Raw genomic sequence first — 72,089 nt, 5'->3', positions numbered from 1 at the left:
TTCAGGTAAGTGGGCAGAGACATTGAGCTTGTCCCGTAATAAGGCAAATCTGGCACCAGTTAAGGATTTAGTTAATACATCAGCCTTTTGATACTCTGAAGCAACATACTGGACCAATAGATTTTTGCTTGCAACAAGTACTCTTACATAGTGTACGTCGATTTCTATATGCTTAGTGCGTGCATGAAAAACGGGGTTGGAGGATAGAGCTCCAGCACTCATATTATCACACCATATAATAGGTGTGTGTGAGAGATCAATACCCAGCTCTTTAAAGAGATGCTGAACCCATACAACTTCAGTTGCGGCTTGACTTAATGCCCTGTATTCAGCTTCAGTAGAGGACAAAGACACAACCTTCTATTTCTTTGAACTCCATTGCACCAAATTATTCCCAAGAAATACAGCATATGTAGTAGTTGATCTGCGGTCATTGATGTCACTTGCCCAATCTGCATCAGCATAGGCCTCTAAATGAAGAAAATTATGGGGTTTAAACAGCAAGCCATACTCCAAAGTGCCTTTAATATATCGCAAGACCCGTTTACATCCAGTCCAGTGAACAATAGTAGGTTGTTGCAGGAACTAGCTCAATTTATTTACAGTAAAGGCTATGTCTGGTCTGGATAAGGTCAGATACTGTAGGCCACCAACAATACTTCGATATAATGTCGGTTGATAAAACAAATCTCCATCTTCTTTCCCAAGTTTTGTACCGAGTGCCATAGGAGTAACATAAGGTTTAGAATTTGCCATTTTTGCTTTCTCCAATAGATCATTTGCATACTTTGTTTGGGTAAGTAGCAAACCTAAATTGTTTCGCTGGACTTCGAATCCAAGAAAATAACTAACTGAACCCATGACTTTAAGGGCAAACTGGCTATTCAAATCCTTGATTACTTAAGCTATAAGCTGATCATCATTGCCGGTAACTAGTATATCGTCAACATAAACTAGTAGATAAACAACTTTAGAGGCATTCTTGTAATAAAATAAACTTACATCAGAAGTAGAATTCTGAAAACCCCAATTCAGTAAAGCATTTCTAAGTTTGTCAAACCAAGCCCTCGGAGCTTGTTTGAGTCCATATAAGGCTTTACGAAGCTTGCACACACGTGGCTCAATAGAAGAAGAGATAAAGCCTTCAGGTTCCATCATAAACACTATTTCAACTAACTCTCCATTCAAAAATGTGTTATTAACATCAAGTTGCTAAACTTCCCAATGATGATGGATAGCCAAGGAGAACATAATTCTGATAGTAGCAACCTTTACTACCGGGGAAAAAGTGTCAAAATAATCCAATCCAGGGGTTTGCTGGAAGCTTTTAGCAACCAGCCTGGCCTTATATTTTTGTAAGGAGCCGTCTAAGTTTAACTTGGTCTTATAGACCCACTTGCGTCCTACAACATGCATACCTTCTTCATAAGGCACAATATCCCATGTGTGATTATCTAGGAGGGTTGTATGTTCAATTTCCATGACATTCTTCCATTCGAGAATAGTTAAAGCTTCCTCGACTGACTTGGGCTCTTTAAGTATGGTAGTAGAAAAATAAGCATGAACTAAGGAGGAGGTTGCACAGGATTTTGTTTTTGACCTTGTGAGCAAGGGATGTGTGTTGGAAGTGGGATGAGAATGTGATAATGGCAAGGGAAGAACTACCTCAAGATGCATACCAGAAGAATTTGCCTCCTGTGGAAGGTAAGCTGTAGATATAGTGTGTTGAGCTGAAGAATTTTGCTTCTGTGCTAGATGGGCTATAGAGATAGATTTCTCAGCTGAAGAATTTTGCTCCTGAACTGAAGAACTTTGCTTCTGTGATGAATGAGCTCTAGAGATAGATTGCTGAGCTAAAGAATTTTGCTCCTGAACTAAAGAATTTTGCTCCTGAACTAAAGAATTTGGCTTCTGTGATGAATAAGCTACAGAGACATTATGAGGAGCTGCAGAGATATTATTATCAACACCATAATCTGAAACATTTGGTTCTTGGGAAGGCTGAACTGCAAAAACACTATGATGAGCTACAGATGTAATTAGCTTCCGTTGAGAATGAGCTGCAGAGGTATTATTAGCAGCACAATAATCCATAGAATTCTGTTTTTGAGGAAAAGAGCCTGTAGAGATATTATTAGCAACACAATAATCTGAAACATTTGGTTCTTGAGAAGGACGAATTGCAAAAACATTATTATCAATACAATAATCAGTAGAACCTATCAGATTAGGAACAGACCAGGACTGTGGCAAAGATGATGATCCAGCAAACTCAAGAGAGTTTCCATTTTGTTGAGTATGAAACCCAGATTTGAATGGAAAATCAAACTCATTAAAACTTAGTTGTTTTACTATATAAATTATGCTAGATGTAGACATGCATTTATACCCTTTGTGCTCAAGGCTATAACCCAAGAATACACATTTCTCTGTATGAAAGGAAAGCTTATGTTGTCGATATGGTCTTAAATAAGGAAAATAGCTACAACCAAATATTCTTAGTGCATGATAGGTAGGTTCAAGAAGAAACAATAACTGATAAGGAGACTTTGAATGCAGAACTATAGTAGGGAGTCTATTAAGCAGGAATGTTACTGTTTGAAATGCTGACCACCAAAAACATAATGGCATAGAGGCATGAGCTAAAAGAGAAAGACCAAACTCTGTAATTGCTCCATGTTTCCTTTCTACCCTTCCATTTTGTTGATGAAGATAAGGACATGGATGTCTAAAACCAATTCCATGTTGTTGAAGATACTTAGAAAATGACCTAAATTCACCTCCCCAATCAGTTTGTAAACACTTAATAGTATGCCCAATTGTTTTTCAATAAACACATGAAATTGAACAAAAACACTACAAGCTTCATATTTCACTTTAAGTGGATAGATCTAGGTGTATCTATTATAGTCATCAACAGAAATTATGTAATACTTAAAACCTTCACTAGATAGAATAGGGGCAGGTCCCCACAGATCAGAATGTACCAACTCCAATGGTTGTTTTGGTCAGGAAACAAAAACAGGAAAATGGCACTGCTGTAATTTACCAGACACACAAGCTTCACAAAACTCACATTTATTCTTATCTCCAGAATGTTTTACATTTAGCTTATTCATTACAAAATGAAGAGTTTTATCACTTGGATGTCCTAATCTAGCATGCCATAGCAAAGTGTTCTTATGTGATGCAGAAACAGTAGATACATTTGTAGTCAAACACTGACTTTTATTAGCAACTAAAGAGAAATTATCTGTAGGTAATGCAGTTGATGCTGAATCAGCAGCTGAGAGCAATGATAAACCAGAAAAAAGACGACCAATTGTAGGAAAAGACAATTGATACAAGCCATCCTTAATAGTTTCTTGAAGCAACACAGCTTGGTTGCTTCTATCCTTTACCAAACAACAATCAGAATTGAATTCAACTGTTACATAATTATCCTTAGTAATCTGGGAGATGCTTAGTAGATTTTTGGCAATGTTAGGAACACATAATATATTCCTAAGGTGTAAGATTCTATGAGATTCAAGAGAAGGTATCATCAATGTACTTCTGTGTGTTATAGGCAGAGAATCTCTATTTCCAACCTGAACTTTTGAGCCTCCTGTATGTCCAGTTTTTGCCACCATGTTTGTTGTATTAGCTGTCATGTGGTTCAATGCTCCGAAGTCCATATACCATGATTGATCATTGATTATTTAAGGATGGGCAATGTTCAGATTACTGGTTCCAGAATTGATAACACCATTAGCATTACTAGAAGACATAGTAGCACGACCAGGTACATTATTTTGAAGAACAGATCCATGTGAGTTATGCTATTGTTGAGATACCCCTATAGGCACATTATTCAAGGATGAATGCTCAAAGCCAGAGTAATCATGAAAACCACCAATTGACTGATTAAAGGAAGGTCTAACTGGAAAACTTGTTCCAACAAACAAGGCTTGAGCAGATTCTACTGACTGTGTTGGAATAGAATGTTGAGTGGGCATGGACTGATTATAGGACACTTGATGATTAGGTGGATTGTAATTGGTTGCTGTGAATCCTTGATACTCCTGATCAAATCAATGATAACAGTTCAACGCTGAGTATCCTGGTTTGCCACAGACCTGACACATTAGACAAGGTCTTGAGTATCCTCGCCCTTTTCCTCTACCTCTGTTAAAAAACGAATGGCCACCAGCACCAAATGTTGTATTACCAAAGGATTGACGCTGTTGAGGAAGACCTATATGTCCAAAATTCATAGATTGAGCCTATTGAGGAGCAACTCCAGTACTTACTGACTGATGAACAAAACCAGTGCCTACTGACTGAGGAATAAAACCAGCACCTCCAAATCTAGTACCTACTGACTGAGGACTAAAAACAGTACCTCCAGATCCATGATAGTTGGGTAAAGAATTCCTATTAGACACTCCACCATAACCTTCAGGGAAGTTTGTCTTAGAATCTATTAGAGCTGAGGACATTTGCTCATGAAAATTCAGCAAAGTACTATTATGTCTTTCTAATCTCATCTCGTGTTTGTGTGAAAGAAATAACGCTTCTTGAAAAGAGGTCTGACTAGCAATAGATACCAAATTAGCAACAACGGCGTCATACTCTGGACCTAAGCCATCTAAAATATAAAGTAACAGTTCTTCATCTTCAATATTCACACCACTAGCAACTAATTCATCTCCTATCTCTCTCATTCTTAACAAATATTCATTCACACTTTGAGAATCCTTTTTCATAGTTTGCAATAAATTTCTCAGATATAGAGTTCGAGCTTTTGAAAATGACTGAAAATGCAACTCTAGCGTATTCCAGATTTCATAAGCACTAATGCATTTAGATTCATGTCTAAACATCGATTTAGAAATAGATGACAGTAACCAGCTTACCAGAAACTGATCCATTCGTTTCCAACTAAAGTATTTAGGGTTTGATTTCTTCACCATCAACTCACTTTGTTTTGACTTCTCCAGTTGAAACATAGGAGGGCAAACCTTTGTTCCAGTAACAAATCCATCCAATTCATGCGAAGCCAGAGCTGGTAAGACTTGAGAACGCCAGTAACTATAATTTTGTTCCACTAATTTCACCTTTATTGTTGGAAGCAAAGACTGAGCTGTAGAATGTTGAGTATTTCCACTGTCAAGTGGTTCATTCTCAACTTTAGAGGAAATATTTGAGGAATCGGAACTTGAATTTGCCATTGACGCTTGTCTATGGCTCTGATACCATGAAAAAGATCTTAAGGTACTTTCAAGAAAATCAAGAAACCAGAAAAGAAAACAGGGGAAAGAGATGCGCAACTCTGATTCTAAAAACAAGTATACAGTGTTCTTTCTTTTCTAACTAGAAGACGAAGCTAAGCTACTTTATACATCTTCAGTCTTAAACACACCGTATTGGTAAAAACTAAACATATTCAATTTACAAAACTGACCCTCACACACATACTTCAGTCTAATTTCTTCACTTCAGTCTAATATCCCTTGTTAAACTCAGCATCTTTCTTCACTTCAGTCTAATAATCTCAAGCGGGATTTTTGCCATCTCTATCTTTCTCAATTTACTCATAATAGTAGGATTAGAAAAGACTATCCTTCTTTTTTCTGTACCATAAGAAAGCAAATAGATGAACATTGTATGTGCATTTCATATGCAAAACAGATAAATAAAATCTAGTTAATGTTACATATACAAACTACATCAATCATTATTCATTTTAGCTTGTTTAGACTATTTTTAATTTTAGATTATCCAATCTTATTACAGTACATCAGTTTATATGTATGAGCTTAGTTTATACATGTAATATGACTAAAAAAAAATCTAAGTACTAAAAAGACTATATTAAGAGACCCTATTTTTATTTTTGGTACCAAAAATATAACTAGTACCAGAATCCTAAATTTAGGTTTAATCATCAAGAAAACAGTACAAACGCAAGCACATCTACAACTTGGAAGCAAGGATTATTTGAGACTAAATTTGAGTGTAGATAGCACCAGGAGATCAAATGAAGGGATTATAATTAAGAAAGGACGTGTTACAAAGTTTGACGAAAAAATAAAAATAAAAATATAAAGGCATAGACTTTGGGTAATAATAATAAATTGAAGAAGTGCTTTTGTGAATGTATAATTTGTCAGCTAGGTTAAATTAGTAGAGTGACAAAAAGTCATGCAAAAAACTAAACCGGTTCTGATAATCCGAAAAGTTGAAAATCTTAATAACTTCTTTTTGAGAGCACAATTGACTATGGCTAACTATTAACAGTTTCCATCGCAAATGGTTTTGGTTCAGAGGACTCTGATAAAATTTGAATATTGGTAAGGAAGCTTTGTGAAATTATCTTCAAAATAAAAAAAAAAAAAAAAAAAAAAATCCAGAAATAAGTCAAGGCAAAGAAAGTAATTAAATTAGTTTTAAGGACGGCAAACTATGGTAATGTGCTATCTAAGAGGGGTAATATAATATGCTATGTAAGAGTTGATTTATACACATAACAATCAGTAACATAGGACTTTAATGAATAAAAATTAATAAGAATATATCTTTTATAAATAAATATATGAAAAGAAATTGATATATACAAGTACAATTCATATTGTTATTGTAGTTTACCGTTAAATACCGTTATATCTATAACTATCTATCAATAATGAATTTCAACTATTAAACTATTATTATCATATTATACTGTTAATATCTTTATATCTTTAACTATTTGTTAATCATTAATTTTAACCATTCATTTACTCTTTCTTCTATGTTTAGTACATACTAAAATATTTTTATAATATTCTACCGTTAAAACCGTTATATCTATAACTATTTCTATGTCATTAATTTTAACAACTTGTTCACTCTTTGATCTTTGTTTTATGTATTAGTAGATTCTAAACTGTTATTATAATATTCTACTATTAATATCGTTATATTTTTAAGTATTTATCAATCATTAATTTCAACCACTTGTTCACTCTTTTTTTCTATATTTAGTAGATATATACTAAACCTTTATTATATAATATTCTACCGTTAATACTGTTATATTTATAACTACTTATAAGTCGTTAATTTTAACACCTCTTTCATCACTTTTCATTGATTAGTATATTTTAAACTGTTATTACAATATTGACCATTATATCTATAATAATTATTTATCAATCATTAATTTCAACTACTCATTATATCTCTCTTTTGTAATCAATTGATACTAAACTATTATCATAATATTCTACCGTTAATATCGTTATATTTATAACTATTTATCAATCATTAGTTTCAACTACTCACTCTGTTGCACTCTTACCAGTCACACTAATTTTAGTAATTAAGTGACATATTAACAAATTGAAGAGATCAGGCAGAAACAAAAATAAAGAAATGATTCACAAAAATAGATATTATACATGAATAAGGTACAAACTATAAAAATGTATAGAGAATACAAAAAAAATGAATATAGTATGGGAATATTTTAATGCTTCGTTAGTGTTATCGAAAGCATAGAGTGTCATGATACAATTGGAATTATAAAATTGAGAAAAATGATAGAACAAAATATTAATAATTAGAGAGAGAGAGAGAGAGAGATCGATTTAAAGAAAATATACCTGCCGAGCAAAACTGAAACTTGATCTAGAACTGAAACTCAATTTCCAGGGAGGAAAAAGAGAAATAGAGAGAAAGAGATGAGACTTTTAGTAACTCTAAGGAAGATGTGAGGCACCTGGCTGAATAGCTCGTCTCAATTATTTATAGTAGAATAGAGAAGGTTGGGATAAGAAGGGTTAAGATGCAAATAAATCCAATTTTTAAAAATGGAGTCCACACAACAAATGAAATAGGAGTTATGAAATAGAATTCCCTGTCTCAATGCATGTTTGCCAAGTATGATACTGATACTACAGTACAGAGAGTGAGTTTATTTAGATAACTACGCATTAAGTCTTTATTTGGTTCATGCCCTTAAAAGGGAAAAGACAACAAAAACAATTTAAATTAAGGGTTTTTCTGACTTAATAATTTGATTTCAACTTAAAATAATATATACAAATCTACAGTTACTATATATATATAATGAGGTCTTATTTAAAATTTGCAAATACATGCATCTCTTTTCCAAAACATTTCTTGTCTTCTTGAGAATGTTTAAGTCTCAAGTTTGATTTATAATTAACACTGAATCCACCTCATGCAAATATTTATGGTAAGAATATCCAAACACACTGTAATTTTTCCATAAAAAGTTCTAAAAAATTAATGTGGTATTAAAATCTCATATGCTATCCAGATATTATTTTTAATATGTACTTGTATACAATTTTTATATGATGAAGTTATTGGTTGGCACCAAATATATATATATATATATAATTAGCATAAAAAAAATAGCATAATTACATAAAAATACAACTAAAAAAACGTTGAAATTTTATAACAATGATCATTTCTGAAATTTTAATTTTTATGTGTATGTACTGAATAAAATGGGTGTCTAGACGAGTTAGTTAATAACTCAAATGAATAATATGTCCAATAAAATGATAATGCTATATCAAATTATAGAAAAGAATTTGTATACAAAATTTGCATGTGTCACATCACTTATTATTCTTATAATAAAGTTAATTACACGCATAAATTAGGCTATGCACAATATCATTTATTGATTACTATGTAAAAGTAATATTTCAACTTTATATATGGAGCAAACGACATGTTTCCACCTCTTGTTTCATAGATTCAAAATTTCCACCTTTAAAATAATACTGTTAATGATTTTTAGGTATATATTACACTTTAACTTTTAACTTAGACTTCATCGTCACCTATTGTCCGAAACTCTGAAAAAATGCAACCTTCATCACCCTTTACCTTAATCAACTTTCAGCCAACACCATTACAACCTTAACCTTTCTTTCTCATCAGCAAATGGTGAACAACGATAACCACAATGTTAGTAACCACCACAAGTCCACGAATGACGAACAGCAAATGGTTCTTTCTCATCGGTGAACACCATGAGTCCACGAACAACGAACAACGAATGGCGCTTCAATTCTTTAGTCCTCAATTGCTCCACGCCGTCCACGACCACTAGTCCACTGCCAATTCAGCAATATAAGAGAGTTCTTCTATTTTATTTTTATTCTCTTGCTGGTCTAGCATAAATTAATTCTCTTGCTTGCTTGCATTAGTGTGCAATTGGATATGTGGATGCTTATAATTTTGAATTTAGACCATCAGTTACCTATCATGGTTGATGCAGCTTTAGAGCAGATGAAATTGACAAAAATGTGGTTTAATTGCATGTATGTGCATCAATGAGAGGTTTGGTTGTGTATTCTATTGTGTGTGTGGAGTGTGGATAGCCTGGGTATGGTTAGGAGAAGGCTAGGCTGTGGGCTAGTTTTTCTGTTGCTGGGTTTGCGCTTGTCTTTTTGCTGTTGGTGCTGGGCACTTCTTGTGTTGTGTTGGGCTTGAGCTTGTTTGGGGACATGATTCTGCAAAATTAAGAAGTGTTTTAAAAACCTGTTAACCGGTGAACCAAACCGAATATTAGGTTCGATTCAAAACCAGTTTAGTAATATAACTGGTTTGGTTTTGGATTAGGTTTTTGTCTGAACCGAAAAACCAGTTTGGTTTATAAATGACATATCCGATTCGATTAACCAGATTTTCCCACCCTTAGTTGGGACTGGTGAAAGGCGGTGAAATGAGCCAAGGAAAGTGTTTGATTTGGGACGAGGGTGATGAATCCTATTGATTTGGGTGAGAAGTCCAACAGGGATCCAAAGAAACAACTGGAAACACCGTCGACAATGGTGGTGAGTTGAGAGAAATGGGAGGATATGGCTGTGAGAGAAATTTGAGATGTAGAGGGTTATTTTAAAATTTTCATTTTCATTTCAGATTTAATGCAATACAAATGACCTCTTTACCCTTTGACCATTACATTAAACAATTTTCTATTCTGGAATAAAGGAAACTAGGGGTAAGAGCATGTCGTTTACTCATATATTTAGGCTCTACTATGATCTCATTATTTAGGCACTACCCTATCAAACGTAAATATCTATGTATAACATATTGATCCTAAATTTTATCTCTATTAAAAAACAGTGAGAAACGAGGGTAAGGTGAATGTGATTTGGATTTTATTTGTTGGCTAAGATAAGGCTAATGAGCGAATCTTATATATAGTAATTGAGATCTAGCATGGTATGTTGCAATAAAAGCACCAACATCATAATTTAATTTGATGTCCCATATATAGATTACAACTTTAATTAACTACTCCCATATTTACATTAAAGCTTTAATTAACCATATTTGATTAATTGATAATTCCAATTCCATTTATGTGCTCAGTGATATTGGAGCATTGAAACTTCCGCCTTCATTTTTGAATCAAAACTTTGGTGGACCAATGTTATCTAAAAATATCAGTTACATTCACTTACGTCGTCGTCCGGTGATAACTTGGTATGAATTGGGTCGCTTAATATTGGTAGCCTTGTTTAATACAAGTGTTCAAGGATAGTTTAGGATTTAATAATTTATCGTAAAAAATAATAAACTCTGAAAGGAAGTACACTCATTTGGTAAACTTTGTTTTCAAACTGTTGTGCCTCCGTAGGCATATTTGACCAATTTTTTTTCAAAAATTATTCTATAAATTAATAATAAAAAATTAATGAATAAAACCAGTTAAAAAATTTGTAGTGACTAATTAGGGTTATCAACTAAGCTAATCAAATCAATCAATGAGCTAACTCAACTTATCAATCAACATGCAATAATTCAGAGATTAAGTAAAGCATAGAAGAACTGAATAGAAATTGACACAGGGTATTTATAGTGGTTCGGCTAAGGTAGCCTACATCCACTCTTCAAGGCACACTATAGGATAATTCATTCATCAAAAGAACCAAGATTTCAAAGAGTATACAACCAGAGAAATACAAAAAAGAACACACTCGATTAAGCCCTCTCACTGCTCTCTATTTTCTCTCGCACATAATGGTTTGATTTTATACACATCAAGACTCCGTTGATCATTCTCCAATTGTCCAGTATGATCTGCAATCCGTTGGAGAAGATAGGCACTAGAATCTTCTGTCATGAGTGAAGAACTAGGGTTGAAATGGGACCAAAGAGAAAGAGAGATGAGCTGTGAATTTGTTACAACAGAATGGGTTTCGAGTGCCAGATAGGGCACTTAAGGTTGATAGCCAAAACGACGCCGTCTAAGTTAAATTGTGAATCTGCTTGCTTTGACTGATGTTGACTCCACCGTGTCAATTGCAAGCCACATCAGCATCACAAAAATGAAGCATTATATTTGTTTAATAAAAAATTTATTATATTTTATGATATTTTTTACCTGTATTCTCTAATCGAGAAGTCTTGATATTTTATTAGTAGGAGAGGGATATTTAAAGAACATTAAGAGAAAGTTAAAAAATGAAGCATTATATATTTGTTTGGCTTGACTAAATCAAGCATATGTAATTTTTTTTTTTTTTATCTTTTAGATGACTGGAGAGACTTTTTTGAAGGAGATTATCCAACGATAGTAATAATAAAATGTTTTATTTACATCCAACACTTTTGTTTTTTGCTTTATATCTTATCTCTAAGAATGAAAAGAAGAAAAACCAGCTCAAAAAGTATCAGTGCCACAGCATCGCGGAGTTGGCAATATATTATTTAAAAAAAAAAAAAAAAAGAGGTGGGGTGGGGTGGGGGGCAATACATGTTGCTTGTTAGAACATAATTTTCTAATGCATTTGAAATGGAGGTCCTGTTTACAAGGGAATGTTAGAACATGGGCCTTTTAATCCTTTATTAAAGACTTGAAGGATAGTTTTGTAATTTCATACAAGTCAGATCTGTTGACTGGGGTCAGTTTGTATTTTAACAAACTTGTAATTGTTTTCATTAATAAGAATTTTACACAAATATATTCAGATTTTTGCTCTCTCGTTTTCTCACATTTTCTCGGCACTTTTCTTAGCTGCTTTTCTTTTGATTTCAAGCTCTCATTTGGTATCAGAGCCATTGACAAACGTCAATAATGGTTGATCAAACTTCTTTTGCTTCTTCCTTTGACAAATCTGAAACAAACCCAAACTCAAAACCTTCCACTAGCTCAACTAATCCCAGCAATTCCTTTGTTTTTTCATCATCCACACTTCCAATTATCTCACCCAAGCTGACGAGAGATAATCACAGGTTCTGGAAGTCTCAGATAGTCTTTGCTGTCGGCTCTCACGATCTTGAGGAGCATCTCACTAGTTTGGTTTCTTGCCCAACTCCTTTCATTAGAGTTCAATAAGAAATTTCAAACTCTGAGGTAATCAAGAAACCTAATCCTGAGTATACTTTGTGGAAGAAAATTGATAAACTTCTAGTTAGTTGGTTGCTATCTACAATTTCAGAATCAATGTTTACAGTAATTGCTAAATGTCAACATGCTACTGAAATCTGGATAACACTTGAATTTCTTACTGAATCTAGAGCCAAAACATTACATGTTAAAAGTTTGTTACAGAACACTAAGAAGGATAGTCTTAGCATGCATGCCTATTTTCTTAAGATGAAAGGATTTGTTGAGAATCTGACTGCTAGTGGGGTTAGTGTTACAGTTGAGGAACTACTAAATTATATATTAGATGGTCTTGATTCAGATTATGATGCTGCTATAGTCAATATAACCTTTAGGTTAGAGTCTAGACTTGAAACAATCTCTATTCAAGAAGCTCAAATCATCCTGCAAAAATTTGATCTAAGATTGGAAAAGGCAAATTCTACCTTGAACTCAGTTGTCCATAATGAGTTCCATGGAGTTTCAGCTAATGTTGCCAATCTTGCTATAGACACTAGCAATAAGAAATCCCAATTACCTCAGGATGCTCAAAGCCTTGTTAGAAAACCTCAGTACAATACCTTACCTCAAACTGATCAGCTTCATAGTTTCCTTTCACCATATGCCCCACCTACTCAAAATCAAACCATGTTTACACTCGGATATGCTCAGAATTCATATTATAGTCAACAGTTTCATAATGGTTATTCTGGTGGTAGAGGTAGAGGTAGGAGTGGAGGAAGAAATAGATTTGTTTGCCAAGTTTGTGTAAAAACAGGGCATCTTGCACTAAACTGTTACCATAGGTTTGATGTTCACTTTAAATGACAACATTCTTTCTCTCCTGGTTTTGTAAATAGTTCTCCTAACTTCACACATAACCCTGGTCCTGCTAATATTGCTGGTTTCTCCAGATCACCTAAGTTCAACCAAAACAACTACTCACCCGCAGCTCATCATACTTACTCACAGAATGCTAATCTTGGAACTTTTGTGCAACCCTCCAGAAATCCATTCCCTCAACACACCATAGTGTCACATACACCCACTCCTAATGTTGGTTCTCCATTAAGTATAGGTCCTACAGGTGGGCAGAACCAGGCCTTCATAACACAATCACAACCCTATTTGCCTACCTCTACAGCAATCAACTATATAGCTACACCTTCTACTATTCAAAATGTTGTGTGGTACATGGATTCTGGAGCTACAGACCATGTGACCTCTGATTTTGCACAATTGACAGCAAGTTCCAGCTACACTAGTGGTGAGCAGCTCCCAGTTGGTAATGGTGAGTTAGTATCCATTTCCCATATTGGCTCAACTGTTTTACCTACTGCTTTTCAACCTTTACACCTTAGGAATGTGTTATGTGTACCTACTATTACCAAAAACTTGCTTAGTGTGTCTAAGTTGACTAGGGATAATCCTGTGTTTGTTAAGTTTTATACTAACTATTGTGTGGTTAAAGACATAACCTCCAAGTCAATTTTGCTTCAAGGGGTATTTAAGGCTGGTATGTATCAACTTCAGGTTCTAGCTCATTCATCTCTTCACTCCTCTCCAAGTTTGGCTATCTCTTTTAATTCCAAGCTTGCTAATAAGCCTGATGTTTCTTTGTTTAATCAGTTTACTAAGTCTAATAGTGTTGCTTCGAATAATAAGTCTGTTTTAGCTCCTATTTCGAATATGTTCAATTCAGGTTGTAATACTCAGTTGAATAATGCATGCACTGAAACATTAATGACTAGCAATGTATCCAATTCTGATGCTATAACTGTATTCAATAAAACTCATATTTTTGAATCATTTCCTACTCAAAAAACTGATCTTATGTTGTGGCACAATAGATTAGGACATCCTAACATTTCAGTTCTCACTAAAATCCTTAAAGACTTGAATCTACCATATTTTGCCATAGATTCTGTTCCCTTCTGCCAAGCCTGCCAGTATGGTAAATTACATTAGTCAGTTTATCCTAGGTCCACTTTTCAGGCCCTTAAGCCACTTGATATAGTGTACTTTGACCTTTGGGGACCTTCTCCAATACCTACACCTGAAGGTTTCAAATACTACATACAGTTTTTAGATGATCACAATAGGTTTACATTGATTTTTCCATTAAAAGCTAAATCTGAAACCTATACAGTGTTTACACAATTCAATAAGTTGGTTGAACGACAATTTGACACTACACTCAAATGTGTTCAAACTGATTGGGGTGGGGAATATAGAAGTCTAGTACCTTACTTTAAGACTCATGGAATCCATTTTAGGCACCCTTGCTATAACGACTCCATTCTACTCAGATTCTTTTAAAATATACATAGTAAAAATACATGTAAAATAGCATAAAAAGTTGGGCCCAAATTTTTCCTTCATTAAACATATACATTCTTTATACAAAATTCGTATCATGTACAAAAATATCAAAAACAAGGTGGACAGTGTAGCTATTTCCCTTCGCTTGCCGACGCCCATCCAACCATGTCCTCACCTAGATCCTGCAAAACATAGGAAACAATGGGATGAGCACTAAAATAATGCTCAGTAAGCAAATCCTCTATTCATCTAACCCCGTAACTCTCTCTCTAATTCTTTCCTTACAAAGCTCATTTACTATTTCTCTTATACTTCTCTCTATTTTCTCTTTCTCATAACCCAAGTCACAGCCTCATCTTACCGGAGGCACGGCCGGGACTCGCTCCCGCTCTACGTGACTTCTACTCATTCTAGCCGATCGGACTCGGTTATGCATGGATTCGGAACGCTTGGCCATGTGAGTATATAATCTCTCTCTCTCGGGTACTCTCGGGTATAGCCCTCATTCCCATGCACTCTCATGGGCTACACCACTTCTCTCTCTCATACTCATGCCGCTCTCTCAATGCGGCGTACATGCGGGAATACTCTACCCATTACTCACAGGTTCCCCATTGCACAACCTACTCAAACCTTTCGTTTAGCACTACTTTCTCTTTGTTCTCTAGTGCTTATTCTCTCTTTCTCTTTACTCTTAAAGTAGCTTATACTCAAATTCTCTACTATTTCTCTACTCTCTTTCTCTAATGCAATTAATGCATATGGATGACTCATGCTCATTAATGCACTCATGAAATGCAATTATGCCATGTAGCAATGATTAAGGTTCTCTACTCCTACTCATGCCTTACTCAAGCATTTTATCATACAACTCATGTGCATATAAAACTCTAGTGTAACAATAACTCTTCTCTTCTCTTGAACCTTCCCAATATGGGAGAAAACTCCTTCATAAACTTTAAAGTCCTGTCAATGAAAGAAACACTTCTATAGGGTTTACTCAAACTCCCTTCAACTTCACTCAAAACTCAACTCAACACCATTAAATCTCAACACTTCTCACATTCCAATACATTCCATACTCATCAATAACTATAATCTCATCTCATCTTATCTCAACAAATATAATACATACACAATCATTCATTCATTCATATATACATCTCTACTCAAAGGAGTTCTTAAATCTCAACTTGGGTTGGATTTACTTACTTTGGTAATAAGTGACTTCTCTAACACTTCTCATTTTCTTTGTTGTCTTGTCTTGTCTCTACAACTTTAAATAATAACAACACTATAAGACTTCAATACAACTATAAACAAACTCACATCTAAAGCAAGAACCCTTACCTTAGGATGCTTTAGATTCAAGCTCTACTAAAATTACTCCAAAACTCCCTAAAACTCCTTAGAAATCTTGGAAAATTGATGGAGAATTGAATGGAAGTAGAGAATGGGTATGGCGGTGGAAATGGGTGAAATGAAGGGTTTATTACACTTAACCCTTTTTTAGCTCATAGTATAACCATCCTTTCCCATTTTGCCCTTGTTCTTCCTTGGAAATTCCATCTATATCCTTTGATTCATTACACTCACACCCCCACACTAACCTATCTCCATGAAATTTTCTTACATTTTACTCCCCACTTTTCCTGCTAATTAGGGGTAGAATGGTCATTTTACCCCTATGGAGAAATATCTAGAAACCTCATTAAACTTTTCAACTGGCCGTCGCCGCGGCGAAGAAACTTTTGTCGCCCCGGCGAAAAGTTACAGAGTCGACACCGCCTTACTCAAAGCCAACGTCGCCGCGGCGAAGACTAAAATTCTAAGATTCCTCAAAACTCAATCAATTTCAAGGCAAACACTCAACCAACTCAACCTACAAACTCAATTAAAGCTGACTCAATGAACATTTAGGCAATACAGCAAATCTTAAGTACGTACGTATACCTCAAGTGGGGCGTTACACTTGCCCTCACACTCACCAACAAAATGGAAGGGTTGAGAGGAAACATAGACAAATTGTAGAGCAAGGCTTGACTCTACTTGCCCAAGCTAGTATGCCTCTCAAATTTTGGTGGCATGCTTTCCAAACTGCCACATATCTCACAAGTAGGTTGCCTTCACCAATGCTATATATCTAATCAGTCACCTTTTCAGAAATTGTTTCATAATAGTCCCAACTATTCTGATATTAAAGTGTTTGGTTGTGCTGTATATCACTTTCTTAGGCCATATAGCTCACACAAATTCAATTTCCATACTTCCAAATGTACTTTCATTGGATATAGTTTGCATCATAAAATATACAAATGCTTAGATGTTTCTGGCAGGATTTACATTTGCAAAAGGGCTAAATTTGATGAACTTGATTTTCCTTTTAAAAATTCCAGCCCCGTCATTGTCCCTACCTCTTCTAATACCTCATCAGATTCTCCTATTTATAATGCTTGGCATGTACCTCTTCCATCCTTACATTCATCTCACAAACAGCCCACTAACTGTCGGTCCTCTGGTTATCCTGCCACACAATGTTAATCTAACTCACAGTCCACTTCTCCCACTACTCAGCTTTCTACCACACAAATCAGTCCCATTCTCAGTGAACATCCTCACCTGTATCTATATCTTAGGTCTTACCTTCCCATGCATCCAAAATAGAGCACCAAACACAACCTCAAACACAGCAGGTCTTACCTTCCCCTGCATCCAAAACAGAGCACCAAACACAGCCCCAAACACAGTCCATACCTTTAGTTTTTCCTCCCATCTCTTCACCGATATCTCTTCCATCAAATACTTCATTTGACACTGTTCTACTGGTAGTTGAGTTGCCTTATCCTCAACAGTTATCCTTAGCAGAAAATATTCACCCCATGATCACTAGGTCCAAAGCTAGGGCACATAACACAACTTTAGTCACCTCCTCCTATATGGATTCTAAGGAACCAACTACAGTTACAGAGGCTCTTTCTCATCCATCTTGGAAAGCTGCAATGCAAGCTGAGTTTGATGCCTTGATGGCTAACCATACTTGAGAATTGATTCCAGCCACTTCAGATATGCATACTGGTTTTAAGTGGGGTTTTAAGGTTAACATATCTTGATGGCACTATTCAGAGGTTAAAGCAAGGTTGGTAGCTAAAGGGTTTCAGCAAACACCTGATTTGATTACCTAGAAACCTTTACCCTGTTGTAAAACTCTTACCATTAGGTAATCATGAGTGGCTATGAGTTATGGTTGGGATATTCAGCAAGTGGATGTCAATAATGCATTCCTATGGTGATCTTATGGAAAAGTGTATTGCTTCAACCTAAAGTTTGCTAGCTCAAAGTTTCCGCATCATGTGTGTCGTTTGACCAAGGCTTATATGGTCTTAAACAGCCCTTAGCCTATTTTGATAATTTGAAAAGGCCTTTCTTAATGAGGATTTTTCACTCCATTACTGATCCTATCGTTGTATTATTTACCATTCTCAGTCAACATCCTCACTTGTACTATATCTTAGTTCTTACCTTCCCCTGCATCCAAAACAGACACCAAACACAGCCCTAAACATGGCCCATACCTTCAATTTTTCCTCCCATCTCTTCACCGATATCTCTCCCATCAAATACTTCATTTGACACTATTCCAGTAGTAGTTGAGTTGCCTTATCCTCAGTAGAAAATATTCACCCTATGATCACTAGGTCCCAAGCTAGGGCACATAACACAACTTTAGTCACCTTCTCCTATCTGGATTCTAAAACCAACTACAGTTACAAAGCTCTTTCTCATCCATCTTGGAAAGCTGCAATGCAAGCTGAGTTTGATGCCTTGATGGCTAACCATACTTGAAATTGATTCCAGCCACTTCAGATATGCTACTGTAGGATGTATGGGTGTTTTAAGGTTAAACATAATCTTGATGGCACTATTTAGAGGTTAAAGCAAGGTTGGTACTAAAGGGTTTCAGCAAACACCTGAGATTGATTCACCTAGAAACCTTAGCCCTGTTGTAAAATCTCCTACCATTAGAGTATCATGAGTTTGGCTATGAGTTAGGGTTGGGATATTCAGCAAGTGGATGTCAATAATGCATTCCTAAATGGTGATCTTATAGCAAGTGTTAATGCTCAACCTAGGGGTTTGCTACTCAAAGTTTCCACATCATGTGTGTCGTTTGACCAAGGCTTTATATGGTCTTAAACAGGCCCTTAGGGCCTAATTTGATAAGTTGAAAAGGCCTTTCTTAAATGGGGATTTGTTCACTCCATTACTGATCCTAGTCTATTTATTTACCATTCTCAGTCAACATCCTCACTTGTATCTATATCTTAGGTCTTACCTTCCCTGCATCCAAAACAGAGCACCAAACCCAGCCCTAAACATGGACCATACCTTCAGTTTTTCCTCCCATCCTTCACCGATATCTCTCCCATCAAATACTTCATTTGACACTATTCCACTAGTAGTTGAGTTGCCTTATCCTCACACAAAATTCACCCTATGATCACTATCCAAAGCTAGGGCACATAACCACACTTTAGTCACCTCCTCCTATCTGGATTCTAAGGAACCAACCCACAGTTACAGAGGCTCTTTCTCATCCATCTTGGAAAGCTGCAACGCAAGCTAGTTTGATGCCTTATGGCTAACCATACTTGGGAATTGATTCCAACCACTTCAGATATGCATATTGTACGATGTAAGTGGGTGTTTAAGGTTAACATAATCTTGATACACTATTCAGAGGTTAAAGCAAGGTTGGTAGCTAAAGGTTTCAGCAAACACCCGAGATTGATTACCTAGAAACCTTGCTTGTTGTAAAATCTCCTACTGTTAGAGTAATCATGAGTTTGGCTGTGAGTTATGGTTGGGATATTTAGCAAGTGGATGTCATATAGCATTCCTAAATGGTAATCTTACGGAGCAAGTGTATATGTTCAGCCTGAAGGGTTTGCTAGCTCAAAGTTTCCACATCATGTTGTCATTTGACCAAGGCTTTATATGGTCTTAAACAGGCCCTAGGGCCTGGTTTGATAAGTTGAAAAAGGCCTTCTTGAATGGGATTTGTTAATCCATTATTGCTGGTCCTAGTTTGTTTATTTATCGAAGTAGACCACTATTATGTACGTGTTAGTCTATGTGATACTTCTACTTACCGGTAGATCCTCAATTGGTTAAGAAACTGTTCACCACCTTAATACTCAATTTGCCTTGAAAACATTAGGATCTTTGAAATCTTTCTTGGTTTTGAAGTTTCTCGAGATGAATTTGGTCTTGATCATATGAGTCAAGAAAAGTATGCTAAGGATCTCTTAGTAAGACCACATGATTGTTTGCATCCTGTTCTACACCTAGTGTCGGTTGGTGCTAAACTCTCCCTGATATATTGAATCTTATGAAAATCCAGCCCTATACGAGAGCATTATTGGTACTGTCCAGTATTTGACTTTTCTGGGCCAGATATATCCTATGCAGTGAACAATTGAGCCAATTTTTAAAGGCTCCCACCCAAATGCATTAGCAAGCCTGCAAGAGACTACTCAGATACATTAAAGGCACCTTGAATTTTGGTCTCTTTTTCAGCAAAACGCATGATTTAACTTGAATGATTTACGGATGCTGATTGGCCACAATCTTCATGACAGGAGATCAACCAGTGGTGTTGTGTTTTCCTGGGCATAATTTACTGTAGTGACTCTCGAAAACAGAAAGTGGTCTCTTTGTCGTCCACTGAAGCTAAGTATCGAGCATTGGTCAAGGAGCTACTGAAATAACTGGTGTTCTGCAGCCTGTTTACTGAAATTGGTTTACCTGTAACGCCCCACTTGAGGTATGTAGCTAACGTTTCTTCTTTTTTGAGTTGGTTTATAGTATTATTGTTTGGTTGACCTTTGATTGATGGTGTGTTGAATACTTGCCCGAAGGCTTCGCCGCGGCGAAGAGGTGTTGAAGCCACGGGAAGCTGCTGGACAGTTTCGCGGGGTGACAGAAGCTTCCTCGCCGTGGCGGCGTGCCAACCAAATGTTTGTTAAGTTTTGGATATTTTCTCCCTAAGGGCAATTTGACCATTCTACCCCTAATTAGCAGGAAAAGGTGGGAGTAAAATGTAAGAATTTTCATGGAGAATATGTTTGTTGGGGGTGTGTTTGTAATGAATCAAAGGATATAGATGGAATTCCCAAGGAAGAGTAGGCAAAATGGGAAGCTTGTGTATAAATTTCATTAAAAGGAATTAAGTCATTGCAAACCCTTTATTCCTCTTCTCCATCCCCCATCGCCACTCTCCTCTTACTTCCTCTCAATTTCTCTTTCTTTTGTTCAAGGAGTTTTAAGGGCTATTGGAGTGATTTGGGGTAGAAAATCAATCTAAGGCATCCTAGGTAAGGATTCTTGCTTTGGTTGTGAAGCTTTGTGATTTTTGAGTATATTTGATTATTGAGGGTTTTTGTTCATTTGTCAAAGAGTAGAGAAAAAGTCAAGCAAACCAAGAGAAAGTAAGAGCTAGTGAAATCTCTCCATACAAGTAAGTAAATCCCAACCCAAGTTGAGATTTGAGAATTTCTTGATTAGGGTTTTTGATAGCAATTATGTATGTATGTTATATGCCATGTTATTGAGTCTTAATGGAGATTGTTAGTGCTTTGTGATTGTTCATACATTTTAAGTATAAGAAGTGAGATGTGGGTTGGAAAGGTAGTTTGAGATGGATTGAAGGATATTGAGAAATCCTTTTTGGAAGTGTCTTTCTTTGCAGGAATTATGGCTATGTGAGGGAGTTTCTCCCCATTTTGGATGGTTAGAGAAAGACATAGACTTATTATTAGTAGAGTTTTATTATGCACTTGAGTTGTTTGATGAAATGCCTAATAGAGGTTTAAGTATGAGTAGTGAACCTTAATTCTTGCAACATTGCATGTTGGCATTTCATAAGTGCATTAGTGGAGATGAACCACCATAGGCATTAATTGTCATTGAGAAGTGACCTAAGAAGAGTAGGAAACTTTGTGATGCACTTGCTCTATGAGTAGAGAACTTTGTGGATGCAACTACCCTAAGGGTAGAGAGAATCAGAAGTGCTAGAGTAGAGCGAATGAGAAGAGTATTAGAATGGTTGATGCTTTGTGATCATCACCCGACAGTTATAGAATCGGGTTGATGCTTCGTGATCATCACCCGATAGTTATTAGAAATGGGTGGATGCTTTGTGATCATCACCCGGTTAGTTATTAGAAAGGGGTTGATGCTTTGTGATCATCACCCGACATTTATTAGAAATGGGTTGATGCTTTGTGATCATCACCCGATAATGGTTAGGAACGGGTTAATGCTTTGTGATCGTCACCCGAAAGTCATGAGGAACGGGTAGGTGCTTTGTGGTCTCCACCCGATAGTTATGAAAACCGAGTAGGTGCTTCGTGATCGCCACTCGGTAGTCACTAAGAACGGGTTGGTGCTGTGTGACTCCACCCGATAGTCATGAAGAGTGAGATGGTGTTGTGTGAAAGCCATCCGGTCGTACCTCCGATAAGATGAGGCCATGATGTTTAGTAGGAAACAACAGAAAGTGTGAGGAAAGAATTAAGAGAAATACATACGGGGATAAACAGATAGAGGGTTTACTTACTGAGCATTATTTTGTGCTCACCCCGTTATTTTCCTTTGTGGATGCAGGATCTAGGTGATGATGCAGTCGGAGGGGCGTCAGCAAGCAAGGAGCAATAGCTACATTGTTTCCCCTGTTTTGTCTTTTAAAATGGCTTTTTGTAAATGATGCGCTTTGTGTATAAAAGACTTATTATTTACAATAAAAAGAAAAGTTTTGGGCCCATTTTCTATTGTTATTATGCATGCATTGTAGTAGTTTACAGCAGTTGTTACATTACCACTCAGTGAAGTTATATGGTGTGACAATCAAAGTGCAGGATCATTAGCTTCAAATCCTGTTTTTCATTGAAGAACTAAACACATTGAGTTGGATGCTTACTATGTGCGGGAACAAGTTACAACCAATAAACTTAAAGTTCAGTATGTGTCTACTGAATATCAGAAGGTTGATATATTCACCAAAGCTCTTGCCACTTCCAGGTTTGAAAAGTTGAGAGATAATCTTACCATTCGAGTTGCTCCTGTTTCTCTTTCAAAATCCTCTGCTGATATTTCAAAGTCACCTGCTGGTATACCTGCTAAATGAATTGAATAATTTTGCTGAGTTTGTTTATAATACTTGATGATTTTTGTTGCCTGATGAGTGGTTGATATGTTTCTAGTTGAGCATCATTTGAGGTTGAGCTATTGACTACTGTTATTCTTCTAAATGACTGTGTTAGTGGTTAGTTTATAATATGTGATAATTTCTGTTGACTGATGAGTGGTTGATATGTTTATGGTTGGGGAGTATCCGAGGTTGAGCTGCTAACTGCTGTTATTATGTTAAGTGACTGTGTTGGTGGTCTGATTGGTGGTGTTGTTATTAGTTTGTTAATGCTGGAGAATGAATGAATGTGCTGATGTTCTGATTGAATGGTTGACTGATATTGTCATGCTGAAAAATGAATGTGTTGGTGCTCTGACTAGAGATGTTGTTTTTATGATGAGCTGATGATATTGGAGGATAAATGTGTTGTTGTTCTAACTGATATTGAGTTGCTGAAGAATGAGTGTGTTGGTGATATTGGAGGATAAATGTGTTGTTGTTGCAGCTAAAATACTTGTTGTCCTGAGTGGATGAACTGCTGACTGCTCATACTAAAATACGTGGAGCTAAGTTGTTGCTGCATTATTGTTGTTGCTCTTTTTATTTTGCTCTGGTTTGATGAGCTGCTGAAATACTTGCTATCCTGATTTGATGAACTGTTGACTGCTCATACTGAAATACATGGAGCTAAATTTAGCTGACATACATGAAGCTAAGCTTCATTGTTGAAGAATTTTTTTTGCTGAAGAAGTACTTTGCTGGAGAATTTCTCTTGTTGGAGAAGTACTGGAAGTACTGAGTGACTTGTTTTGAATGGTATTTGAAGTGATCTATAGAGGATAAAGTTACAAGGGAATGTTAGAGTATGGTCTGGTTACTCGAAGATTAAATGGAAGTCCTGTTTACAAGGGAATGTTAGAACGTAATTTTGCTAATGCATTTGAAATGGAGGTCCTGTTTACAAGGAAATGTTAGAACATGGGCCTTTTAGTCCTTTATTAAAGACTTGAAGGATAGTTTTGTAATTTCATACAAGTCAGATCTGTTGACTTGTTGACTAGGGTCAGTTTGTATTTTAACAAACTTGTAACTGTTTTTCATTAATAAGAATTTTACACACAGATATTTAGACTTTTTCTCTTTCGTTTTCTCACATTTTCTCGCACTTTCTCGGCACCTTTCTTAGCTGCTTTTCTTTTGATTTCAAGCCCTCATTAAGTAACTTATTTGTAAGGATTGCATGAATTAAAGATTAAATTACCAAATAAAAGAATCAAGACACTACTTTATTTCCTGCTCCCATATCGTAATGATTTTCCTGTCTATGGGAGATCGATATAGCAAGGAAATCACAACATTATGCTTAATTATTAATTTGAGAATAACTTAAAAAATGACAGTTGTAATTTAAAATTTAAAGTCGTTTCTTTATACCTTCTGATCATATTAGAAAAATATTTGTTTGAAATTATACTTAAAACTTTTTTCCAAATTCTTTATATATATAGAAGAAAAAACAATGTATGATGGATTGAGGTTTATTTATTTAAAAAAAAAAAAAACATACACACATTTTAATAATATATATTTCTTTATCACATTTTTCTTGAGAATTATCATAGCTTTTATGATATGGTAAAGAAAAAAATAGCCTATCTGGAATGAATCAAATGGATTAAGTCAGCAAAATGAGAGTTTAATAACTTTTATTTGGAAAATTCCACTATCGGCGGTAGGAAAATGTGCATTAGCTCAATCCTGCAATAGACTAGTTAGATGACTCCATTCAAATTTTTGTTAGTATTTGCTAATTGCTAGTCATGAGATGCCATAACCCACATAAATTAATTGCATTAGCGTGTGTTCTAAATTACTTTTATGGTTAAAATGAATTCGATAGCTTAAGAAATAAGTAAAGAATTCATTTCTTAATGCATGCCAGTCTTTGCATAATCCACATAAAACAATAAAAAAACTTCAATACAAGTCGCCAACTGATCAGCCTTGGCGTCATTCTTCTTTCTAATTCTATTATTGTGTTGAGCTGTTGAAATTAATTTGATTAATCAACATGATGTCTTGCTGAGCCAGAGTAGCTTTTTAATTTATTTTTCTCGAATCCAATTATCTTTTAATCTTTTTAAATTTTCAAAAGAAAAAAGAATTCCACTTTAATCTCAACAATATCTCTTCCTTTGAAAGCTAGCACGCATATAATGGAATTTGAGGTGGGCTTGACTCCTCATCCAATAAGGCCTTGTTGAATGGGAGGACTACCCCCTTTTATAAACCAGTAGGCTTGAGCGTGCCTGGTCGGTGTGGGACTCCAATACTCCCCCTCACAGTCATGCCCATATGTTGGGTCATGCCTGTTATTGGAGGAAGTTGCTGGCTCTAACTCCTCACCCACTGGTCAAGCGCTCAGCTCAACTGAACCTGGGCTTTGATACCATATGAGAATTAGGGATTTGAAAGCAAAAAAAAAAAAAAAAAAAAAAAAAAAAAAAAAAAAAAAAAAAACAGAGAGAAAAGAGGGATTAGAACTTTTCTTAATATTTCGATAGAGTGAACAGTGTTACAAGTCAGCTTTAATAGCTGATTATTTCAACATAAAAACGACAACACTTTAACCTTTCTAAAACGTCACCGTTTGTCTAACAGCCCTAGTCCAGCTAAACTCTACTCTCTATTTCAGCTTGGACAAATACCGTTTGTCTAACAACCCAGTCAAGCTAAACTGCATTTACAATTTCATCTTTCATCTTGATAACAAGATACCAACATCTCATAACAAGATACCAACACCTCATGACAAGATGATGGGCAAGCTACAAACTTCAGAGAGAGGGACGATCAGGAACATAATAAATGATTATAGCTTTTTATTTATTTATTTATTTATTATTAGAGCAGTCCAACATCAGCTCGTCTCATGCAAATGCAGCAGCTCGTGACGAACTGGTTGCTACAAGCAGCTCATCTCATGCAAATGCAACAACTTGTGGCGAACTGGTTACTACAAGCAACTCGTCTCATGCAAATGCAAAAGCTTATGGCGAACTGGTTTCTAATTAAGCGAACAACAGCTGATGAAGCGAATAACAACAGCGAACTAATGAAGCGAACAATAGCGAACTGATGAAGCGAACAGGACAATAGCTTTTAACCATTACAAAACGAATCTGCAAAGAGCTGATGAAGTGAACAACAGCTGATGCAGCGAACAATAGCTGATGTAGCGAACAATAGCTGATGCAGCGAATAACAACTGATGAAACGAACAACAACAGCGAACTGATGATTCGAACAGAACAATAGTTTTTAACCATTACAAAACGAATTTGCAACGAGCTGATGAAGCGAACAACTTTAACTTTCAAGCTGACAAAACCTACAAATCACCAAACACCAACTGTTGTATACTTTCATTTACAGTAATCATCAAATACCACCACATTTAGCTTCAACCTCAACTCACTAAAGTGTGCAGCTGACAGTGCCTTAGTGAGAAGATCTGCAATCTGTAACTTTGAAGGAACATACTGAATAGCCACTTTCTTTGCCAAAACTTGTTCCCGAATGTAATGGGCATCAATTTCAATGTGTTTTTTTCTAGCATGAAATACGGGATTGTATGCAAGTGCTCCAGCACTAACATTGTCACACCAAATCACAAGAATAGTATGAAAAGACAGTCCCAATTCAGTGAACATACTTTGTAACCATGCTACTTTTGTGGCAGTTTGAACAAGAGCTCGGTATTCTGCTTTAGTGGAGAAAAGAGTAACCACTTTTTGTTTCCTAGAGCTCCACTGAATCAAGTTCGGTCCTAAGTAAACACAAGAACCACTAGTGGATCTTCGATCTTCTAAATTACCACCCCAATCAACATCAGCATAGCACTCTACATGTAAAGAACTTGCTGGTTTAAAATGAAGACCAAAATGTAAAGAACCTTTTATGTATCTTAACACTCTTTTGCAAGCTTGCCATTGCAACTCAGTGGGAGCTTGTAAGAATTGACTTAACTTATTCACTGTGAAGCTAATATCCGGTCTAGTAAGAGTTAAGTATTGCAATGCCCCAACTGTACTTCGATACAATCGTGATCCTGAAACAGTTCACTATCTATGGAGCTAAGCTTGACACCAACAACCATTAGAGTGGAACAAGCATGTGCATCCATCATTTTAGTTTTCATCAGCAAGTCAGAAGCATATTTGGACTGCTTTAGATGAATGCCATTTGAATTCCTGGTTGCTTCTAGCCCTAAAAAGTACTTAAGGGAACCAAGAGTTTTTAATGCAAAATGGTCATTTAGATCCTTCATCAACTGAGCTATAAATGCCTCATCTGAACCAGTAATCAATATGTCGTCAACATAAACAAGAACATATATAAAACTAGAATTATGCTGAAGAATAAAAAGACTTGAGTCTAAGACTGAATTCTGGAAACCTTTGAGTTGTAAGGCAGCCTTCAACTTATCAAACCAAGCTCTAGGAGCTTGCTTAAGACCATAGAGAGCCTTGTTCAGCTTATACACAGCATCAGGAAATACAGGACTCTCAAAACCAGGTGGCTGCTTCATGTAAACAGTTTCCGTTAACACTTCATTAAGGAATGCATTATTAACATCAATCTGCTGCACATCCCATCCATTAGTTACTGCTAAAGTCAAAACAATTTGGATAGTGGCTGGTTTGATTACTGGGCTAAAGGTTTCAAAGTAATCAAGACCAAGGGTTTGTTGAAATCCCTTTGCAACTAGCCTGGCCTTGTATTTCTGTAGTGTTCCTATTTGTTTCCTACTATGTTCATATCAGAAGAAGATGGCACAAGAGTCCACGTATTATTGTGAACAAGTGCATCAAATTCAGACTGCATAGCAGCCTTCCACTTTGTACTTTTAAGAGCTTCAGAAACTGTTGTAGGATTAGCTTCAAGCAATTCAGTGGACCCTAATTCTTCAGCAACAAAGGCTAAATGATAGTCATCGTGAAAATTAGGTGAATAACATGTCTGAGAAGCTGATTTAGATCTGGTAATCATAGGGTATATGTTGACAGTTGCAGAGGTAGTAGGGCAGGAAACTACAGTATGTATACCCAGATTTGAACCAACTGAACCAGCAGCAAATTGTGAGGAAGTAAGATCAACTACAAGTGGACATGGTAAGAGGGAGCAATCTGTAAATCTTGTGGGAGCAACAACTTCTAAGATTGGATTAGGAACAATAATGGTTTCGGAAGAGCAACCAGAATTGTTACAAGGTAAGGAACATTGATCAAGAGAGTTATTTGTAGATATTGGTGTAACACTCGGTGAGGATGGAGTAGTACAGTTAATGGAAGCAGGTAGTAAAGGAGAATTTACATTTGGATTAAAAGATGAAGAGTTGAGAGGAGAGGAATTCTTACCAACTGTTGTATCATCTGAAACAGGATTGTTAGGAGCAATTTTTACTGCAAAAGGATCAGTGGTTGCTGGAGACTACACAGAATAAGGGACAGACTGAAAAGGAAGAAATGAAGTGTGTGAATTTGTGGAAGTTTTAGAATTGGTGGAAGTGTCAGTATTAGGAGCTTGACTAGAGGGTGTAAAGCTAGAAGGCTGAACTAAAGAGGGCTGAAACAAAGAATTAACAGCAAAAAGGAATTCACATTCATTGAATTGAACACTAGGAGTAATAACAATCTTACCATCAGGAGTTAGAAATTTGTACCCCTTATGAATCAAACTATACCCTACAAACACAATCTTAACGGTATGAAAATCAAATTTATGTTTATTGTAGGTCCTCATGTTAAGAAAACAAGTGCATCCAAAAACCTTTAAACCATCATAAATAGGAACCTTGTTAAATAACATTTGATAAGGTGACAAATTACAAATATTGGCAGTAGGCATTCTATTTATCAAATATACAGCAGTTTCAAAGGCTAGCCACCAATATTGAAGGGGCATGGACGCATGAGCAAGCAATGTTAATCCAGATTCTACAATGTGCCTATGTTTCCTCTCACTTCTACCATTTTGTTGGTGAATATAGGCACAAGAGTGTTTAATTTGTATGCCTTGATCAACTAGATAAGGTAGGAGAGCTTTATATTCTCCTCCCTGGTCAGACTGCAGGCTTTTAAGCTTATACCCAAACTGCCTCCCAGCTAAGTGTTGAAATTTTATAAAAAACCTAACTTCAGCTTTGGTTTTAAGAGAAACAACTATGTAAACCTGCTATAGTCATCTAGAAATTGAACATAGTATTTAAAGCCTTCAATAGATGTGAAGGGGGCAGGACCCCAAACATCACTATGCACTAACTCTAAGGGTGCTGAGGCATGAGAATGTGAAACTGGAAAAGTAGTGTGGTGTAACTTTCCTAACTTGCAAGCATCACAAAAAGTATCAGGAGAACTAGCTGAAGTGTTCATATTTGAAGGAAACTTAATATGCAAATTAGTAAGAATATGATGTTGAACTTGTGAGTGAGGATGGCCCAATCTTTTATGCCAAAGTAAGTAACTATCAATATTAACACTTGCTGTCAAACAATGTGGAGTAATGACATGTGCATGAGTAGTATCATTTTCAGCAATAAATGTGCAAGTATTGATGTTGGCAGAATCAGAACACACATTAGCAGAATCAGAACACTCATTAGCAGAAGTATGTGGTTGAGCAATACAATTATCAGAACAAGAAGTTTTATTATTAAAAAAGAAGCTATATTGATCAGTATTAGGATTATGGACTACATCATCAGTTTTGTTTCTTGACATAGACTGATTGATATTATCAGACTCAGACTTAATGAAACTAACAGAATTATTACAGATTTTATTAGGAGCACATTGCCCCTGAACATCAGACTCAACTAACACAAAAGAAGCACCACAGTGACCAGGTTCGGCTAAAACAAAAGAGGTGATAAACTCAGCTAAAACAGAGGGGTTTCTACAATTTATTGACTCATATGGAAGACCTTGTGAAGCAGGAGCAGAAGCATTGACAGAAACTACATTAGAGGATGGTGTAGTCAAATGAGGAATAAGTGAGGACTGAGAAGAGGAGGGATTCAGCTGGTACAAACCACCTTTAAGATCCCCTTGCAGTCAAATTGCTCCTGTGTACTTGTCCTTAACAACATAGCAGTTAGAGTCAAATTCAACAATAACATTGTCGTCTTTAGTGAATTTATAGATGCTAAGTAAGTTTTTTGTTATCTTAGGCACACATAGAATGTTTTTAAGGTGTAAACACTTGGAATGAAAAGCACTTGGAATAGCAGAATAACCAGTATGAGAAATATGGAGATACTCACCACTGCCTACTTGAAGTTGATCCTTTCCAGAATAGTTTCGGCTAACATTCAGTTGATTGAGGCTTGATGTAACATGATCAGTAGCCTCTGAGTCCATATACCATATGGGATCAGTAGGTGTAAGTGAAGTGGCAAGAGCAAACTGCTGTGGTTGTGGAGAGGACAATGTTGGAGGTGTTGAAGAGTGATAAAGTGAATCAGGTGCTGAGTTTAAATGAGGACCAGAACCAACATTTACAAAATGAGCTTGGCTTTGACTAGGCACTTGTTGACTAGGAACACAAAAACCATTAATAGTAGCATTATCGCCAGATAACCCAACACCAGAATTGAATCTGTCTGATGGAGTTCCAAAGTGAGTAGTATGAGATTGCTGCTGAGAATGAGATAGTCCTCCAGATCCACTATACTGTAGAGCACTAGGTGTATGCTGTCCAGTGCTATTATATTGAGAATTATTATGGTGGAAGTGGCTATTGGGTTGTGGAAGATATGAACTATCATATTAGGGCTGTTGTTGTGATGTGTTAGCTATGGAGGATTGAACCATGCCATTATAGGCAGAGTTATATCTGTGATAGCACTGACCAGCAGAATGTCCTACTTTATTACATAGCTGACAAATCAATTTTCCTCTCTCAGTATTTCGACCTCTACCCCTGCCATGTGACATTCCTCCAAGGGCAGGTGGCTTGTTATGATATAGGGCTTGACCAAAATTTTGACCATAGTTTTGACCAAATGCTGTCCAAACTGTTGAGGTGCAGCTAAGCCAGGATATTGAGGATAATGAGGATTTTCTAGTGACATTAGAATAGGTGAAGTAGGATACAGTGGACCAGACACTTTATCAGTTTGAGGACCTTCTAACTCAACTTTGGAAACATGATTTATATCACTAGTGGAACCATGTGAGCTATTTAAAGTACCAGTAGAGGCTGTATGTGCTGAACAGTTATACAGATCTATTGCATTGAACTTTTCAAGTCTTATTTCATATTTCTACAGTAGAAATTAAGCCTCTTGTAGTGTGACAGAATCAAATTTTGACTCAATGCGTGATGTTAAATTCACTACAACTGCATCAAATTCAGGTCTTAGTCCATCTAGAACTATAATATCCCACTTGAGGTACGTATTTAAGATTTGCTGTATTAGTTAAAAGTTTATTGTTTCAGTTTCAATTGAGTTTGTTTGTTATCATGGTATGTTGAGTTGGTTGAATGGTTGCCTTGAAATTGGTTGAATTTTGGTAAAGTTTGGAAATCCAATCTTCGTCGGGGCGAAGAAGAAGCTTCGCCGCGGCGAGGAGGAGCTGCACCCACGGGTAGGTTCTGCCCTGTTTTGCTAGGGCGACGGAAAGTGCTTCGCTGCGACGACGAGCCTAATACAAAGTTTCTTGAGTTTTCTAGAGAATTCTTCTTTTGGGGCACAATGACCATTCTAGCCCTAATTAGTAGGAAAAGTGGGGACTAAAATGTAAGAAAATTTAGTAGAGATTGTGTTTGGATAGGGGTGTATTTGTAAAGAATCAAAGGATATAGATGGAATTTCCAAGGAAGGACAAGGGCAAAATGGGAAATGATGCTTATAATATGAGCTAAAAAGGGTTAAGTGTAGAGAAATCCCTTAGTCCATCCATTCCACCGCCTCTTCCATTTGCCTAAGTTCTCTCATTTTCTCCATCCAATCTTCCAAGATTTCTAAGGGAATTAAGAGGGGTTTTGAGTAGAGATTTCATCTAAAGCATCCTAAGGTAAGGATTCATGCTTTAGATGTGAGTTTTCTTCTAATTATAGTGAAGTCTTATTTGGTTGTTGTTGTTCTTGTTGTGGTTTGAGTTGTAGAGAGGAGACAAGACAACAAAGGAAAGGAAAAGTGCTAAAGAAGTCACCTTTTGACAAGGTAAGTAAATCCAACCCAAGTTAAGGTTCAAGCAATCAAATGATGCATATGTATGCTTATGTTTATGAGCTTGAGATTGATTCTTGAGAATGATATTATTGATGAGTTGATGGCTTTTGATGAGAAGATTTGAGCCATGAGAAGTAGAAATGAAGTTGTGGTAACCAAGTGAAGTTTGGTTATATTTAGAAAGAATTTAAGTAGAATATTTGAAGTGTTTTTCTTGGCCATGTTTAGATTGATTGTGGAGTAGTTTTGCTCCATTAATGGATGGTTAAATAAAGAAGTAAAGATGTACCAAAAACAGAATTAAAGTATGCATGCATTATGTTTGATGAAATGCCTAAGTGAAGTCTGCCCTGTCACTGCCATGACTTTCTAAGTAATTTTTTGGCATCTTAAGAATTAAACTGGGCTGAGACAAAAACATAGAAGTTATAGCCCTGTTTCTAAGCTTTGAAACGAGACCAAAACCGTAGCAATCCGAGATGTATAACGAAAGTTATGGTCTTTTTAGTGTGACTTGTGCAGAATGACTGTTTTGAGGAAATCTTGTATTTGGCATTTCATTAGTGTATTAGTGAGCATGAGCTAGCTATACGCATTTTTATGCACTTAAGAAGTAGCTTGAGACATAGTAAAGAATTTGAGTATAAGCTACTTTAAGAGTTAAGAGAAGGAGAATAGAGTAGGTTGTGCGATGGGGAACCCGTGAGTAATGGGTAGAGTGTTCCCGCATGTACGCTGCATTGAGAGAGCGGCATGAGTATGAGATAGAGAAGTGGTGTAGCCCGTGAGAGTGCATGCGGATGAGGGCTATACCCGAGTACCCGAGAGAGAGATTATACACTCACATGGCCAAGGGTTCCGAATCCATGCATAACCGAGTCCGATCGGCTAGAATGAGTAGAGATCACGTAAAGCGGGAGCGAGTCCCGGCCGTGCCCTCGGTAAGATGGGGCCGTGACTTACTAAAGAGAGTTAATAGAAAAGAGTTCTAAGAGAAAGAGAAAGAGAGAGATAAGTACCAAAGAGAAATTGAATGAGAAGTTGTAAGGAAAGAATGAGAGAGAGAGAGAGTTACGGGGATAGATGAGTAGAGGATTTACTTACTGAGCATTGTTTTAGTGCTCACCCCGTTGTTTTTCTATGTTTTGCAGGATCTAGGTGAGGACACGGTCGGATGGATGCCGGCGCTCGAGGAGAAGCGGTTACACTGTCTATTATGTTTTTGATGACTTTTGTACACATTATAATTTTGTGTAAAAATATATAGGTTTGTAAAATATATATATATATATTTAATAAAAAGAAAAATTTTGGGCCCAATTTCTTTATATTATTTTATATGTATTTTATTATGAGAATTTGAGTAGTAGTGGCTATTACAAGAACATACTGTAATAGATCTTCATCAGCAATCACCAGTCCAGTAGCAGATAAACTCTTAGCAATCTCTTTCATTTTTTTAACATAATCACCTACACCTAGATTTCCTTTTTGTGTGGTTTGAAGAAGATTCTTGAAATATAACGCTCTAGCCTTTGAGTCAGTAATGAATTCATTCTCTAAAGCAAACCATATTTCAGTAGAGCTCCTACATTTTGACACATATCCAAACGTACTCTCTGAAATTGACGCCAAGAGCCAGCTTACTAGAAACTTATCAGTTCTTTTCCACATTATATAGGCAGGATTCAACTATTCATTCACTAAAACATTACTAGATTTAACCTCTCCACTAATTTGACCTAGGTCTTGAATAATTTCAGAATCAGTGATGATTAGAGGTGAGGGACATGAAATCTTATCGAGGAGATGATCCTCAAGTTCGTGTGAACCAACAGTGGATATCACCTGAGAACTCCAAAAACGATAATAGCTTTGAGTGAGTTTGGGATTGATGACTTGTAAACTGGTAGCTAGAGCTGACGTTGTTCGATTTGTTGACTGATTCAACAATTCATTTGAATTGTTGAGTTCATCGAAAGTTTTAGGAGGAATCGCCATTGACGCAAGTCAGTGGCTCTGATACCATAATAGAATTTGAGGTGGGCCTGACTCCTCACCAAATAAGGCCTTGTTGAATGGGAGGATTACCCCCTCTTATAAACCAATAAGCTTGAGCGTGTCTAGTCGGTGTGGGACTCCAACAGCATACACACTACTTTTCTGCAAACCTAAACTCTGAGAGTCATTGCTTTCTTATGCCTTCAACAAAGATGAGTCATGCAACGAAAAAGCTAGATTCACCTTCTATGTTTAACATTCCCTTTAAATATCAACACAATCGAGACCATTTACACAAAGCAGTTGGGCGGACAACCACAAAGGCAGTAGTCAAATATAGAGGGACAAGTTATGAGGACTATTGCATTTAGCTCAATGCCATACTCAGTGAAGACGTCTTCTATGAGATACTTACCTGAATCTGCTGCACAATTCCATAGTCATGATCCATCTGCAAACGGGTCTCCGATGTTTAAGCAAAGTAAATCTTTCTTTCTCTATATATATTCTCTACGAAATTTGTATATACATATTGATGATTTTACGGGATCGATCCTAATGAAGGTGTTTTAGTAACAGAATAATCTTTTGATATTATAGGAAAAGTAGATTCTGTTCTTAGAACAATGAACAAGATAGGGAAGAAAGCTAATAATTTTGCAAACGGAGTTAGAGAACATTGTAAAAAACTTATTTAGCCTAATTAATTTACTTATAAGTGACATGCATAAAACTAAATGCATTTTAACTGCTATGAAATTGTAGTGAGACTGGTGCCAAAGATCACTTAAACTGTGAAGGGGAAGTTGAGTTTGGGTGCAAAAATTTTGTAGGTAGGTGGAGTGGAGAAAATATTCAAGCAGCTCTTTAGTGTGAGAGAAGGAGAGAAATTGTTGAAGGCTTCTCAATGCTAGTTGTCAACTACAGCAAGCCCGATAGCAGGCCTTCTCTTTATCTCCACCGATAAGGTAGCATTTTGCAGTGAGAGATCACTGAATTTCTATTCTAAGAATGGAGAAATTGTTAGAGTTCATTACAAGGTAATAATTAAATCTCACGTCTCACGCATTTTAATCTATTTTTGTTTCATATATCTTTCTTTCTAGTATCAAAATAATATTGTTTTCAATCCTATGTATAGGTTTTGATTCCACTTGAGAAAATAAAGAGAGTACATCAAAGCGTAAATATGAAGAAGCCATCACAAAAGTACATGGAAATATGCACTATGGACAATTTTGACTTCTGGTTCATGGGTTTCTAATCTATGAGAAGGCTCTCAAAAACCTTAAGCAGGTTACCTCCCATAGCATGGATGATGTAAAAGTCACTTACTTGTTGACTTAGAAATCTTTATTCTTGGTTGATCCAATATCAGATTATGTAAATTAATTAATGAAGTGAGGAAATGTCAATAAGGAATTAATTGTGTAATATTTTTGTAATGAAAATTATTGAGTATAATAGAGTAGGGGTGTATTTGTAAGAGTTGAAATGTTTCTTAATACAGTGCATTTTGATCTGTTATATAATAACAACTGTACTGGTCATGTAACGAACTCTTCATGCAAAAAATACAGATTCCACCTTTTTCAGCTTTTTGGTATCACGTGTTTTCTTTGTTTTTCTCTTTGTTCCCTTTTCTGGTTTTTCATCAAGAATCTTCATGGTATCAGAGCTATAAACACACGTCAAATGGCTCAAATCAATCCTGAGTTGTTCAATCTTGCTTCAAAATCAGAAGGTGAGCAAACTGGCAGTACAAATGCAAACAGTCTGGTTGCCTATCCTTCACTTCCCACACTTTTAGTTAAGCTTATGGAAAAGAATTATGGTTACTGGAGATCACAGATCTTTCCAGCTCTTGTATCTCACGGTCTTGTTGGCTTCATCACTGGTGAGAGTATTTGTCCACCTATGTTTCTTGTTGAAAAATCTGTTGATTCAGAGGAAGTAGTAAAGAAACCAAACCCTAAGTATTTTAATTGGAAAAGACTAGATCAATCTTTAGTTACTTGGCTGTTTTCGTTAATATCCGAATCAATGTTCAGACATGTAGCTAAATGTGTGAGTTCATATGAAATCTGGAATACTTTAGAGCTACATTTTCAGTCTTTTTCCAAAGCTAGAACATTACATCTACGGAATATGTTACAAAGCCCTAAAAAGAATGATTTAATGTGAATGAATATGTTCTCAAAATGAAGGAGATAGGAGATGAATTAGTTGCCAATGGAGTAAATCTTGGAGAAGAAGAGTTACTCTTGTATATTTTAGACGGTCTTGGCCCTAAATATGATGCTGTTGTTGCTAGTTTGACATATAATAGCAGTACAACAAGCATTCAAGAAGCTTTGTTTATGCTTCATAAGCATGAAATGAGATTGGAACGTCAAAACTATTCTTTGACGAATTTTCATGAACATCTAACATCTGCTCTGTTGGCTACCAGACAACGTGATTCTCTTAATCCTGCTACATCACAATTTCTGAATACTGCTACTAAAGCAACACCTACTATACCATACTTTTTCAATTCATCTTCAGAAACTGGTACTCAACATTATCTTCCTACTGGTGTCTCTATTCCAAGCATAACTCATTTTGCAGAAAATAGTGGTGCTCTTATAAGTAGTGGTTATCAAGGACGAGGTGTGTTTGGAAGCAATGATTATCAAGGGTCGAATTTCAGACCGTTTTTTCATACTCAGAGTTTTCCTGGTGGAATGTCACAGTTTAGCAATAACATGGTGAGAGGCAAAGGTAGAGGTCGAGGATACTTCAAACCAAAGTTAGTGTGTCAAGTTTGTGGGAAGACAGGCCACTTTGCATTCCAATGTTACCATCGTTTCAATCAGGAATATTAGGGCTTTAATGGTTCCTTTTATAGTCACCAACCTTCATACAATCAACAACCACAACAGACATAGTCGGCTTTAGTTAATAGTTTTTCCACTGAAGGATCCATTGAATCTGCTCAAGCTCTAATTGCAACCAATTTCAAGCCAAATTCTATTCAATTTCTGAACACTTCCTTTCTTGATTTTCATGATCATTCAGCTTCAGTACCTTCCAGCTCAAATAACTATGTTGTCTCTGCATTTTCGTGTCCAGGAAATTATCAAGTTAACTCTGTTGGTGATACGTCAACAAATTCTCCCAATCCTATTGGTGATACATCACTACAAGCTGGATCTGTGTATCATGCAGTAGCCACTCCACATATTGTTCACGATCAGTCCTGGTATATGGAATCTGGTGCATCAAATCACATGGTGGCTAATGCCTCAAATCTGGTTCTAAAATCTCCCTATCCAGGAGGCTCTAAGGTGCAAGTTGGTAATGGGGAGTCCATTCCCATTACTCACACAGGTATGTTGATGGTATCTTCCTTTGATAATAATAGATTAATTCATCTTAGGGATATTCTTTGTGTTCCACAAATTGCAAAAAACTTGTTGAGTATATCACAAATCACTAAGGATAACAATGTGATTGTTGAATTTCACTCTGACCATTGCTTGGTAAAGGACAAAAACAGTAAAGATGTATTGCTTCGGGGCACAGTAAAGGATGGCTTATATTAGCTTGAGTTGACAAAGACTATTAATCCAATCATGAAGTCTATCTCTTGTTCTGCTGCTCCTGCTGTTGCAAAGTTACCATTTGTCTCAAAGGTGTTCTCTGGAATTCATTGTCTTCCCAACTCAAAAGTAGTTACTGCCTTTCCTACTACTATATCAGCCTCAAACAAATGTCTTAGTAATAATGCAAACTCAGATTTGCTCACATTGTGGCATGCAAGATTAGGCCACCCTAATAGTAGAACACTTCATGTTGTCTTGAACAAGTTAAATGTAAAATCATCTATATCTAGCAATAAAAGCTTCTTTTGTGAAGCATGTCACTACGGGAAGCTAAAACAATGTCATTTTCCAATGTCAGACTCTAGAGTTGAAGCTCCTTTAGGAATAATACATTCGGACCTATAGGGTCCAGCTCATGTAAACTCTTGTGAGGGATATAAATACTATATCGTATTTGTTGATGATTTTAGCAGGTTTACTTGGATTTATCATTTGAAACTTAAATTTGAGGCTTATGCTGCTTTTGTACAATTTCATCATTTCATAGAAAGACAATTGGATACTAAAATAAAGTGTTTGCAAACTTATTGGGGAGGAGAGTGTAGAAGTTTTGCTAGTTATTTGTAGAAACATGGTATTATTTTAAGACATTCTTGCCCTTATTTACATCAATAGAATGGCAGGGTTGAAAGGAAGCACAGATCAATTACAGAATTTGGTTTATCGTTATTGGCTCATGCTGGCATGCCGTTGAAGTATTGGTGGGCAGCCTTCAGCATATCCATGTATTTGTTGAACAGACTGCCTAATTTAGCTCTTAATTTTATATCTCCTTACTTCACCTTGTTTCATCAAGAACCTAACTACTGATCTGAATGTTTTTAGGTGTAGTTGCTACCCTTATCTTCGTCTTTGTAATAAGCATAAACTCTCTTACCACACGGATAAATGTGCCTTTTTAGGGTATAGCCTCTCTCACAAAGGTTATTTATGTCTTGCTTTTACTAAGAGAGTATATATTGTTAAACAAGTGAAATTTCATGAGACTAATTTTCCATTTAAATTTGGTTTTAATCAGACTACATCTTCAAAGGGTTCAACCTTTTCGAGTGAAATCTACATCAACTCACCTGCATCTTCTTGGATACTACCATAGCTTGTTCCAAACTCTAATGATTTTTGCTCTATTTTGAACTCAGGTGCTAGTTCGTCCTATACTAATGTTGTTTCTTATCATGCACCGTCTTTATCTCATAGTCAATCAAAGACACCTATCATGGCTACTACTACTCCTATACAACAGGCACTAGTGGATAATCCAATCTCCATGGCTACTGTTCACTCTGAGTTATCACTTATGTCTTCACAAGATTCATCTGGTGTTACTCCAGAATCTCAAAATAATCCATGCACAGAGCTTCTATCCAGCTTCTCTCATTTAGCTTCTCCTCCAACTTCAGACCTTCCAAGAATTCAGTTGGAAGTTGTAATTCCCTGTTCTTCAAATCCAGCAGGTTCCCATAACTTAACTCTTAATACCCTATGGTCACTCGGTCGAAAACTAGTTCACTTCTTCCAAGAGCTTTTCTGACAACTAATTATATTCTCTCATAACCAAAAATAGTGATTGAAGCTGTGCTTAGTCTCGAATGGAAGCAAGCTATAGATGTTGAGTATCAAGCCTTGTTAAAGAACAACACATGGGATCTTGTTCCTTATGAAGATGGGATGAATATCGTTGGAAGCAAATGGGTTTTTAAAATAAAGTTGAACTCAGATGACTCCCTACAGAAATACAAAGCCAGGCTGGTTGCCAAAGGCTTCCAGTAAACACCTGGCCTAGATTACTTCAACACCTTCTCACCAGTAATCAAAGCAACTACCATTCGAATAATGCTATCCTTGGCTGTTCATCACAACTAGAAAATTCAACAGTTGGATGTAAACAATGCGTTCTTGAACAGAGACTTAACAAAGACTGTGTTTATGGTTCCTCCGGAAGGTTATTATGATGTTTCTCAAAGGAAGAGTTTACAACAAGTGTGTTGGTTGAATAAGGCTGTGTATGGGCTCGAGCAAGCTCCTTGAGCATGGTTTGATAAGCTAAAGGCTGCATTGCTTGAATGGGGTTTTGCAAATTCTATATCCGATGTAAGCTTATTTTACTATAAGCGTGACTCTAAGGTGATGTACTTTCTGGTTTACGTAGATGATATTCTTGTCACAGGGAATGATAACTTGCTTATGTCTCAGTTAGTAGATGATCATTTAACTAGCAGATTTTCACTTAAAAATCTTGGTGAAGTATAATACTTTCTTGGTTTTGAAGTTTAGTGTAGTGATACTGGTTTACTACTTACATAGACTGAGTATGCTCAGTATTTACTTGTCAAAGCAAGTATGGCAGAGTCAAAATTGTGTAACACTCCTATGGCTACTGGTTTGACGCTTGGAAAAGAAGAGAGTAAGGTTTTTGATCAGCCTACTCTGTACAGAAGTGTTATAGGTGGTTTACAATATTTAACATTGTCCAGGCCTGATTTGGCATTTGCAGTTAATAAACTCAGCCAATTCTTGTAGTAGTCTACTGAAGCACACTGGACAACCTATAAATGAATTCTCAGGTATGTGAGTGGAACTCTTCATCATGGCTTGGTTTTTAAAAAACAAAGATCTCTCACTTTAAAAGCTTTTGTGGATGCTGATTGGGCTGGAGATGTAACAAACAGGAAGTCTACTAGTGGCTATGCCGTGTTTCTTAGTGGGAATCTAGTACAGTGGTCTTCTTGAAAACAGAAGGTTGTATCCTTATCATCCACTGAAGCTGAGTATAGATCCCTTAGTCAAACTACTACTGAGTTAGTATGGATTCAGAATCTGTTTAAAGAGTTGGGAATTCACATCAATAATGTTCCAATTATTTGTTGTGATAATATGAGCGCAGGAGTACTCTCTTCCAACCCCGTATTTCATGCCAGGACAAAGCACATTGAAATTGATGTGCACTTTATTAGAGAGTTGGTTACAAAAAAGGTCATGCGTGTACAATACGTAGCTTTTGAATATCAAATAGCAAACTTGCTCACCAAAGCTTTGCCTGCTGCTAGATTTAACATGTTGAAGGAAAAACTTAATGTTGCGTCAGAACTACCATCCAATAATTATGTCGAAGTAAATGGTGTTAGTACATGATGGTAGTGGTCAGTGTGTTACCTGGAAGTATGCAGCAGTGAAATATGCAGATTTACTGATACACTGTTTGGTAGTGTTAATCTGGTTTTGATTGGAGTAGTGAAGCAATGGAGTGAAAAGATTTCCTAATACACTGTTTGGTAGTGTTAATTTGGTTATATATGCAGTAGTGAAGCAATGGAGTGAAATGTGCAGATTTTCTGATACACTGTTTGGTAGTGTTAATCTGGTTGTGTTTGTGGTAGTGAAGCAATGGAGTATGCAGCAGAGATTTTCTGATACACTGTTTGGTAGTGTTAATCTGGTTGTGTTTGTGGTAGTGAAGCAATGGAGTATGCAGCAGTGAAATGTGCAAATTTTCTGGTGAAATGTGCAGATTTTCTGATACACTATTTGGTAGTGTTAATCTGGTCTTGATTGGAGTAGTGAAGCAATGGAGTATGCAGAAGGTGTGCAGATTAGGTGATGAACAACAATGATTGGAGTAGTACAAGCAGTGATGTATGTAGAATATAATAATTGAAAAAGATGGTGTGGTACTATAGTATTATGGAAAGTCAGTGATGAAGTGTGTTTTTAAATAGAGTAAAGATGTTTCGGTAAGAACTGGAAACTGCTTAAAGAGAGATGTTTCGGTAAGCATTGGAAACTGCTTAAGGAGAGAAGTTGGCAGAAAGAGTTTTTCTAGATATTGAGAGAGCTTAGTTTAAGGGGGAATATTGAGTATAGTAGAGTAAGGATGTGTTTGTAAGGATTGGAATGTTTTCAGGTACTGATAGAGCTTAGTTTAAGAGGGAATATTGAGTATAATAGAGTAGGGGTGTATTTGTAAGAGTTGAAATGTTTCTTAATACGGTGCGTTATAAGCATTCATAATATCTATATATTTGTTATATTTCCTCATGTTTTAATGGTTATAAATGCTTAAATCTTGGATTTTGATTATGTTTCGTATTTTGTGGAGTAGATTGAGGAGTTAAATCAAATTGAATTCAAAATCAAGAGATTTGAAGAGAAAAAATCGGAGCTCAAAAAGAGATACATTCTAGAAGCGGATTTTGCTTAAAGCGTGGGCACGTCCTGTTTTTCCAGAATGTTCACAAAAGCAGTCAGCAGATAAAGCGTGGGTGCGCCTTACTGGATCCGAGGTTTTTGACCTAGGGTTACGAATTTGTTGGAGAAAAAGATATGCATGACAGCTGGAAAGATTTATTTACCCATTCTTAATCTCTAGGATTTGCCAAGAGTCCCTATTAAGGTGGGATTTCCTTTTAATTAGTTTCCTGATCTAGATAGGGTGACTATTATTAGATAGAGTTATAAATAGGGAGATTATTCACAAAAAAAGGGACATCGATCTCTACCTCTCTCTCTTCTCTTTTCTTTAGGCATTCTTTTAATTATGAGTAGCTAAATACTTTTCTTCCAGCTAAAGGATAATGTTTTGGTTCTTCAAGAATTGTGAGATCTAAATATTTTTCAGTGTTATTTTATTTCTTCACTATTTATATATCTTATATGTATATTAACAATTATTGTCTTGATTGATTGATGCAAAGAGCCTGTTGTTCAATTATCAGGTTAATAGATTGCCATTTAGAACTTTAAATCTGTAATTGTTTAAATGTTCTAATATTAGTGGTAAAATAACATAGTTGATTATAAAGGGATTTTCGATTTATGTTATGAAGATATATAATCTAGTCTAAATGAATCGAGCTTGTGTATTTGTTGGCTAGAATTGGTAGTCTTTCTTATTATTAATGTTTTTTATATATTAATTCCTAAGAGCTTGTTTAGGGTTGTTTATTAACAAGGGAAGTAATCAAAGAGCTTGTTTTGGTTATCAAGAAAGTAAGGAGAGATAGGTTGTTAGAGCTTGTTAATAACCATAACCAATTTAGTGAAGAATAGAAGATTTTATCCTTGTATCTATGATCAATTCTTTGAACCAATTCTGAAATTATACCTTTGGTTGGATATTTGCTTGATATTGATTTCTCCTTAATTTTTAGTTGATTATAATTGCTTTCTTTTATTTCACTTCGAAATTTCAAAACCCCCATTTTCTTTGCTTTAATTTTCATTAAAATAAATCTACCCAATCTCTGTGGATATGACCTTGCTCATCACTATTACAATTTATATTTTTTTGAGAGTGAGAATTTTATTATTTGTTGGATTCAACACCCACCAGTGCATTTTGATCTGTTATATAATAACAGCTGTACTGGTCGTGTAACGAACTCTTCATGCAAAAAATACGAATTCCACCTTTTTCAGCTTTTTGGTATCATGTGTTTTCTCTGTTTTTCTCTTTGTTCCCTTTTCTGGTTTTTCATCAATAATCTTCAAAAATAAGCTTTTCATTTCAACTGCCAATGCATTACTTATGTTGGCTATGTTTCAGTTTGGAAAGAGTACAAAAACATAGTAAATAATATCCACTTTTTCTCTTCAGAAGAGATACAGCAGGGAGAGATCCTAGATATTGGCTACTACTAGAGCTAGCTATTATTTGAAAACAAAATCAACAGTCTCATATCCATGGGCTCATTTATCTCTAACAATATTCATACCACAATAAGTTGATATATTTTGGAAAAAATAACTTATTGACTAAACTGAAGTATAGTGGCTATAGTAAAGCTGAATCCGGCGTTGACATCCATCTCTTCATGTTTTTTTGGCTAGGCAACAATCTATGCGTTAGAAGTATAACTCATAGAAACTTAGTCTTTCACTAAAGACAACTTTGTAACTTTACGTGTTTAATGTTGGGTGTGTTATTGTAATTATAATCTATAGACTATTGATAAGAGCTTGAAAGTATATATTTTGTTAGTGATTTAATTGGATTATTTATGGAAAAATGTGTTTAAATTGTGGAATTTGAATTAATTATTTCATAAATGCCTTTTTCAGGATCACAGGTGTATCTTGAGTATTTTCAGGTTCAAACCGATATGTGAAGAAAAAAGAATGATTTCAATGGAATTCATGACGAGTAATTTCAATGGAATTCATGACGAGTAGAAACAAACGGTGCAGGAATCGGAGTTGAAACAAGAAAGTTATGACGCGTTGAAGATACAACGTAAAATCTGGAAATTCTTCAAGATGAGCATGCTTCGCTGTTTTGATCATAACTTGAGTTGTAGAAATCAGAATTCGACTATTCTTGTGGATTTGGAAAGCTTATTCAGAGAGCTACAAAGTTTATGTTGATGACTTTACTAAATTATGAAGATCACAGACTCATTGGACAGAAATAACGATTGCCGCAATGACGGTTCTTATTGTCGCAGTGATGGGTCACGGGCCTATTTAAGTTATTACATTCTCCTAGTCCGAATCTGAATCGGTGAAGATATTTACTTCTTTCCTAAGTAACCTCCAAACCCTAGTACTATAAATAAGGGTCTTTAAGTGGTTTTAAAGGGGATTAGAGAAGGAGAAAGGACGGCTACTATTTTGGAGATCAGAATTCTTGCAGTTCTCGTTCGCCAATTAGAGATGTTTTTCTATTTTTCTTTCTTGAACTCATGTTATTGAATACTGTAAACTGCAGCAAGATTTAGTTCAAGCGTTTCGATTCTCAAATATCAACACTTCCTGCACTTCTTTGAAACAAACTGCAAGTGGATCAAAATCAGTTGAACAAGTTGACAAGTTGCAGTTGATATTGTTATGCAAGTTGACAGGGTTGTTACTCATTTGTTTTGCAAGTTGATAAGTCGTTATCCATTAGTTATGCAAGTTGGCAAGTTGCCATGCAACTTGCATTAACGTAAATAAATCCAATGGTTAGTGTAGAAACTTAGTGATGAAGAATGGGTGGCTGAGATTCCAGAAAGCAGGGACAACACCCGACTTACCTCTTTATAAATTGCAGATGAAAAAGTTGAAATGTATTCAAAAAAATTTAGAAAGAAATAAATGCTTCAGTACTGATTTTTTCACTCTCTATTTCAGAGTCTTTATATTCTGTGTTTTCTTCTTTTTTCTTTTGTACGTTTTTATGGTATCAGAGCCTTAATTGACAAACATCAATGGCTGAACCTAAGTCCTCTGCATCAACTTACATCAACACTGATGAAAAGATCTCAAGCTCGGTATCATCTTTTCCTTTGGAAAATGCTCTACCAACCATCACTGTGAAACTAGGAGAGAAGAACTATGCCTACTGGAAGTCACAAGTACTCCCTGCATTGAAAGCCTACGAACTGGAAGGTTTTGTTACAGGTGATAAACTGTGTCCTTCACCTTACTTAATCTCTCAAAATGATAACTCTGGAAATGCTGTCAACACAAAGTATGCCATCTGGAAAAAATTAGATCAATTTCTGTTTGGCTGGTTGATATCTTCCATTTCTGAAACAATGTTTAGGCATGTAGCAAATTGTGAAATAAGTTTTGATGTTTGGAAAACTTTAGAAATGCATTTTCTTACTGATTTGAAAGCTAGAATACTGCGTCTGCGAAATCTTCTACAAATAACCAGAAAAGAAAATTTGAGCATCAATGACTATGTACTGAAAATGAAAGAAGTTGCTGTATCTTTAACTGCCAATGGAGTAGTTGTTAACGATGAAAAGTTACTTATGTACATTCTTGATGGCATGGGAACTGAGTATGATGCAGTTGTAGCAAATTTAACCTCACGAAGTTGAGATGTTTCTCTTCAAGAAGCGCAGTTCCTATTACACAAGCATGAGATGAGGTTGGAGAAACAACACTCAGCGTATATAGGTTTTCATGAAGCAACAATCTTTCTTGCAAATAAACAGACATGAACTCTCAGCCACATCAACAAAACTCAAATGCAACAGCTCACCGATCAAACCAACCCATGTATGGACCATCTCAAGGATAGATAGAGTCACAGAATGTCTACTCGAGTGGTCAGGACATGCATTCAACAGCTGGAAGTTTTGGAAGAGGCTGTGGCAGAGGTAGAAACTTTTATAAACCAAGAATGATATGTCAACTATGTGGGAAAATTGGACACATGGCACTTCAATGCTATCACAAATTTGATACAAATTTCCAAGGTACTCAGAATCATAGGTATCAATATGCACCAAAATTTTCTTTTGCACAAGCTTACTTTGCTAACGCATATTCTGCTCCCTACTATACAAACCAATCTCCTTTGATTCCCATGAACACTACAAGTAACCAATCTCCAGCACTGAAGTATCAACCAAATGCTTTCAACTTACAACAGCAGCACCCTTTAGGATCAGTTACATGTGGTCTTGAAACAGTCTTTGATAACCGTCAGAATGAAAACTCTTCACAAATGGCTTCTCCTCTTACAGTCATTTATCCAAATTGGTTTATTGACTCAGGAGCAACTCACCATATCACTCGTGGCCTGCAAAATCTATCTCTCAAAAGTCAGTATAATGGTCCAGAAACTTTACAAGTTGGAAATGGACAAAGCCTTGAAATCTCACACACAGGTATGACTACTTTTCCCTCAAACTATCTACAACTTTTCCCTCAAACTATCTACACAAATCCATTTACCTTCGAAACATACTCTGTGTACCTCATGTAACAAAAAATTTACTGAGTATCTCTAAAATTACAAAAGACAATAATGTTGTTGTTGAGTTCTTTGTTGATGGATGTATTATTAAGGACAAGTTGTCCCAGAAACGCTGCTTCAAGGAGTTCTGAATAATGGCCTATACTAGCTTACAATACCAACCATCGGGAAGACTGAAAATAAGTCCAAAGGTGACTCTCTGCACAGCTTTCTCAAGACATTTCCTTATCAGACCACTGAAATGGTTCCCCAACCTCCTTTGCATGTTACTTCGTGTGCTCCAGCCAAGTTTCACTCTAAAAATAACGTCACCAAACTGGCAAAAGCTTCTCTAGCTAAACTGAGTGATGATACCGTGTTGTTATGGCATAGAAGATTAGGCCATCCTCATGCCTCTGTTCTTAAAACCATTGTGAAAAATATGAATGTAAAGCATCATGCTGACATAAATAAAACTCACTTTTGTGAAGCTTGTCAATATGGAAAACTTCATCTCAAAGTCCAGCCTTCAACCTCTTCCAAATCTTTTGAACCCTTCGAATTGGTGTTTGCAGATGTTTGGGGACCAGCTCCAATTGTTTCAGCTACTAGTTTTAGATACTATCTCCCATTTGTGCATGATTATACCAGATATACCTGGATTTATCCTCTAAAATTCAAATCTGAAGTTTGTGCTACTATCACTCTTTTCATCAAGCTTGTGGAACAACAATTTGACAAGAAAGTTAGAGTTTTTCAATCTGATTAGGGCGGTGAATTCAGAGCCCTAGTTGCTTATTTTTCTCAACAAGGAATTCACTTCCGTCATCCATGTCCCCATATTCACCATCAAAATGGCAAGGTCGAACGCAAGCATTGCCATGTTATTGAAACAGGACTTACACTTCTAGCTCAAGCTTCCATGCCACTTCATTACTGGTGGTTTGCGTTTCACATAGCAGTATATTTGATAAACAGACTACCCTCAGCCACCTTGATGCATAACAATCCTTTCCAAATGCTATTCAACAAAGCTTCTAATTAACAGCACTCAAAACCTTTGGATGTCAATGCTTCCCTTTTATCAGACCTTATCAAAAACAGAAGTATTCTTTTCATTCGGAAGCATGCGTGTTGTTGGGTTACAGTTCACATCACAATGGCTACCTATGTTTAAACAATCATGACAAAGTTTACACTGTCCAGAGTGTAAAGTTCAATGAAAGTTGCTTTCCTTTTGTTCAAGGTTTCTCTGACACAAACTCTACTTTTCCAGAAGTACCACAGCCTAAATTCCGCAAACACACAATCCTCTTGGCAACTACCTTTACCTCCCTCACCTACTCCAAAACCTCTTACTGACCACCACCTACGAAATTCCAATTCTTCCTCACCATTAGTTCCTTCCTCCTCACATTTTTCTCCTATCCATCTGGAGGTTGACTTTCATCCAGAAAATTTTTCCCACCCTTTACAAACACCAACGCCTACTCCTACTGCTCCGAAAATAAAAAGTTTTCATCCCATGGTTACAAGAGCAAAGGTTGCTACTCTGCTTAGTACTATTGCAACCACTACTACCCTTACAAAACCTCTATCAGTTTCAGCAGCTTTGCAAGATCCACTTTGGCATGCAGCTATGATCTCTGAATTTGAAGCACTACAAAATAACACCACCTGGTCCCTTGTACCTTACTGCCTTGACATGACGTTGGTTGGTAACAAATGGGTGTTTTGTACTAAAAACAATGCTGATGGCAGCTTCCAAAGATGTAAGGCCCAATTTGTTGCAAAGGGTTTTCATCAAACCCCTGGTGTAGACTATCTTGAGACCTTTTCCCCTGTTGTTAAAGCCTCCACCATCAGAGTTATTCTCACCTTGGTAGTTCACCATGGCTGGGATGTGCAGCAAGTGGATGTCAACAATGCTTTTTTAAATGGAGACCTCTCTGAATCTGTTTACATGACCCAATTAGAAGGTTTTATTGACAAACATCATCCCACTCACGTTTGCAAATTACATAAAGCTTTATATGGATTAAAGCAGGCTCCTCAGGCATGGTTTGATAAACTCAAAGCTGCCCTTCAGTCTCATGGTTTCCACAACTCCACCTCTGATTCTAGTTTATTCTTTTACCATCAAGGAGCAACTACACTTTATATTTTAGTCTATGTAGATGACATAGTCCTCACCAGGAATGATCCTAAGCTACTGAACCAAATTGTTCAAGATCTTGACCACACTTTTGGTCCTAAGATACTGGGAAAACTAAACTTCTTTCTTGGCATTGCGGTTCACCATACCCCTTCTGGTTTACTATTAAATCAAAGTTCTTATGTGCACGACCTGCTAGTCAAATATGGCATGCAAAATTGCAATCCTTGCTCCACACCAATGATACATGGCTCTAAATTGTCTTTTGATGATAGTCCTTTATTTGATCAGCCTTCCCTTTATTGAAGTCTTATTGGCGCACTCCAATACCTTACTCTCACACGGCCTGACCTGTCGTTTGTGGTTAATAAACTCAGCCAATTCCTTAAAGCTCTAACCGTGAATCATTGGCAAGCTTGCAAACATATCCTTCGATATATTCAAGGTACTCTTCATCATGGTTTAACCTTTACCAAAAGTGACACTTTGCAATTGGAAGGCTACACTGATGCTGACTGGGCATGTAATGTTTCTGATCACAAATCTACCATCGGATATTGCATCTTTCTTGGTTCCAACTTGGTTTAGTGGTGCTCCAAAAAACAATCTGTCGTAGCTTTATCTTCCACTGAAGCTGAGTATAGAGCTCTTGCCCAAGCCTCTACTGAAATTTCTTGGCTTCAAAGCCTGTTTCAAGAGCTGTGCATCTCCCTTCCTGGAATCACTGTTCTATGGTGTGACAACACTAGTGCGGGAACTCTTGCTTCAAATCCCCTTTTTCACGCTCGCACAAAGCACATTGAAATTGATGCCCACTTTGTTCGTGAGATGGTTTGTTCCAAATGGCTTGTCGTCCAATATGTTGCCACTGCTTTTCAAGTAGCTGACATCCTGACAAAACCTCTCTCTGGTTCTCGTTTCTGCACTCTACGTGATCAACTTCACTTAACTTCCCATGTTCCCTCTTCCTTGTTCTTGCTTGAGGGACGATCAGGTTCAGGGCAAGCTGCAAATTTCAAAGTGAGGGACGATCAGGAAGATAATAAATGATTATAAGAATTTTTTTTGTGAAAAAAACACGGTTGGGTTGAATGCTTGAACTTCAGCTTGAGGGACGATGTAAACTGCAGCAAGTTTCAGTTCAAGCGTTTCGATTCTTAGATATCAACACTTCCTGCACTTCTCTGAAACAAACTATAAGTGGATCAAAATCAGTTGAACAAGTTGACAAGTTGCAGCTGATATTGTTATGCAAGTTGACAGGGTTGTTATTCATTTGTTATGCAAGTTGATAAGTCGTTATCCATTAGTTATGCAAGTTGGCAAGTTGCATTAACGTAAATAAATCCAATGGTTAGTGTAGAAACTTAGTGATGAAGAATGGGCAGCTGAGATTCCAAAAAGTAGGGACAGTACCTGACTTACCTCTTTATAAATTGTAGATGAAAAAGTTGAAATGTATTCAGAAAAATTTAGAAAGAAATAAATGCTTCAGTGCTGATTTTTTCACTCTCTATTTCAGAGTCTTTATATTATGTCTTTTCTTCTTTTTTCTTTTGTACGTTTTTAAATACAATGATGGTTTTTATTATAACAATTATGAACTAAATCTCTTTTCTAGGGCTAAAGATGTAGCCCAATTTATGAATATGTGTTGACATTTTCTTTATTGATTTCTTATTAAGCATTGATTCTAAGTTTTATTATTGTGTGTAATGCTTTCAATTCTTAAGGATCCGAGGGTTGAATGATATCATGGGTTAGGTTGAGATCGAGAGATGAAACCCGATTTGTCTAAGGTAATAAAACCATAGATTGAGCGAACGTTAGAGATAGGTTACTGCGATCTATGAGGCTCTGGTAAATTCCATAGAACTTAATGATCTCTTAGCTTCTAAATCCAACTTAGAGATATTTTGGGTTGTTGTTTAAGGGTTAATTCACTAATTGTTCGAGAGAAAATTAGGGGAATATTAGGGAATTTGGTCTTTAGAATAAGCTTAATTAGGATAGTAATAATCATCAATATATAGGAATAAATTGGTGTGAAATCTGTGCCCTAGGGTTTAGCCATTTTGATCTTTATACCATAGCTTTTATAAAATTCTGATTTGTTTAGTTTTTAATTTGTTTTCTTTTTCATTAAATTCATTCATAAAATTCTGTTTCATCAAATAGCAATAAAATGGACTAGTTTGGTACTTGGTAGGTTATTCTCTTGAGATTCGACACTCGTTTACTAGAGTTTTACTACTTGCACGATTTCGTACACTTGCAAAAAACCTGTCAACTATATCTATCTATATATTTATATAATCCTAACACATACCTTATTTGATTGTCATGTAGGATTTTTTAAGCTTTAGAATTGTTTTATTTTGACATATTGGAAGATTATCCCACATGTGATGTATTTTTACATTTGACTGTATATGATTGGTGATGATGTAGGATATGTAGATGAGTTGGATTTTTTTATATACGTGGCTTAATGTAACTGGTTGGTGGATGTCCCTTCACATTCACATCAACCCAAATGCTTCACATTCACGTTCATTCACAATTTCATATTAAATATACGTTTAAAAGGAATGTGAAGCCGCATTGTTTAAACAAGATATGTTTTAAACAATTACGCTTCACATTTAAGAAGGAAATTGTTGGTTTAGTCACCAGAGAAGAATATGTTGAGAAGGTAGTGAATTTTATAATTTTGATTGAACTGGCTTATTTGTTTGGAGGTATTAATGTAATTTTGTTTAAGGAGAGGCTCAATATTTGGAATAAAATCGAAGAGGAAGAGAAGGAGAAGCTTCAAAAACTACAACAAGAGTGAGTTAAAATTATGGATTTTTTTTTTTTTTGTATTTTTGTTATTTCATCTTGGTGACCTTTTCATTTATTTATAAATATTTTTACCGTATTGTAGGAAGGAGGAAATGCAATTGCAAAAACGTAAAAAGCGGAAGATTAGGGGAAATTGTCGATTATCTTTTGTAGAGGATATAGGGAGTGATAGTGAAGAGGAGAATGATGAATATAGTGAGTATATTTTATGGAACTTGCAGGTTGGAGTAAAGCGTTAACACAACAGTAAAAGATATAGGGATTTTCATATCCCATGGGAATGGATGTTTGATACAGGACTCATTGGCCAGGTAGGTAACACATAGCTTACAAATTAAATTTACTATAAAGCAATTCATCAAAATTTCCTTTCTTCTTCTTGGCGGGTTTGGTTTTGCTCTTGGATGAACCTTGCTCTTTACTGGAAGACTTCTTCTTCTTCTTCTTCAAGTTTCCTAGCGCCGCGAACACATTATTACTATTTAAAACCAACGATTCGTCTTATCTGCTACTGCCTCCCACTATTGTCAAACACTCTACACACACTTGTAACTGTAAACCTCTTCAGCAAAGGGACAAAATTGAAATCAGATGTCGATGATATTAGATTTGATAAATTAAAGATTGAGATAAAATAAGTTGTAAAGTTAAAAGACGATCTGATAATAAGAGTTAGGGTTTGGGGCGGGTTGGTTGGAGGCTGAGAGAAAGAAGAGCATTGTCCTCAATGTGTAACGTAATGGATGAAATGGAAGAGTTGTAAAATTGTACGTGTCTTTATCTGGGTTCAATGTAAAACTTATTTGCAATTGAGGGGATATACATTAATTAATTGTCCGGTTAAAAAAAACATTAATGGTATAATTTAATATTATTTATTTGGATTTAATGAGTATATATTGACAAGTAATGTTTATATAAAATTTTTATTCTTAATTTCTTTATATTTATTACTTTAATTATTAATTGAACATTAAATTAAATATTATCACAAATATTTTCTAATCTATAATTTTTGTCAATCTTATGATACTATTTATATTATATAATTTACAAATTATGTTAGTATATTATGTAATTTATAAGTAACATTATTAATAGATCTAGTATTAACCAATGGAAAGATTTAATTATTCAAACAAATACAGTGTCAAAACAACTTTCTTAAGCAACCCGCGGGCCTTTCAACTTGTTTTATTAGATTATCATGTAATTAATATGGTGTCGCTAAATATGTTATTATATTAGCTTCATACAATTTTGTAGGTATAGTATTACTTTTAACCTAATTATTGAAGATTGTTCTAGTTAGACATGACTAATATCTTGCTTCAGTTTGATACAAGAGTTTGTTATAGTTAATCAAAATCCTGGCATATTACAATTACTTGCTCAAAGTAACTATTTGGAGTGAGTAGTTTGATAGATTTGTGTCACCATTGTTGAGTTTCGTATAGCCAATCTTGTTGAAAACAACTTTACAAACATATTTTAAGGAAATGAAAATGACAACTGATTATCATGTGCTTTTCATGTTCCATATTACAGTTACAGGGTCCAACAATACAGACAATAGCTAATAACTAATGGCATTATGACTCCCCAATTTTGGGTCTGTTTGTTTACAATATCAGGATAACGTTATCTTCCTATATGAACTCTGGAATCATGCAACGTTACCTGGTGGTACCCCCGTAGTGAAGTTCATATTTGAAGTGTTACCAAATCAAAATCTATGAGCCAAACTAAGTCATGACTTGTTTGTCCATTAATTAGTTTTCGATAGTGGATTGGATCCGATTGTTGGTCAAAGGAAAAAGTGCAAAAGAGCCAAGTAGCATGAGGGAAATATAATCCTACAAATGATGTCGTTTCTGTTTTATAATAAAAACAGTTGTAAAAACGCAGCACTTTGACCTTCTCTTACATTTTCGATTTTTGTATAAAAGAGTAAAGTTTACTCTTCACTGTAACTACTAAAATCAGTTTACCAGTAAAGAAAATACAAACACTTTTTCTCTCCCTTTTTTTTGCTTATTCGCAAACCCTAAGCTAAATTGACATGGTATCAGAGCTCTGACTAATGTCAAATGGCCTCAGATCCTGCTCACTCTTAGTCGCTTAACAGCACCGGGAAGATGATGTCTGAAGTACAAAATCGAACTACTGCAGTTCTTACCTTGAGCTTGCAAGTAATCAATCCCAAGCTAACGAGGAACAACTATCAGTTTTGGAGCTCTCAGGTTCTCTTTGCTGTTGGCTCACATGAGCTGGAAGATCACCTGTTAGGTAAAGTGCCTTGTCCTTCTCCAATTCTGATTAATGACTCTGAGGTAGAACTTAGTAATAATACTGTTGGAGAAAGCTTAAATCCAGCTTATGTTTCGTGGAAAAAGACTGATAAATGCTTAGTGAGTTGGTTACTAGCTTGAATTAGTGAAAGCATGTTCTGTGTTGTGTCTAAATGTAGATTTTCAAATGAAATTTGGTTAGCCTTAGAAAATGAGTTTGTTACAGACTCAAAAGCTAGAGCCTTACATTTGAAAAATTTGCTTCAAACAACTCATAAAGGAGGATTGAGTATTAGTGACTATGTGAAGAAAATGAAAGAGACTGCAGATAGCTTAGCTGCAAGTGGATTGATTATCTCTGATGGAGATTTATTACAGTATGTGTTAGATGGTCTAGGGCCTGAATATGATCCAGCCGTAATGACACTTACTTCTAGACTAGAATCGAAAGTTGATACTGTAACTCTTCAAAAGGCACAGTTTCTATTGCAGAAATATGAAATTCGGCTTGAAAAGTTTAATTCCACAAACTTGTACAACACTTCAGCAAATATAGCCTCTGTAACCAGTCATGGATGTTACAATGTGTATGGTATTAGTTCACCAGTAAGTGGTACTGTCAAAACTGCAGATAACCTGAGTGGTACCATACCCTCTCTAATGTCTCTTGGGAACCCACATACCTCACAAAACTATGTTACCTTACCCTCCTATGTTAACTCACCTACTCAGTCTCCTGTCTCACCTGTTCAGCCTTCATTTTCTGCCTACAATACTACCACACAACCTTATTCTCCTGGTCCAGTTGCTAATTCCTCTTTACCTTACAACACTATGCCATTTAACCCTAGATCTTCCAGTTTTAACACTTACGGAAGAGGCAGAGGTAGAGGCACTGGTAGGGGAAGAATTATTCGTAGGGGAAGAATTATTCGTCAATTGTGCAATAAAGCTGGACACTCAGCCTTCCAATGTTATCATCGATATAACTCAACGTACAATGGTACTTTTCAAACTAGTAATGGAAACTTTCCTAGCCACTCATTTACAGATCCAGTACCACAACACCATTTCAACACTTATCCTACTAAACCAGTACAGTATTCTCCTATTGGTACCTCACAGCAACATCTTGATAGCACATTTCAAACACAGCACCTGCATTATAACCCATAGCAGTCACAGTACAATCAATCCCAGCAACAACATTATCCTCTACAGCAGTCATAGTACACTGGCAATCCTAAGAATAATGTCAGTTCTTCAACAACATTTGGAGTTCCTAGTCACTAGATGGGAGCCAATAGTCAAGCAAATCTGGTTCATACTAGTGGTACCTCATTGGGGTATCCTGGAAGCAATGCTTTTCCAGCTCAGAACTGCACAACACTGTACAATAATTCACAGGCCTCTGTCACCACTCCAATTGATCCAGCATGGTATATGGACTCTGGGGCAACAAATCATGTCACTTCCAACCTATCTCAGCTGAGCATTAGTAAGAACTATGAAGGTGAGGATAAGCTTCAGGTTGGCAATGGTGAGTACCTTCTCATTTCCCATACTGGTCACTCCTTTATTCCTAGTAGTCTTCATTCTAAGTGTCTTTATCTTAAAAACATACCGTGTGTTCCTAAAATCACAAAAATCTGCTGAGTATTTCTAAGTTTACAAGGGATAATAATGTTGTTGTTGAGTTTAATGCTAACTCTTATGTTGTTATGGACAAGTCAACTAAGGCGATGTTACTACAAGGGGGTCTTAAAGAAGGACTTTATCAACTGGAAATTCCAACAAACACCACTGACCTGTTCAAACCATATGTCTCTTCTTATCAATTTGATCTAACTACTGCTTATACGTCACCAAACCTGGCAGCCACTGCACATTTTATAAGTCCTTCAACCAACGACTCCTCTCAATACTTCCATAAACCTGTGACCAACAACCAACATCTAGAGTTAGTTGAAAAAGTCAATAAAAACTCTGATGTAGTTTTGAATGTTAGCTATAATAAAGTTTCTGTTTCTGAAGTACAATGTAATGGTTTTTGTTCTAGAAATGAGTCAAAATGTATTTCTGTTGAACGTAATGTTTGTCCTACTGTTACTACTAATGAAATACATAATGATGAATTCTTGTTTGAGCCTACTGCTTCAATGGTTGAGAATAATACTGCTACTGCGTCAATGAGTGAAAATAATACTGCAAACTGCTATGTTAATGAAAAATTGTCTGCTGATTTTCTTGTTAGTGAACAATTATCTGCTATTAACTGCCATGTTCATGAACAATTGTCTGCTGAAATTTTTTACACTGTTGGTTCCACACCAAATTGCTTGACTGTTGACAAACACTCACATCAACACATGATTTGGCATAAAAGATTGGGTCATCCCAACTCAACTACATTGCATAAAATCTTATCAACACTCCCCAAATCTGTTTCTCTTACTGAAAACCAAAGTCTGCCTATCAAAGTGTCTAATTTCTGTGATGCTTGTCAGCTAGGAAAGTTACATCAAAATAGTTTTCCCTTGTCTCAATCTCATGTTACAGAACCTTTAGCTCTAGTTCATAGTGATGTGTGGGGTCCTGCCCCAGTCACCTCAGTAGAAGGATTTAGGTATTATGTGCAATTCCTAGATGATTTCATTCGCTTCACATGGCTGTTTCCCCTTAGAACAAAAGCTGAAGTTAAATCCACCTTTATCAAATTCCATCACCTTGCTGAGAGGTAGTTTGGAACCAAACTAAAGTGTCTCCAATCAGATCAAGGAGGTGAGTACAAAGCTTTACTTCCTTATCTGATTGAAAATGGCATTCAAACTAGGTACTCTTGTGCCTATGTTCATCAACAAAATGGTCGTAGTGAGAGGAAACATAGGCACATTATTGAAACAGGACTTACCTTATTAGCTCATGCCTCTATGCCTTTAAAATACTGGTGGCTGGCTTTTGAAACAGCAGCCTTTCTCATTAACCGACTGCCCATTGCTGTCTTAAATAATAACACTCCATATTTCATGCTTTTTCATAAAAATCCTAAGTATGAAAGTCTTAAAGTTTTTGGCTGTTCTTGTTTCCGTTTTCTTAGGAATTTTCATAGTCACAAGTTTGACTTTCATTCCTCAAAATGTGTATTTGTAGGGTATAGTTTACTTCACAAAGGTTATAAGTGTTTAAGTGTTGATGGTAAAATTTTTATTACCCCTAGTGTCAAATTTAATGAAAATGAATTTCCTTATTCTCAAGAGTTTGATAAATCTTCTGTTCAATCCAATTCTGACCCTTCAGCCAATTCCACCAATGTTTGTTCTAATAATACTTCACCACTGCCATATATAATCTTCTAACATAACCTCTTTTCAGCAGCTTCTGATCCCCAAGTAGTAACTGGTTCTCAGACTGTTCTTAACAATCTAGCAGTTGGTACTAACTCTACAGCAGCAGGTAAACTCTCTTCAAACTTATCTAATTCATCATTACCTAGTACCTCTAAAATTGCTGATAATTCTAGTCATAACCCTTTGATAAATTCACATGAGGTTACTATAGACAAATCAGAATCTTTCCCATCTAACTCAAACAGTCATAATCTGGTATCTTCTTTACTTGTTATTTCCTCCTCAAATAATTTGCCAAATTTTCATATTAAGGTTGATTTAGATTCTGCCACCAGCCTGTGATCCTGCATCTAGTTGTAAGCTTCCGGATTTAAATCCACTTTCAAAAACACATTCTGGCAGTCCTCATACCGATTTACAGACTGCTTAATCTCAGTCCATCCTACCTTGTTCATCATCCAGTACTCTACCACATTGTCAACTTGAGGTTGATCTTACTACTTCACAGTTCCCTAGTGTTCAACCTCCTATTCCACTGAATTCTCACCCTATGATCACAAGATCCAAAGCTGCTGCTGGTCATGAAAATGTAGCCTGTGATTTTTTGGATCCTGCTGTTTATCTTACAACTAGTCAGTCACCTATAGAATCAGAACCTGTGACAGTTGCTGAAGCATTAAAATCTGCAGTTTGGAAAGAGGCTATGCAGGCAGAATTTGATGCTTTAATTAGGAACAACACCTGGACTCTTATTGCTCCTACTATAGGCATGAATATTGTGGGTAACAAATGGGTTTTCAGAACAAAATTGAATGCTGATGGTACTCTGCAGAAGCATAAAGCCAGACTAGTGGCTAAGGGGTTTCAAAAAACTCCTGATTGGACTATTTCGAAACATTTAGTCTAGTTATAAAACCATCTACCATCCGAATAGTTCTCACTCTAGCAGTAACCAATGCATCTGATGTTCAATAAATTGATGTGAACAATGCGTTCCTTAATGGTACTTTGAGTGAGTTAGTGTTTATGCAGCAACCAAATGGTTTTAAATCAGCTGCTCATCTTTCACATGTGTGTAAGTTGAACAAGGCTTTATATGGTCTTAAACAGGCCCCTAGGGCCTGGTTTGATAAACTCAAGGCTGCTTTTCAAGACAAGGGTTTTCAAAACTCAATTTCAGATTCCAGTTTATTTGTTCTTAAAAAATCATCAGGACTAATTTATGTTCTTGTTTATGTAGATGATATTTTAATAACTGGTTCTAATGCAGCATACATTACTCAGTTGTTGACAGAGTTAAATGAGCAATTTGCTTTGAAAACTCTAGGATCACTCAAGCATTTTTTAGGTCTGGAAGCAGTCAGGACAGCAGTTGGTATACATCTTAGGCAGTCCAAATATGCCTCAGATTTACTTGTTAAAACCCGAATGATGGATGCCCACTCATGCTCTACACCAATGGCTGTTGGTACTAGACTGAAAAGTGATGATAGTGACTTGTTTGACAACCCTACTTTATATCGTAGCACAATTGGAGCTTTGCAGTATCTCACATTGACAAGACCAGATATTAGCTTTACAGTTAATCAACTTAGTCAGTTTCTACAAGCCCCAACTGAGTTACAATGGCAAGCATGTAAACTCGTTCTGCGATATGTTAAAGGAACACTACACTATGGGCTTCAGTTTAAATCAACAAGTTCCCTAAATATTGAATGCTATGCTGATGTAGATTGGGGTAGTAATGTTGAAGATAGAAGGTCTACTAGTGGATATTGTGTCTATCTTGGACCTAATCTAATTCAGTGGAGCTTTAGGAAGCAAAAAGTTGTTGCATTATCATCCATTGAAGCTGAATACAAGGCCTTAGCACAAACTGCCACAGAGGTTGCATGGCTTCAAAGTATGTTCACTGAACTTAGCCTTCAATTGCCCTCAAAACTTGTAATTTGGTGCGACAATACAAGTGCCGGAGCCTTAGCTTCAAATCCTGTCTTCCATGCCAGAACAAAGCATATAGAAATAGATGCTCACTACATCAGGGAGCAAGTTCTTGCCAAGAATCTGACAATTCAATATGTACCATCGAAATTACAGATTGCAGATGTCTTAACAAAAGCATTGTCTATTGTTCAATTTTCTGAGCTGAGACAGAAGCTGAATGTGATTGTAGTTCCCTGTGCTACATACTGACTCCTAATTGATAAAACTATAGTTTGTAGTTTCTACAGTTTGTAGTTTTTTTTTTGTGGTGTGTGTTGACCAAAATTTGTGGTGAGTGTTGTAGCAGTCGTGGCAGATTACAGTATTGCCAAAAGTTGCAGCAGATTTTTTTTTTTTTTTTTGAGCTCACAAATTTATAGTGCAGAGTGTTAAGTTGCAGATCTGTAGAAGTTTGTGAACAGTTTATAGACTTGTGCTCATGAATTTATGGTGGAAAGTTGTTAAAATGGAGAAATGCAGATGGCTGATCAGCTGAGTAATACAGTAAAATGGAGAAATGCAGATGGCTGAGCTGAGTAATATAGTTTATAAGCTGTGTTTGATAGTCTTGAACTTCAAATGACTGAGCTAAAAAATGTTAAGTTGTGAAGCTGAAACTGCAAATGATGAATTGAAAATGAGATGTTGTTTAAATTGATTTATCATGTTTTATTACTGACTTGTTAAGCTTGGTTGTTGAAGTGATGCTGATGAGAAGTTTTATGTGATGAAGTTGCTTGTCATGTTTGGTTGCTAATTGTTAAGCTTGGTTGATGAGATTTGCTGATTGTTAAGCTTGGTTGATGAGATGATGCTGATGTGAAGTTTGATTTCCTGAAGCTGCAACAAAAATGCAGAACTGAAAATGAGTTGTTTTTTGAGTTGTTGAAAGATTGTGAAGCTGAAACTGCAAATGCAGAACTGAAAATGAGTTGTTTTTTGAGTTGTTGAAAGATTATGAAGCTGAAACTGCAAATGCAGAACTGAAAAATGAGTTGTATGAGTTGTTGAAAGCTTTTGATTATTTGAAGAAGTTGAGTTAGCTGGAGGAATTATGATTTGCTGAAGCTGCAACAAAAATGCAGAACTAGTTGTTGAAAGATTTTTGATTATTTGAAAAAGTTGAGCACTTGTTAACTGGAGGAGTTAAAGGAGCACAGAGGTAGTTGAACAAGAAAGAGGTTTAGTTTCAGAGGGGATGTTGGTCAAAGAACCAATAACTTGAAAAGAAATGCTAAGAAAAGCTGGTGAAAGACTGCTGAAGCAGCAAAAGCAGAGTGTCCAGTTTAAGAGGGGATGTTGGTCAAAGGAAAAAAGTGCAGAAGAGCCAAGTAGCAGGAGGGAAATATAATTCTGCAAACGGTGTCGTTTCTGTTTTATAATAAAAACAGTTGTAAAAACGCAGTACTTTGACCTTCTCTTACATTTTCGGTTTTTGTATAAAAGAGTAAACTTTACTCTTCACTGTAACTACTAAAATCAGTTTACCAGTAAAGAAAATTCAAACACTTTTTCTCTCCATTTTTTTTTTGCTTATTCGCAAACCCTAAGCTAAATTGACACCGATTAGAGCTTGGATTAATATATCAACCCAATGAAGAGAAAACATAACCTTATTGGATACTGTCAATTACACAATTACATGATTTATACTCACTTTTCAACAATTTTAGGACTACCGTTTGAATCAAAAGGATCAATATATCTCCAAATGAATCCCAAACAGCTGTCCATGATGTTCATAATCACCGCAGACAAGGCTAGGGGCAACGCAACCATTAATGAAGTGAAATGAGCGGTTGCTAAAACCACACCCAAGGAAGAATTTTGCATGTCGACCTGCAAGCGACAAGCATAACGTAATGAGAATTTATTTACAAGTACTGCTATGATTAATGTTGTCAGAAGTAAAAAAATGCCACAAAGATACGATATTTTGACATTTCACTCTCATTTCAGCACATTCATAATCATCATTCAATTTCTGTTGTAACATGAGATCAAGAACAAATACATATATATGCAGTATTCAAACCAAGCAACCACAAAAATCTACAGCAATAATCAATAAACAAAAATGACAAGAAAATAAAGAACACAAGATTTATAGTGGTTTGGTAATCTGAAAGATTACCTACATCCACTCTTCAGGGCAAAGATGAGAATCCACTATGAGAAAATGAGAAAACCTTATAGAGATTAGGCTCACCCTTTTTACACAAGGCACAACCCGAGAAAAAACCCCTCTGATTTACACCCGTACACCTAGATGCTCTCACCACTCATACATCATCAAATAGATAGAATTAGGGGTAGATTTATACAATAACCAAAAGGTAAAACAGATAGGACAGCTAAGACCTACCATCACCGTTTGATTCCATCAACGTCCTTTGGATTTCTAGGATAGCATATTCTAACAGTTTTCTCTCTCTGTTTCGACCTCTCATGAAAGACCTGATTTTTGCACAGAAAAATTGCACTTTGACTATCACTCTTGATTGGAACTTGTTGTTGAACCAGTCCCATCTCATCAAGCATTCCCCTGAGCCACATTGCCTCCTTGACTACCTCTGTAATTGCAACATATTCTGCTTCCGTGGTGGACAGAGTTACAATAGCCTGCAAATTAGCATTCTAGCAAACCAGATTATTCCAAATGGTAAAATAGAAACCAGTTATGGATTTCTTATTGTCTACATTTCCAGCATAATCAGCATCCACACATCCCATGATAGGATTCTCCTGAATTTGCCCTCTGCTGTAAACAATGCCAGTGGATATTGTACCCCTCACATATCTGAGTACCCATTTTACAGCTTCCCAATGAATCTTTCCAGGGTTACTCATAAACATACTTACTGAACTAACTGCAAAGGCCAAATCTGGTCTGGTACAGACCATTAAATTCATCAAACTCCCTATTGCATTTGCATATGGTATGCAAGCCATTTCCCTATTTTCTTCTTCAGTTTCTGGACACTGGGTTACACTAAGTTTAAAATGCTGACCTAATGGTGTTTTGACAAGTTTAGAGTCAAGCATGTTAAACTTCTTGATTAATTTTTTAGCATACTCTTTCTGTGACAACACAAGACTCCCAGTTTTCCTATCCCTTTCAATGTTCATACCCAAAATCTTTCTAGTTATCCTAAATCTTTCATCTCAAATTGTTTACTCTTCTCCCTTTTGAATCTATCAATTTCATAAAATCCTTGCAAGCTAGCAACATATCATCCACATATAAAGACAAGTATATGTAGCATTCACCATATAAACATTTGAAATAGAAACACCCATCAAAACTACTTCGGATGAAACCAGCATTCAACATAAAACAATCAAATTTCCTATACCACTACCTAGGAGACTGCTTCAAACCATATAGAGATTTTTTCAGAAAACAGACTTGGTTCTTAGGAGCCTTCTCAAACAGTTTAGGTTGTTCCATTAGAATTTTTTCTTCTAAATCACCATTTAAGAAGGCTGTTTTGATGTCTAACTGCTCTAGTTCTAAACCAAACTGAGCTACCAAAGATAACAGTATTCTAATGGTGGTATGTCTCACTACAGGTGAGAAAATCTCATTGTAATCCACCCCTTCAAACTGTGTAAACCCTTTTGCCACTAATCTTGCTTTAAACCTAGGTGCTTCTACCCCTGGTATGCCCTCTTTCCTTTTAAAAACCCATTTGCATTTAATCACCCTACTGCTTTCAAGTTTGTCAATCAAAATCCAGGTTTGGTTTTTTATTAAGGAATCAAATTCTTCTTGCATAGCCAGTTTCCACTGCCTAGATTCTCTACAACTCATGGCTTCCTTAACAGTTCTAGGTTCCTCATCAATTTCTTCAGCAACTTAAAGAGCAAAGGCTACCAAATCAGCATGTGAATACCGACTAGGTAATCTGATTTCCCTTCTTTCTCTATCTCTAGCTAGTTGATAATTTTGCAATTCATTTTCAACTCTATCATTATCACCACTATCCTCTAGGCTAGGTTCATCCTCTTGGGTTTAAACATCTACATTAGGGTCTGGACCAGGACTGTCCAGGTTTGAAAAATCTCCACATAAATCCAGGTTAATCATCTCTGTCCTAACTGTATTATCACTTTCATTCTCACTCAAACCATTTTGATTTAGACCATTCACCTCACCCTCATTAAACCTAACATCTCTACTAATTATACATCTTTTTCCTGCAATATCCCAACACCTATAACCTTTTATGCCATCAGGATACCTTAAGAAAATACATCTAATGGCCCTTGGTTTTAGCTTATCAGTTTTCTCATGAACAAAAATAGTGCATCCAAAAACCCTAAGACTGCTATAATTAGCAGGATACCCAAACCACTTTTCCATGGGTGTTCTGAAACTAAGAGCTGAGGAAGGGATTCTATTAATTAGGTAAACAACTGTGTGAGCAGCCTCTGCCCAAAACCTGGTGGGTAACTTAGAATAGGATAACAAGCTTCTAACCTTTTCAAGAATGGTCCTATTCATCCTCTCTGCTAAACCATTCTGCTGGGGTATGTGTCTAACTGTTCTATGCCTCAAAATTCCACTCTCCTGACATAGGTTATCAAACTCTTCATTGATAAATTCTAACCCATTATATGTCCTAAGTTTCCTGATTTTCTTCCCAGATTGATTTTCTATCATAATCTTCCAATCCTTGAACTTCCTAAAGGCCTCTCCCTTAGTTTTCAAAAAATAAATCCACACCCTCCTAGAAAAATCATCTATGATGCTTGATAAGAGTGTAATTTATATATTTTTATTCCTTCCATATTATGTTTTTTGTCATGTTTTATGCCTATTTGAGTTGATTAGAGTTTATTTTGTGAGTTTGGCATAGTTGGATAGACTTTAGGAAATAAGTGATAAAAGATTAGGAAATTCCAGATTTTTGTTATTCTGACCAGTGCTACGTTTTTCAGGTTTTTCATGGAGTCGGAGTTCTTGATTGCAACAGTGTTCTTCAGAAAAAATAAAGTTGACGAATCAAGCTTTCCAGAAAGGTATTATGGGCGAGAATCCGAGTTCGTTTGGGTCTTCATTAGTCATTACAAATCCGGACCTGGAATCCTAGTCGTGGTAGGATTTCCTGGCTGAGCATTGAATCTTCGAACGGGCCTAACTGGAGCGTCAGATATTGAAAGCGGGTGATTCAAAAGCCCAGATTAATCTACACATCTGGGACTACAATTTTTATGAAGTGACTGAGCCCAGAAAATAACTTTTACATTGCGAGAATCCTGGTGCAAGCTGGAGACGAATTCTGGAATCCATATCTGATAAGATTTTGTCAAATCTGGAAGTCTATCTTTTAGGAAACGTCTAGGAAAGATTTTCCGTGATTCCTGGGGTAGAATTAGGAGAAAAACATGTTATTTATTCAGGAGTGTTAGGTTAACCAGGGGAGAAGAGAGACAGCAGTAGTTTTTAGTTTTTTTCAGTTTTCTTTTACTTTCTACGTCAAGATGTGAGGCTGATCTTTCTTCTTCAGTTCAAGGGGATTTTGAAGCCTAAATTCATGTCATTGGTGTAGCCTAACTTCAGTAACATTGTTCTTAATCTTGTTTTTATTGGAATTGTTTATGTTATTCTGTTTTAATTGTTTATAATTTTCTGTTTGGGTGATTTAGTAATGGCCTGCTGAATTATTTCATCGGAATTTTATCTGTTAGAGTTAGGAATTGTGATCCGTAATTGTCCTTTTTCTATTCAACGAGTGACACATGATGATAGCTGATTATGGACAAGTTTTCGGTCTATTGTCTTGAATAACATAACCTAAGTTAAATAATCCGAGCTTGCGTGATTGTTGCTTAGATTGATCTATTCTCCTAATTCTTAAGGCTGCCATTGAATTAAATTTAGAGAGCTTGTTCTAGGTTGTTCAAGGGTTAGTATCTACTCGAAGAGCTTGTTTCAGTAGTGACAAACTAAGGGAGAATTCGGGTAACAGAGCTTGTTGTTTCCTAAGGTCAGTAGTTTCATAATGATGAGATAGAACAGTGTTACGGTTACTTTATGTCCAATGCATGTTTAGGTGGATCTTGAACCGAGAACTAATTGTGTTTAATTTGATATTTTCTACCATTTGAGATTTCTTTGTTTTACTTTAGTTTGCGTTGTCTACAACCCCCTTTCATTACCGTTGTCATGTTTACTGTTTAGGATTTTATTTTTTTTGTTATTTTTGTTGTGGTTATTGGATAGAACATAGGAATTAATCGAACCATTCCCTGTGGGATCGACCCTTACTTACCCTATATATAATTCAGTAATTAGGTTAGGAAGGTTATTAACTTGGAGCATTCGGCACGCTACCAATGCTAATGAAGTACCTACATTCTCCCAAAGATGGATGTTTGGTTGGCCCCCACACATCAAAATGAATGTAGTCCAAAATGCCCTTAGAACAGTGGTTTCCCACACTAAACTTGATTCTGCTCATCTTCCCATAAATACAATGGTCACAGAAATCTAGCTTCTCTATTTTATCCCCTCCTAAAGCATTCTGCTTTCTTAACTCTATCAGTCCTCTCTCACTAATGTGTCCTAACCTTTTGTGCCAAATAGAAGTCTTGTTAGATTTCTGTGAGGTCACTACTGTTGTTCCAGCAACAGTAGATCCATTTAAAACATATAAACCATTCTTTTTTTTTTCCTTTCATAACCACTAAAGACCCTTTGGTAACTTTAAGCACTCCACCTTGAGCTTTGTAACTAAACCCATTTGAGTCCAAGCTACCTAAGGAGATTAGGTTCCTTTTTAACTCAAGTATGTACCTAACTTCTGAAAGGACTTTGGAACTGCCATCATGAAGACTTAACCTGACATCCCCAATGCCTAAGACACTACACACTGCATTATTCCCCATTAGAACCTTGCCAGATTCTATTTTCTTAAAATTCATCAGTGAACTCCTATTTGGACTCATGTGGAAAGTGCATCCAGAATCCAAAATCCACTCAGACTCAGATCCTCTTTCTCACTTGATCTTTTCTTCCTATCTGGACAGTCTCTTTTAAAGTGCCCTTCCTTATGACAATGAAAACACTTCCTTACAAACTTGGATTTAGACTTAGATGTACCCCTAAAGTGACCTTTCTTTGACAATTTTTTTCTCAAATATACCTCTGATATTCAATCCTTCCCCATCTAGCTTACCCTCCTTTTTAAACTCAGCATCCTTAGTAGTAATGGCTACTACTACTTCATCTAGTTTAAGAGTTTGTCTACCATACTTAAGAGTATCCACAAAATTTGAGAAAATTTTAGGAAGGGAATTAATAAGGATCACAGCTTGATCTTCATCCTCAACTTTAACACTACGAACTTCTAAATCCTATACAAGTTTCATAAAGTCATTCATATTGTCACCTAATATTTTGTTTTCATCCATTTTAAACTGAAAATTTTCTGTTTTAATACTAACCTATTAGGAGAAGACTTTGACAGGTATAGGGAGTCTAACTTTTCCCAAATTTCTGCTGGTGTTTTCATCTTCTTAACCTCTCTTAGGACTTTATCTCCTAACCCTAGAATTAAAGTACTGTAAGCTTTATCTAACAGATCTTTCTTCTCCTTCTCGGACAAAGAAACTGGTAAGCTATCCTCACCCTCTAATGTATCAGACAGTCCATCCTTAACTAAGACAACCCTCATCTTCATTTTCCATAACCCATAATCATTGTCTCCTGTAAATTTTTCTACTTCAAACTTAGTCATTTCTAGGTTTCTAACCTTCCCAGGTACTTAGAGTATAAAAGCCCCAATTCTAGAGACAAATTGAAAACCCTAAGTTAAAGGAATAAACAACTGCGAAAAACAGTCAAACCCTAAACTACTGCAAATTCATAAACTAGATCTCACAACCTAGAATAAGACCTAGGTGCTCGAAAACAGAGCTCTGATACCACTTGTTGTAACATGAGATCAAGAACAAGTATATATATATATATACACGCAATATTAAACCAAGCAACCACAAAAATCTACAACAATAATCAATAAGCAAAAAAAACAAGAAAATAAAGAACACAAGATTTATAGTGGTTCGGTAATCTGAAAGATTACCTACATCCACTCTTCAGGGCAAAGAAAAGAATCCATTATGAGAAAATGAGAAAACCTTACTGAGATTAGGCTCACCCCTTTTACACAAGGCACAACCTGAGAAAAAACCCCTCTGATTTACACCCGTATACCCAGATGTTCTCACCACTCATACATCATCAAATACATAGAATTAGGGGCAGATTTATACAACAAACAAAAGGTAAAACAGATAGGACAGCTAAGACTTACCATCACCGTTTGATTCCATCAACGTCCTTTGGATTTCCAACACAATAGATTCTAACAGTTTTCTCTCTCTGTTAACCAAGAGAGAATGATCGAGAATGAGCTGCATAAAACCTAAATGAAATTAGGTTTATTGAAGATACCAAAAAAGACCGAAATGCTCCTTAAGTCTTTAACTATTAACATTGACCACCCAAAGTAAAAGTTGACTTCCACGTGTGTACATATCAAGTACCACATCACAACAATTTCAATTAGCTAGAAAAGAAACAAATGATATGGATTAACGTTGAATAGAACTATATATACCTCGATTGATATCACTCGTCTTTGCTGTTCTTTGAATCCGCCCGCAGCTGCAGCGAGATACCTGCAGGGCATATATCAATAAATTGTATATTAACTACTTCGAAGAAAAAACACTAAAATTTTCATCTATGATAAATGTTAAAGTATCCCTGCAAGCATAGCTAGCTTAGGTCTATATTAACAAACCAACGCCCGTCTTGGCCACTGTAATCAGCAAATTTCTCATTTTCAAGTGCAATGAACTATCATATTCCGCTACTACTTAACCAGACCATAATACGTGTCACTGGCTGTAAAATATTGGATCTGTTAAAAGAATTTATATCTTGCATACGAAAAATAGACAGGAAATAAGAAATCCATCTCGTCTCCCTCAAACAACATAAACGTACAGCTCTTTCCCAAATGCGAATAAAATTGTATTTATAAGAGTACTGAAGCCATTGTTAAAAAAAAACAAAAACAAATGATATTCATTTGTGTTTAAGCATTTCCTTTTCATCAATGAGAATGAATTAATGACAATTTTGGAAGTCTGTTCTGCCATTCAAAAAATTTAAGGAAGAAGTAATATAGAAATTTGAATCTGCAAGGACAAGTATTCAAGATAGTGTTACATATGTGAATGTGCGTTTATTGCATAATATTTACGTAGTATTAGGAAAAAGAAATCAGGCGAAAGATAAGCAAAAGTAAAATTAATGTTCACAATCACTACAAACTTGAAAAGTAAATCTCAGCCTAAACACAAACAAGCATAACAATCCTCAAATAGTTAAAGAGAAAAATGAAAAGCTACTCTTACCCCACAAAGAAACCGGTAAAATGCAACAGCACTACAGAGAGCATTACAACTCCTAGCTCTCCAGACAATATTGACTGAATGCTGGAAATTGGAGATAGATCAGATGCCAATGAAGCAGCTACCACTGAGGATTTGAGACGAACCACGTTTTCAGTGAATACACTGGAAGAAACCCAGAAATGAATATGTTAATATCATTAGAATCTTTATATACAATGTTCACAAAAGTAAACTAATTGACGATAAATTAAACCTGCATGCTAGCAATGATGAAGCTAAAACAGCAAATAATGGGGCGAAAGGTGTCAAAACCTTCGCTGCATAAGGAAATGTGCTCTGCATATATGAACCTAGTAGAACTGGAGCAACGACCACCTATACCAGAAGTAACAACCACCATAATACCGCAAAAAAGTGAATGTTTTGCTAAATATTAAATGAGTTATGGTGAAGTATATGTTGAAAATTTACCTGCAAGGTGCTGATGGAAAGTTTAACAGCATCGATCGGAACATATGTTCCTGCCAGGATTTTTGTCAAAAGAGGAGTGAGAAGTACAGCTCCAAGTGTAGTGCACATTGTCATTACAATAGATAGTGGAACATCCCCTTGAGCAATTAGGGTCACCTGTAATACAACTTCATTGAAATAAAAAATGAATGGACGTCCTTTCGGCATTGTGGCATGCATTCAAGTGCTCTAATAAATAATCATCAACTCTTCATAACAGAAAAATAACATTCTCAAAAATCTCTGCAAACAAATTTACAAAATTTAGGTGAATGATAGTTGCTTTAACAACATACTCAAAACTTGGCACAGATCATAACAACATTGACTTAAGGTCTGTAAATATTACAAAAGCAGCTTAAACTCTAAAGCATGGCAAGAAAATAACACTAGTAGGCTCTAATGTGGTTCAGTTTGATAGTATATCTGATATAATGAGTCTAAGAAAAGACACCATGATCTTCTTCTGTGAGAAGAAATGCCGTATGCAGTTTTTAATGGGAAGAGACAATGGATAAGGTAAAATGGCAGAAAGGAATCTCAAAGAGAAGCTCAAAGTTGAGATGAGCTATGCACAATTGACTTGTCTAAATTTCTAGACCAATAAAAGCCCATGACCATCAGATATGTTAAAATGACACGTGAATTCTAGCCATGTTGGGGGTCTTAATGCATGTTTGCCAAATATGATACTACAGTACAGAGAGTGAGTTTATTTAGATAACCGGTTCATGCCCTTAAAAAGGAAAAAAACAACAAAAGCAATTTAAATTAAGGGTTTTTCTGACTTAATAATTTAATTTTAACTTAAAATAATATACAAATCTGCAGTTACTAAGATATATATAATTTTAAATTAATAATATAGATATATCTCAAGTTTTTATTCAATTTTATGTAAATATAAATATATAATGAGGTCTTATTTAAATTTTGCGAATATATGCATCTCTTTCCAAAACATTTCTTGTCTTCTTGAGAATTTTTAAGTCTCAAGTTTGTTTTATAATTAACACTGAATCCACCTCACGCAAATATTTATTGTAAGAATATACAAACGCACTGTAATTTTTCCATAGAAGTTCTGAAAAATTAATGTGATATTAATATCTCACATACCATGCCAGATATTATCTTTAATATGTACTTGTATACAATTTTTATATGGTTGCAGTTATTGGTTTATATATATAAGCATAAAATAAAAAAAATAAAAAAAAAAGCATAATTACATAAAAATACAACCAAAAAAATAAATAAAAATTGTTGGAAGTTGATAACAATGATCATTTCTGAAATTTTAATATTGTATGTGTATGTGCTGAATAAAATGGGTGTCTAGACTAAGTTAACTATAACTAGGGGTGAGCGAACCCGGGTATCTTGTATTTTTTGGGGGAACCAGAACCACACAGTACAGGTTCCCAAAAAAAAGAACCGGAACCGCACAGTGCAGATTCTTAAATTCAAGGAATCGAAACCTAAAATGCAAGTTTTGGTTCCTTTCCCAGGTACCCTATAAAAAATCAATTACCCCCCTATTAGTTTAAAAAATAACAAAAATCCCTTAAAAGTTTACAAATACACCCCTAACAAATTTTGATTACTCATTCATTTGTGTCAAATGTAACTCATAAATCCTCTAATCTTTAGGCAACACTTGAATTCAATCAATTCATCACAATTCACATAAAATTTTTCAATCAAAACCAAGACACAAACAATTATTCATCTGTAAATTGTTAATTTAATGTATAAATTGTTAATGTTTATAATGTAATATAATAATATTGTAATTAATTAAGCAATTATTTAATTATAATGTAATGCTATAATTAATTAAGTAATCATACTATACATGTATAATATAATGTTATAATTAATTAAATATTGTACTAATGTTTATAATGTAATATTATAATTAATTAAGTAATCATACTATAAATTATAATGTAATATTACAATTAATTAGATTTTTTAACCATTTAATTAAGTAATGTACTAATGACTAATGTAGTAAATTAATAATGTTTATAATGTAATGTTATAAATTTATAACTAATTAAGTAATCATTTAACTATGTAATGCTATAATTAATTAAGTGATCATAATATAATGTAATGTAATAATGTTATAATTAATTATGTAATAATTTAATTAAGTAATCATTTGTTTATAATGTAATGTTACAATTAATTAAGTAATCGTATTATAAATTTATAATGTAATGTTAATATATTATAATTAGTTAAATTTCTAATCATTTAATTAAGTATTATGCTAATGTTTATGTAGTAAATTACTAATGTTTATAATATAATGTCATAATCAATTAAATAATCATTTAATTATATAATATTATAATTAATTATTATAATGAATTAAGTAATCATACTATAAATCTATAATTTAATATTGTAATTAATTAAATTTCTAATCATTTAATTAATATCCTAATGTTTATAATGGAATGTTATAATTGATTAAGTAAGCATACTATAAATCTATAATGGAATGTTATAATTGATTAAATAATCATACTATAACTCTATAATGTAATGTTATAATTAATTAAATTTTTAATCATTTAATTAAGTAATGTAATAATGTAGTAAATTGCTAATGTTTATAATGTAATGTTATAAATTTATAACTAATTAAGTAATTATTTAACTATGTAATGCTATAATTAATTAAGTGATCATAATATAATGTAATGTAATAATATTATAATTTAATTAAGTAATTATTTAACTATAATATAATGCTTAATTAATTAAATTTATAATCATTTAATTAAGTAATCATTTGTTTATAATGTAATGTTATAATTAATATTTATAATATAATGTCATATTCAATTAAATAATCATGTAATTATATAATGTTATAATTAATTATGTAATTATACTATAATGAATTAAGTAATATTGAAGAGAATGGAGAATCAACAAGGTGTTCAGTTTAAGGGAAGATGTTGATAAAAGAAGAAGAAGAAGAAGAAGAAGAAGAAGAAGAATGTAGGCTCTCGGTTTTGAGTAGTTTTGGGTTTCAATATTTGTAAGGCT

At 35.6% G+C, this 72,089-nt stretch overlaps 1 protein-coding gene and 1 pseudogene across 1 annotated transcript; one reads left to right on the top strand and one right to left on the bottom strand.

Moving 5' to 3' along the window:
• Positions 1-34,488: 34,488 nt before the first annotated feature.
• LOC116105513 lies at positions 34,489-35,484 on the top strand (annotated as a pseudogene).
• Positions 35,485-60,709: 25,225 nt separating this feature from the next.
• LOC116105476 (probable sodium/metabolite cotransporter BASS2, chloroplastic) lies at positions 60,710-69,610 on the bottom strand. Its single transcript, XM_031391894.1, has 6 exons — positions 68,982-69,610; positions 68,764-68,885; positions 68,511-68,672; positions 67,706-67,766; positions 67,400-67,499; positions 60,710-60,914 (listed from the first exon to the last, which is right to left on the bottom strand). The coding sequence occupies exons 1-6, from the start codon at positions 69,198-69,200 to the stop codon at positions 60,772-60,774; spliced, it is 807 nt and encodes a 268-aa protein (XP_031247754.1). The 5' UTR covers positions 69,201-69,610; the 3' UTR covers positions 60,710-60,771.
• Positions 69,611-72,089: the final 2,479 nt, after the last annotated feature.

This window comes from Pistacia vera, unplaced genomic scaffold (assembly GCF_008641045.1).
Source record: "Pistacia vera cultivar Batoury unplaced genomic scaffold, PisVer_v2 Contig50, whole genome shotgun sequence".
In the NCBI taxonomy this organism is placed as follows: Eukaryota; Viridiplantae; Streptophyta; class Magnoliopsida; order Sapindales; family Anacardiaceae; genus Pistacia; species Pistacia vera.
The sequence above is the reverse complement of the archived record's forward strand: the minus strand, read 5'-3'. Positions and strand labels throughout refer to the sequence as shown.

Excerpts from the sequence above, each read along its gene's own strand:
- LOC116105476 (XM_031391894.1), bottom strand. The coding sequence starts at position 69,200 with ATGCATGCCACAATGCCGAAAGGACGTCCATTCATTTTTTATTTCAAT. Across the intron at positions 67,767-68,510 it reads TTTACCGGTTTCTTTGTGGG|GTATCTCGCTGCAGCTGCGG; the intron begins GTAAGAGTAGCT and ends TATGCCCTGCAG. Across the intron at positions 60,915-67,399 it reads GATGGAATCAAACGGTGATG|GTCGACATGCAAAATTCTTC; the intron begins GTAAGTCTTAGC and ends TGTCGCTTGCAG.